The 72089-nt window shown below is 46.1% G+C and overlaps 1 protein-coding gene across 1 annotated transcript; it reads right to left on the bottom strand.

Annotated features, from left to right (window-relative positions):
* Positions 1-48739: 48739 nt before the first annotated feature.
* On the bottom strand, positions 48740-58480 carry LOC126990743 (protocadherin beta-18-like). The gene is made up of 7 exons (XM_050849406.1): positions 58457-58480; positions 56586-56773; positions 55373-55462; positions 54858-54981; positions 54207-54374; positions 50519-50669; positions 48740-49006 (listed from the first exon to the last, which is right to left on the bottom strand). The coding sequence occupies exons 1-7, from the start codon at positions 58478-58480 to the stop codon at positions 48822-48824; spliced, it is 930 nt and encodes a 309-aa protein (XP_050705363.1). The 3' UTR covers positions 48740-48821.
* Between the last annotated feature and the right edge of the window lie 13609 nt (positions 58481-72089).

Raw genomic sequence — 72089 nt, forward strand, 5'->3', positions numbered from 1 at the left:
AATCAATTGCCAGAGTATGTCGGGCGCCACATATCAATGACGTCAAACTCGATCGTGTCCACTGTTACAAATGCTTGGGTGTATATCTTAGCTTTAAACAGACCACAGAATGTATCACTTATATCAGGAATCAATTTTTACTACGGTTGGCACTGTTGCGTGTTCTCGCACACAGGGGCCTAGGTGTTGGCGTCCCCGTACTTAGAATGTTTTACATTTCTGTTATTCGACCATTGATTGATTACGCTGCCCCAGTCTTAGTACAGTTCAGCGAGTCCTATCTGAAGCCCTGGAAATTATTCAAATGAAGCAATGAGGATAATCCTTGCTGCCCCAAACAGCTAAGATTGAAGTTCTTCGCGTTGAGTTAGTTCTCCTTTGTGTTGTGTGCCGGATCTGCATTACATGTAGAACTCTCTGCCGCATGGAGGTATTAAGAACACAACAACATGCAAATATTCCCCTTGGCTACTTTGCTAAATAACAAAAAATACTTATAAAAACTAATCTGTAAAATAAAAGTCGACTGCAGAGTGTAAGTAACTGCATATAACTGAATGTACCTCTAAACTAAGCACTTGCTGAAGACGGCAAGCTAAACTATGTGACAAAGGCGGCATCAACATTATCATCAAACAGGACACACTGGCTGGACTTGGATGAGAGGGCTGTCCCTGTGGCTGGCGTCCCTGGCTACCACCCCTCGGGCCTGGTTTTGAATTCCGGCTTGGGTAGGCAGTGTACAGCCCAGCCAGTTGTTCATCCTTCTTTGCAGAATGATCGATAAAATTGGTACCTGGGGAAAAGGTAAACTGTGGCGGTCCCGGACTTCACACCGCCCATTCAAAAGGTCAATGGTACGGAGCTGAACACCATGGCCAGGCACACCTTTACCAGTACCTTTTGCTGTCCCACGGTAGACCAGACTCCCACCCTGATGGACTGCGGTGGATCAGACCTTGATTCATGAGTATTGATATGCTTCCCTTCCTTCCCAGACCTGTCAACGAGAGACCCTTGACTAACACGTTCAATACTGTATACAATAATGGCACATTAGTGCTCATACAATATAATACAAAACATACCAACATTTAATTAGAGAAAGTGTGTATCATTTCAACACCTTTAGAGATACACACCAAGTTCAAAGTGACAGGCAGAGATGGTGGTGGTGGCTGCATGACTGGACAATGCTGAGGTGCAGCATGAGGGATGGGGAGGTAGGTGAGGTGATGAGGAGGTGATGTGTTCAGTGTGGTAAGGAGGCAAAGCTTGAGGGTTGGGTACATCTGAGGAGAAAGGACAGCCACATTAGTTAGCAAAGCAGAGGATAACATTAAATTATTCTAGTCCACATGTCAGGACCGTAGCCATAAGGAAGCCGGCCAGAGCGATATGAAGTAGCCAAAATGAGGGTGTTGTGAGGGATGTGAGACGTCACTGGGAGGACAGAATCAGTAATGCAAGAACCAGACCAACAGTGAAGGAGGTGTGAGGGATGTGTGGTGTCACTGGAAGGATAGAATCAGTAATGCAAGAACCAGACCAACAGTGCAGGAGGTGTCACTGGGAAGGACAGAATCAGTAATGCAAGAACCAGACCAACAGTGAAGGAGGTGTTGTGAGGGATGTGTGACGTCACTGGGAGGGACAGAATCAGTAATGCAAGAACCAGACCAACAGTGAAGGAGGTGTTGCGAGGGATGTGTGTCACTGGAAGGACAGAATCAGTAATGCAAGAACCAGACCAACAGTGCAGGAGGTGGCCTCATATTTACCAGTTTCTGAGCCATAGCTATTGCCAATAAACACCAATAAGTAACCATTTTAATGATAACTCTATATAAAGGCAATTACTGGGGTCGAGGAGGCAGTTTTGGGGTTGGAAATCGGTAAACAGGAGGCTGGGTACAACAATCTGGAACCGTTGGAGGTGGTACAATGTTAATGAGACAATACAGAGATACTGATGCGAGAGTACTAGAAATGGAAGCAGGAGGGGGAATGAGAGGTGACCCAAGACAAGACAGCAGACATAAGAGAGAAGGGCCTCAACACCAACACGACAGGCGATAAGAGGAACGTGGAGGCGGCCTGTCAAAACAGCGACCTGGTATAAAGACAGGCTAATGAGCTGGCTAAGAAGAGGGACTCCATAGACCAAATGTCTGTACCAAATTGAACAGATCCCTTCATGTTTTATTGGCTAGAATGGTATCTGAAGTGTCCAAAAGCAGTTGATGGACTTTCGAGTCACTTTGCTAATCTTTAAAATAGCTGCTGTTATGTTGCCCAATCAGTGAACTCCTCAGAAAACACCATTTTACAACTTCTTCCCCAAAGCGACCCACAAAGCTGAAATGAGCTAAACTGTTCCTCTTTAAATTCTTCATCTTCTGGTGTGCAACATACAGGTTTTGCTTCATTTTTACTATTTTATAATAACTGGCTGATCAGAAAAACATCAATTTTTTTACATTTTTGAAGATTTTTTTTTAAGTTTTCTATTTCTTCCTGCTGATGCTTTATTTGGCCAAGGTGTGTATTCAGTACTTGAAAACTGTCCACAGATCATATCAACAAGGTTTATTTTGATTATTTGAGCCTCTGTTTAGTTATAAAATCACATGTTTTTTTCTATTTTCACTTGAGTTTGTTAGAGAGCGTCCACATTTCTCAGCTGAATGACTTTGTTTTGATAATGGATACACCTGTTCTATGGGTCTCCTCCTTACATATGGGTTTAGTACATCCACATCACAGACCAGCCACTGTGAATGCCATGCAGCCATCACTGCCACCAAACCCAGCCCCACAAATCTTGCCTACTGTAAACCTTTCCAGGTCCATCCAAATGCCTACAAGCTTACACCTGTATTTAAGAAGGCTAAATTAAGGGGGACGAAGAGTGGTCTGAAATCATAATATGGCGCGTGCACAAAACTGACTCCTGAAGCATGGATGGTCCAGTCACATTCTATGCTTAATGATGAATGTACTTCAGCATCATTTTCCAATTTGGGTGAATTCTGAGTTCTTGTGCATGTCAGATTTGTGATTTTTGCCCATCATCCTTCCCCTTGAGTATGTTCTGCAGTGTTCCTTGTTCAGACATATGCACACCAGAATCTGTCGTGAAATGGCAGAACATATGAACCAACAAATGTCACATGACTATAATGACCCACCACTAGCACACAGGCCTGGGGCACTAATTTTCTACTCTGAGCAGGTTGAATGATGTCAACCACCCGTCAACCTTATTCTTCTTAGTGGAGTGACGTGAGGTTGGTGAGGAGTGCCGAGGGTCCTCATGGCAGTCTCAAGGTTCTGTTGGACAAAAAAAAAAAAAATTATAGGGTGCCTAAACTTGACCTCCAGCAGTCTGAGGGAGGGAAGGGAGGAGGAGAGGAAGGGAAGCAGTGGTGCTGCCTCACCATCCAGCCACCTGTCACCACCTCCAGCTGACCAGGTTAGGTTAGGTTGGGTCTGTTAGTAGTGGTCAGTATGGGAGGCTGGTTATGGAGGTTAGTGTGGAAGGAGTGACTGGTGAGAGAAGAATGTAAGACAGACAGACAGGAAAGAAGTGCAGATACAGACAGAGAGAACGATGGGATAAAACAAACAGACACTGGCTGGTGACAGACAGACAGAAAAAAGACAGGTAGGCTAATTACACAAAGACAGAGACAGACAGAAAAAACAGAAATGTTAACACAGACACAGACAGACAAGCTTATACAGACAGAAAGAAATAGAAAGGCAAAATAGAGACAGACAGACAGACAAGTTTTATACAGATAGAGACAGAGAGAAATAGAGGCTAACACAGACAGACAGACAAGCTTATACAGACAGAGACAGAGGAAACAGAGTCCTCACTACAAACGTTACACCAGAGGAGGACGAAGAGAAAACTATGGGCTAAGCAAAATAGTTCCGGATATCAAAACAATGGAGTGAGTATACAGATAATTTAATGCACCAGTTTCTTATACCTTTCAGTGAATCTGATCTTCGAAGGAAACGACACACTTAAGTATTTAAATAGGAGGCTCAAAGCAGCTGGAGAGTCTTTTAACACACTTCTACAAAAAAGAAAGCTGAAGCTAAACACTGTGGATTCCCTGCTTACAGCTTCAGATTCAGTTGTCCACACGGCGAAAGCAGACTAAATTACGCGTCTTTCCACGAGTCTCTAAAAAATCCGTCGAGTCATTTTAGCTGAAGCCTGGTCAGCATTCGTCCAGTCTCTTCTTCTTCTCTCTCTCTTCTTCTTCTCTTCTAGATACAGATGTACAGATAGATAGATAGATAGATAGTTGTCAGACCCCACTTCTGGATTATAAGTGGTACAGTTTTGGTTTTGGTCTCCCCACCATGCAGTAAAGACATTACTTACAATTAGGTGTTCAACGTCGGGCAAACAAAAAAATGATCCCTTCTGCACAACAAACCCTTGCATGACGAGAGGCTTCAACCCCTTAACATGTTCTCTGAGAAACGTCGCCTTCTAAGGAAAAACTGATCGAATGTTTTAGTAAATACTTAATGGCTTTTACGAATGTGGATAAATCAAAATTATTTATGATCGATGACACTGCGAACGAGAATAATGGCAATAAAACTTAAATGAGATTAAGTAAATTCAGACTGCACCAAATATTTCTTTCCCCAGCGTTGTAGTTCGAGATTGAATAAGCTCCGCCTTCGGTGGGCCCAGTAACACAATTGACTCATTTAAAACAAGCTCGACCGATACTTCCTTCAACTTAATGTTACTTAGAGTAGAAATACAAAATTTTGGAGCCATCTGATTAATGTAGAATCACTTACTAATAGGTTTAAGGACAGATCATCTAGTCTGACCATGGGGTCTGTATGGTTTGATTTTCTATAACCATATGTAATCTATGTGTGTGTGTGTGTGTGTGTGTGTGTGTGTGTGTGTGTGTGTGTGTGTGTGTGTGTGTGTGTGTGTGTGTGTGTGTGTGTGTGTGTGTGTGTGTGTGTGTGTGTGTGTAGTTCGTCATGGTCTGACCGCGCGATAGACTCACGATCGCCAGCCAGTATTCTTCTCGACAGAGCATGGAGCTCCCAAGTGATGGATCTCTGGGTACGGCTGAAACCTCACATCGGAGGTGGCCGAGTGGTCTGCGGATATGGTGAGCCCGGGAACCTAGGTTCGAGTCCCACCGATGACACACTGACTGTTTTAAACCATCGCCGAGTGGCGAAATATTACCCACTTGCTGCCCATATCTTCAATCAACCCTGACTTCAGGGACTTCGGTCAAGAGGAGCACCGGGGGCCAGCATGAGTTAAGCAAGTGGCATACATCACGGCAGCCACTATAAATAAAATTCGCCTGCGCCAATAACGAGGTGGGGTCGTCCAAGAAACTCAAGCAAGCCTACCGGCGTTATAGACAGCACCTTAAAAAAAAATAACGGGAGGCAGGACACAACCCCCGACTAATACCCATTCACTGCTGGCTGGACTACTGGACCGCTAGTTGGACAGGGAAAGACTGCCCATCCATCTCCCTTCCGCCCGGGAATCGAACCCGACACCTCTTGGTTGTACGGCGAGCGCCCTGCCATTGCACTACGTGAGTGTGTGTGTGTGTGTGTGTGTGTGTGTGTGTGTGTGTGTGTGTGTGTTTTATGGTATGGGAAGGTAGACTAAAGCTGGCGTCACATTTAAACCTATTTTTCGCTTGTTGCTTGCCGAGCGCTGAGTATTTATTCTTTTGCGGGCAAGTGAGCAGGATCATCACCATTAAATAAAAAAATCAATATGTCAACCATCGAACATCATCACTTGCGGCGGCATATACATAAATAAGCAAACAAACAGACAAACATCCAGAGTAATGGTCGTCACCGTTATCCGCCTTTCCATCAACAATTGCAGATTATAGGAATTCTACATATACCGTTGAGATGATCACTTTTGGAAGGAGAGAGAGAGAGAGAGAGAGAGAGAGAGAGAGAGAGAGAGAGAGAGAGAGAGAGAGAGAGAGAGAGAGAGAGAGAGAGAGTGTGTGTGTGTGTGTGTGTGTGTGTGTGTGTGTGTGTGTGTGTAATTCACCACGGCCTGATCACGAGTTGGACTCGCAATCGCCAGTAAGTACCTTCCTGACAAGAGCAAGACTCAATATAGTCAATCTCCGGGTACTGCCAGGACCTCCAAACACCACACCGCAAGGCCTCTTTTCCTTTCATTAGCGCGAGGCGAGGGGGCAGGCCAGCAGACCCCCGCGCCCCGCCTCTTGTCTACGTGGTCAGGGTAACAGATTGGTCTCGAGGGCAAAATCTATCTAAGAACTTGATCATATTGAGCGAGGTGGGAATAAGAGAGTGGAAGAACATGCTGGCCGTGCTGACTCGAATCTTCACGCCCTGGTGTATGAGTGGACGACCACGTGAAGATAACAACTGCTTTGCCTGTGTGTGTGTGTGTGTGTGTGTGTGTGTAATAGACCGTGCATTCCTTCCTCCAGCTGTCTTGAAGGAGCGCCTGGCTGAGCATCTGGTGCATTATTTTTTATATATTCATTTTGCGAGGTGAGTGAGTGTACGTCTGAAGGCGTCTTAGGCGGAGAGCGAGAAACTTGAACGTAACTCTCGTGTTTATGGCAGAGGAACACATATTTACTGTGTAGCTAATGATCACGTGCAGGAAGGGATCTCTCTCTCTCTCTCTCTCTGTTTTGTTCTCGGAGTATATCACTCTAATCCTTTTATTTTCTTCCTAAATTTGTATCTTTCAAGTCTTATTTTCATGTTCTTTTCACCTCCAGCATTACCGCGATCACTACCACCACCACCACCACCACGGCTATCACCACCACCATCGACACCACGAGACCCTCCCCCACCGCCTCACCTCCAACCAAACCAACATCTGTTTTTCTTATTACTTTTTCAACGTGGGTTTCTATTTTTTTGCTCTCTTCTCGTTTCGGCAATACCCTCCTCTTTACCTGTTGTATATTTCCTCTATACTTCCATTCTAAGCTTCTTGGCAATACCTGCTTAACCCTAGTGTCCCTTTCAAGGATGTTTTTGCTGCAAAATTCCAAAGCTATTACTTATTTTGGTTTCTTCCTCTCATTCATAATGAATATTAAACATCTTCAAAAACAATATAATAGCTACATCTTCCACTTCTCAACCCTTCCCTCTCATCAGTACATGACAGAGTGCTCAGACTGTCCCTCATGTTTACCTTCTCTTCCCACCCGACTACTCCCTTCTCTTGCGTCCTCTTGATTCTCTTTTCTCTCACACTTGTCGTCCTAAAGTTAAAGCGTTGATGACTTAATATTATGGACTTATCATTTGAAGGGGATCTTGATGAGAAAGAGGAGTCAAGGGAAAGAAAACGGAAGTGTGATAAGAGTATATATATATATATATATATATATATATATATATATATATATATATATATATATATATATATATATATATATATATATATATATATATATATATATATATATATATATATATATATATATATATCTATATATATAGTGAAAAAAAGCTCAAGCTCCTTTCCTTTCTCGCTCATTGTCTGCCTCTCGGAGTAATTCTAAAACTTAAAGCCCCGAATAAATTACTTATTCACTACGCCCCAAAACTTTCCAATAATTAATACAACACTTATGTTTTAATTACATAGGCATCACTCTTCAATTTTTCTTCCTTCTCCAGGTAAAAAAGAAAAGAACCTAAATTATGGGAAGAGATGGTAATAAATTAATGTGAGGCGGGCGTGGGCGGCGTGTGGCGAGGCGGCGCGGCGCGGGGAGCGATGCGTGGCCCGGGGAGGTGCGGGTGGTGGGAGTGTGGCGGAGGGAGATTGAAGATATGAACAGATAGAGGAAAAAGAAAAATGGGAGAGATGAATAAATGGACGGGAAAACACGCATTAACATAGATAAGTAAATACATATAATATTGGATCAACAAATGAAAGACAGAGAAAAGGCAAAAGCGACCAAGTGGAATAGCATAAGCAACACCAAAACTAACAAAACACACAAATGGAGGCGAACAGTCCCCCCCCGCAAAAAAAAAAAAATAATAATCACAATCTAGAAAAAAAAATTATTCCGAAATAATGTATAAAGCAACAACCACAACCACGACGCACAGTTCCACGCCACACAACGCCACACCATACCACACCACACCACACTACATAACGCCCCGCTCCGCCATACCACACCACACCACACCACGCCACGCCACGCCACGCCACGCCCTACCCCAACAAAGTAATGTATACGCCAGCAGGCACCATAATCTGTGTCTGCGGCAGAGACCAGCACCCAAACCTTTCTTGAGGCGAGTTTGAGTTGAAAGTTTTGAGGGAGAGGCAGATGAGGAGGAGGAGGAGGAGGAGGAGGTGAGAAAACAAAAGATGAAGATGAGGAAGGAGTGAACGAAAAAGGAGGATGAACAGGAAAAGGAGGAAGTTTTTTTTTTTTTGGGGGGGGGTGAAGGCTTTTCTTTCCTTCCCTACTTTCTACCCCGCACTCACTCACTTACTCTCTCTCTCTCTCTCTAACCAATACTCTGTCGTGCTCCGCAGAAGGCATGCCTAGCGCAGCCAAGCTCATGTACCCACTCGTATAGCTGAGAGACTAAAAGGAACTCCGCATTTTCGTTGCCTTGTGTGAATACCGCCGGATCTGTTACAAAGACACACGGCACACAGTTTTACCCAGATAACACCACGCAACACCTGAGAGACGAACACATCACCATCACGAGGAAGGTTTTACCAGGTCTAGTCGAGCGATAACAGCAAGCTAAAGCCCGGGTCACACATAGCCGAATCGCTTCCGACTCCAGCCCAAATGTCATTCGGGATATTCGGGCATGTTCAGGGCAAGTTTTAAGGTCAAATTTTGTCGAGCCTGCAATCGGTTTGCATTCGAAATATGTTTCGAATGCAAACCGAATGCAGACCAACCCCGAACAGAATGCAAACCAAATGCGTTCCGAACTTACACCGAATTCCGAAATTCAAAATTTAAGTTTTTTCTTTACCGAATGCAAACCGAATGCAAATCGAATGTAAACCGAATGCATACAGAATGCAAACCGAATACAAATCGAATCCAGTACGAATCGAAATTTGGGTATATATACCGGTATGTCAATTCTAGAAAACCCCAGAAAACGCGGATTTATTTATTTGTTGAGCATGCAATCATGGGTCCGCCACAACAACGGTCATACGGCGACCAAACACGGAAGAAAGTCACACTCCTTTATCTGGAAACACAAAGGAAATAATACATTTTTACATCTTCCAGCCCAGAAGAGCACGGAAACGTCAGTAGCCGCGTGTTCCTGGCGTGGCTCGGAGCAGACAAGAACCTGATCAAAAATGAAATATCTAGCTCAATAGCCACGCGTCATCGAGAGCTTCTATCACTGACAGCCGAGTATTGAGGTATATACAACACGTCGGCGCCATCCACTCCAACGCCCGTCCAAAAGAGCGTGGCGTGAGTTACGGTACGAGGGTAAAGCTTGAGGCCACTGATAAAGGCAGCAGCAGCAACATAAGCATTATAACGATTATATTCCAGACTCCGGCGGGTCTTGGGGACGTCGTGATCAGCTCTGCAAAAAAGGAAAAGCAGCAGTAAAGGTTATTTATTTTCACGACGAAGGCAGTGTTGAAAGTTGGTTGTGGCAGTAGTAGTAGTAGTAGTAGTAGTAGTAGTTGTTGTTGTTGGTGGTGGTGGTGTTTTTGTTTTTGTTGTTGTTGTTGTTGTTGGTGGTGGTGGTGTTGTAGTAGTAGTATTGGTAGTAGTTTCCGTTGTTTTCTCTTGTTACTGCACGTGAGATATGACTGAAAGGCGTTGCAGAGAAGGCAAGCGTATACACACGCGGTCTGTAAGCGAATATGTACTCTATGGGATGGATGAGGAAGGAAAGGGAACCGTAGGGAAGGAAGACCGGGCTAAAAGGGAGGGAAAGGGAAGGAAAGCGGTGCTGGAAAGTTACTAAAGTGAGGGAAGGGGTTGAGGGCACTGGCATGGGAGGGGGCGGGGAAGAGGCACTTAAAGGTCGCGTTGAAAGGGTGAGGGGAAAGGAGCCGTGGTGGAAACGAGGAGGGAAAGGGAGTCTTGTGGGGAGCGCACGAGGGACGCTAAGGGTTGAGGGTACAGAGTTTCTGAAAGAGGCAGGTTTTGCGTTGTGGATATTTGCATTTTGTGAAAGAGAGCTATGGTGGTGTCTCGAGAAGTGACGTGTGAGAGGAGTAGTGGGGTGGGTGGGGCGAGGGGCTGATGGGCGGAGTTGTTATTGTAATGGTGGTCGTGGTGGTGGTATTTTTTGGTTTGTTTTGGTGTTGAACTTTCCCTCCATTATAACTTCCCAACATAACTTTGCAACAACACTCTGCTCCTGCTGATTAAAACTTGCTGACGTCACAATGTCTTCTTTAAAAGCGAAAGAAATCAAACGACAAGTAATTACAGTTTAATTAGTGTGTGCCAGCACCTTGGAGGAACGATTCTCAAATAAACCAACCCACAAGACTGCTAATCCCCTTCACGAATACATTACGTTGCTGCCACGAATAATCAGCTTAATTACAGTGAGAAGGAATATTGTTTGTTCTGGCGTCCTGGGTGCAGCTGAGCACAAGCTACCCGCGTTCTACCTTAATTAAAAAAACGTTATTAGTCAACCAGAACAGAAAACGGAGCTGTAATTTTTTTTTATGGATGCTGTAGTCGGGAGTATGAAAATATAAACAAATTCGACTGATGTTGACCCTGATGTTGACCCTCGTCTCCTTAAAAACAGACAAGCAATGAAAAAAATGACGTAAAAATCTGATTGTTTGATTTTGTAAACTTGTAAACTTAAGGAGAAGCATCCTCGTCTCGCCGTGTAGTGATTTTTTAGTCAGCCCCCCCACCTGCTCTCTCTCTCTCTCTCTCTCTCTCCTCTCTCTCCTCTCTCTCTCTCTCTCTCTCTCTCTATATCTCTCTCTCTCTCTCTCTCTCTCTCTCTCTCCTCTCTCTCTCTCTCTCTCTCTCTCTCTCTCTCTCTCTCTCTCTCTCTCTCTCTCTCTCTCTCTCTCTCTCTCTCTCTCTCTCTCTCTCTCTCTCTCTCTCTCTCTCTCTCTCTCTCTCTCTCTCTCTCTCTCTCTCTCTCTCTCTTCTTCTCTCTCTCTCTCTCTCTCTCTCTCTCTCTCTCTCTTTTTTTCAACGGCCTCTCTCTTCTCTCTCTCTCTCTCTCTCTCTCTCTCTCTCTCTCGTACTGATCGTCGCCGCTCTCCTCCACCTGCGTCCCCTCGCCCTCCCTCTCTCCCTGTCACACCAAGAGATGAGAAACAAATGTGCGTGTCGTTTCCATTTCCCTTCTCTTGTTCGTGTCCAAAATGTTGTGTTGGCCTCGCATTCCTCGCACCCTCCTCGCCCTTCCTTAGTGGCAGTTGTTTCTCCCTTTTAGTAGTTCTTTCTGACGGCACAGTGGGTCTCACTTACATTGGGATACTACTGTTTTTCTTTTTCCCCGTCTGTCAATTGTCCAACTCCTTTCTCCCCAAAGCACGAATGAGGTGAGATTTTTATATTTTTTTTACGTTACTGTTGGATCCGGTTATTGCGTGCGGACCGCACTGATGGGGACCTAATTACTTTTTTTTCATCTATTTGTCATCAGGAAAAAGGCTTAAAAGCGACAGCGGATATCCAGCCTTTTGAGAGTGTGTTTACGCTGTTGTTTTTCTTGTTGTCTTCCTTCGTTTTTTTTTTTTTGTCCTTTCTGAAAGTTAAAAAAGATGCGAAAGCTATTCCAAGAACCTCCAAAGTTAGCAGGAAAGCGTACCACACAGTATCCGAATAGTTTTCCTTACTCTACTCTTTCAAGCTACAGGATGGAAAAAATATTCGGTCCGATCTGAGACGCCTTTCATGTTAGCCGAGGAACATTATACAAAAAAATATCAGAGTTTTCGCTGCTTTCCCAACCGGATGTTCTTTCTGCTCTGTTCTCTCTCTCTCTCTCTCTCTCTCTAAATAGATAAATAAATAAATAAATAAATAAATATAATTAAAAAAATAATAATACACACCAATAATCATATGAAAAGGCAAAAACATTTTCACAACAATTAAAATAATCACGAGGAGGAAAAAAAATAAAATAAATATCAATAGTTATTACACTACACAGCAACAATAAACAAAGCTGCAGGTGTGCATGGCTCAGGCGTTGCCATAAACAAGGAAAACTTAGCTTCGGCGAGGCTTCTGTATGATGCCTCGACGCATAACTCCGCGAGCCTCAAGGAATGAAAAGATAAAGCATACGTATTACGCGGGACTCGCCATGAATTCAAAGTCCAAAGAAAAAATCTTCAGGATGCAAATTTCATGCTGATGAGATCACGGAAATAAATCGACAGTTTTGCGCCTTATGTGCGGTGGTGAGGGTGATGCACGGCGCCATTGAGGGCCGTTACCGCCCTCAACTCAGCGATGCGAGAATCTAAATCACCCCCTTTGATGCATTACACTAAAAACCGCACACACTTACCTGCAGATGAATGTTCCACTCCATCAAGCAAGACTCCTCTCGCCCGCATCCCGTGCTGAAGAAACCGAGAGGGAGGGAGGGAGAACGTCTTACCACCACACGTGCGCCACACACCTGCTGATGAAAACGGTAGTTAATTGAGAAGGCCCAAGACCAAAGAGTATGTTAAAGAAAGGTTACCACTACACCTAGTCACGTAACTATATGCTAAGTCCAAGTCCAGAATATTGTTTAATTTTATGTAACATGAATAGTGACTTTGATGGCTTTTACGATATTTGTCTGTCTGTCTGTCTGTCTGTCTGTGTCTGTCTGTTTGTCTGTCTGTGTCTGTCTGTTTGTCTGTCCGGATGCTCAGCGGCTCCTGGATTTCCGCCTCGATTTCTTCCCTCGCGTCTTCCCATTTTACTCGCTGTTCACTTACTAAGGGGCTCAGGGAATACGGTTATACGTTGTTTCTTTTTTACCAGCCACGTTAGCGAATGTTAGTTTGTCTGTTTGTCTGATACTCTGTTTGTCTGCCTGTCTGCGTGTGTGCCCGGCGGCTGGCAGGATTCCGTTAAATCGGCGGCCTCTAGTTCCTTCCTTTCCTTGGTCCTTTCCCCTCTTCTCCTGCCTCTCCCATCCCTCCTGCTCATTTATAACTGTCGTCCTTGCAGCCCCGGGCACTAAGGCTGTATTTGGCTGCCGGACTTATCACAGGGACCCCATCTGCATAGAAAGGCGCCATTATTCAGCCAGTTAACCCGAGAGTCCTGCCTTGCCTCTGCCCCCTACCGCCCCTCTTCGTCTCCCTTCACCAGCCCGCTTGCCCCCTCAGTGCCGGCCTCATTTCTCCCCACAACCCCTCTCTGCATGCTCTTTTTTCCTCCTTTTCTCTAAGATTCGTATTATTTAGCAAAGGAAATAATAGAGAAAAAAGCCTATCAAGCGTGGATGACTGATGATCATTGCAGCGAGTACGCGTATATTTCACGTGTGTTTCAGGCGAGAGGATCAACGTGTTTGTTTCATGTATGATTAGTGGAGCTTCAACGCTTCAATCGTGTCGCGCGCCTTGGCTCATGAATTCGTCAAGCCGCGTTGATGAAATATCGATGCTGGCGTGAATCCCATTTTGTTACGTGGGATAACATTCAGGAGTGTTCGTTGGTTCCTTTTTATCGAAGATGATCTGTTTCTCTTCTCGTGAATCTGACAAGCCGCAAAGATGAAATATCAAAGGCGACGTAAATTCTATTATTTAGGAATGAAATATTGAGGCTCTTTTAAGTTTATTTTGCTCCTTTCTGCATGGCATCAGGTCTCTATACAGGTCATTTGCATATTTCTACATGTATTGGACAGTGCGCCTGATTCATGGTTGTGGTAAAAAGTGGTTGTGCTAACTCCTGAGCCGAAGTAAGCTGAAACGCGTTTGATATGGAATGAAGTCAACTGAGAGGAGTTCCCTTCACCCACCAGGAAGTGTTCAACAATGCCAAAGAACTTCCAGTGATAAATGTCAACTGCGTGATGAACAAAATCCATCCACATGAAACAGTTATTTTTTTTTAATTTTATGGTAGAACTAATGTTATGCTCTTTCTCAGTGTGTGTGTGTGTGTGTGTGTGTGTGTGTGTGTGTGTGTGTGTGTGTGTGTGTGTGTGTTTTAGAGAAAACGCTTGAGTGCTACTAAAAATGTTATGCACTGACTCATTCCTAAATTAATAATGCAACTACTGCTATCACTATCGAATAAATTTTGCAGCTCTAGCGACTAAGTCTTCAACGCTCTTGACCCTTTCAAGATGTAAAGTCTCTCAAGAAACAAAGAAACGAACAAAAAGACCATATTTTGCTGCTTAGTTCCTTACCGTGTAGGATCCTGGGGCTGTGCGTTTGTTTAAGCATCAAGTTATAATGTTTATCTGGGAATGATATCAACTGAAGAAGCAAAAAAAGATCTTTGCTAACTGTAAAATCATAAAGTAAGTTACATTATCTGTCTTCCTTCTATCTGAAACTATTATGAATCTAGGGAACAAAATGAAATTCTTACTGAACTACAAAAGGGGTGTGGGAACGGAGGAATGGGTATTGAAATTAAGGGTATTGGATGATTACTTAGGAAAGGGAAAGTTGGTGGCATACGCTTGGGTGGTCGTGGCAACGGTGTTCAGCCGTTTCATTGACCCTTGAGCATGTTATGTATGGGTAAGAACCCAGAGCTACAGAGCAAGTGTAACATCCGGATTATCACAGTTTATCTTCCCCAGGTACCCATTTATCGACCAGCTCAAAAGGGAGGATGAACAGCGAGCAGACTGGGCTGCGGTCGACCATCAGGCCCCATCAAGAAAGCCTACCGGCGCCATAGGCAGCATTACTCAGGGAACATATGCCAGTTTGTACGCACCATTACAGTTCATACTCACATCAGAAAACAAATATTCGCGTATGATGATTACTCTCTAAATAGAAACCGATTGACATTATTTCGGGAACATGCCTTCGGTTGTGAGTACTAATTGGAACGGTGCGTACAAACTGGCAAACATGCTTTTGTGTTGGTGTAAGCCTTGTGGAACACCTGAATATCTAAAGCCTGAAATAAAGTGTTGGTCATAAATCTGGCGCAGCAAAGCAATAACAAGCTCGGCCTGTCTCATTTTGTTAAGCTTACCCTTGCTATGTAATTTAAAATGCCTTGAAGGAAGGTAATTTTATAGATTTAGTAGTGTTGTGAAAATTTTCCCTCCGAGATTCTCAACTTTTTCAATTACCTCGTTTGCGGATTACTGTCCATTCCCCCCCCCCCCTTCTTTTTTTAGCCTTGAATATCGTCACTTCTTGCAGTAAACTGTTTCTTACTGCCTCCCTTTTAAAACATCTGAATATCATGTTTTCTCTATTTTATAACCTTTGTTACACATCCAGTGACGCATCGATGTATACAAATACTATTTCTAAAGATAAATAATGAAACACACACACACACACACACACACACACACTACCCGTATGATGAACAACCAAGCCAACACACACTCATAATACTCACGCATCAGTTCTGGAGCTTTCGCGTGTTCCCTGCAGCGTCTTCGGCCGCCCACACCTCCACCGGCCAGCTGCTAGGGTGTGTGTGTGTCTCTGTAGCTGATGGCGACAAAAACACAAAAAATTAAACACATAAATAGTGACAATGTATTATAATTGAGAGAGAGAGAGAGAGAGAGAGAGAGAGAGAGAGAGAGAGAGAGAGAGAGAGAGAGAGAGAGAGAGAGAGAGAGAGAGAGAGAGAGAGAGAGAGAGAGAGAGAGAGAGAGAGAGAGAATATTAACTAAACAAACTTCTAGTAAAATATTCATACATAAGAAAATGAACAAAAAAGAATTATAATGGACACGTGACATGGAGAAGAAAACATTAAACAAGCAAAAAATGACATGAAAGTAAAAATATCGTAAAAGTATGAAAACAAACAAACAAAAACCTTATAAAAAATACACGACCAAAAAACAATTAATTATTTGTGGTTGGGAATGGAAACTGGAGAGGTGGGCGGCGGTGGTGGTGGGGATGGCGATGTGGTGTGGGCGGCGGTGGTGATGGCGGAGGTAGTGGCGATGCTAGTGGTGTGCTACTTGGGTTTGCAAGGCCTTGGGAACGAGACTTGAGCCTCATGATCGCAAGTTCTTCACGCGGGCAATACAATCATGACAAACCAAGTGGCGTAGTTCATGCATTGTGGACGACCTAACCAACGACCTTCTCATGTTTCCAGCGTCCAAGGCGAACTAGACCTTTTGCCTGGCAGGACTCAACATTCGTTAGCACATCCACAGTTGTTACAGAGTTCTTAGGGCAGTTTTCAGACATTCAGATATCAGGCTTCTCACTTTTCACGTGCACCTGAAAGTCTCAACTAATAACACAGTAAAGGAGTTGTACTGTATAGGTTAATTGTACAAGTTCCGGGGGGCAGCATGAGCCAACGCAAGATGGCGCCACTATGAAGACTCGCCTGCGCCAGAACGGGCTGGGCCGACCATCAGGCCCCACCTGGAAGAAGCCTTAGGCCGACCATCAGGCCCCACCGGGAAGATGCCTACCGGCGCAATACGCAACAACGTAAAAAAAAAAAAAAAAAAAAAAAAGTTCAACAAAGGGAGGAAGAGGATGCCTGCCGGTCACTCCCAAAACAGTATATAGATATGAGAATGTAAAGAAAAATAAACTGCCATATCAATATAATTATCACTTATTAACATATCACCAACAACTATTTTATACAATGGAATCAGCAGAAATGATTGAGAAATTTTAAATAAGATCATATGATCAAGAGTCTCCACATATCATCATCAGCCGGGGCCAAACTGTGTGTAGTACTTTTAACACTAAAGGATAGCAAAAGAAGAAAATCCATCACACCATGAAGCGTGTGACCCCCGGCCAGGCGTACAGTGTACAGGAGACGGCAGGGTCCCACTAACACGACAATAATACCAAAGGCCCATTGCTGCCACGTCATGGGCTGCACAGAGACTCCCTCAAGTGAAGCTGCTATTTTTGGGATGTGGACACTGATAGTGTTGGCACTCTGACAGCAATGTAGGAGTGGCTGCCCTTGGAACTCCAGGAATATGCAGGGGAACATTGGAGGTCGTAATATTTTCCTTTAATTACTAGCAGTTGAACTGTTAAAGGAAATAAGTTTCCTCAGAACCAGGGTGGACTGCGTCATTCTGGACAGCAGGCACTCTGCCCTTTCATTTAGCTGAATGCTAACATGAGATGGTAACAGCTAAAATGGACCTTGCCACAAGTTATCTCATTGGAACAAGTGTCGACAGTAAATTACATCACAGTCCGCTGGAGAGGAAGACACGAACACGAGAATTAAATAACTATATGTAATATATAGCACATACAGAAAAAAAGGTCAGAATGCGGACTTTACCTTTTCTGATGCCAAGCTATGAGAAGCTTGTCGAGAACGTGGACCCAAGTTTGGCACAACACCCCAGCTCTGAAGCGCTGAGAAGACAAAGCCTTGACCGGAAACGCCGTGATCAAAGGTTCTTGGAGGAGTATTAGCTATAAATGTATGAAAAGAGGCAACAATTAATGATATTCATTATTTATTTGGAAAATACTTACACACGAAAAGTATGACTGACAGAAAAAAGTATGACAGCAGATAATCGCAGCAGAGATCAGCGTTTTTTTCAGCGTCGGAGGTAGAGGCCGTGCCATCGTGTCCCCTGGGGGTGGACCTATACAGACATGCAAGCAGACAAACCACAGAGTGTGTGTGTGTGTGTGTGTGTGTGTGTGTGTGTGTGTGTGTGTGTGTGTGTGTGTGTGTGTGTGTGTGTGTGTGTGTGTGTGTGTGTGTGTGTGTGTGTGTGTGTGTGTGTGTGTGTGTGTGTGTGTGTGTGTGTGTGTGTGTGTGTGTGTGTCTGTCTGTGTGTGTGTGTGTGTGTGTGTGTGTGTGTGTGTGTGTGTGTGTGTGTGTGTGTGTGTGTGTGTGTGTGTGTGTGTGTGTGTGTGTGTGTGTGTGTGTGTGTGTGTGTGTGTCTCTCTCTCTCTCTCAAGAGGAAAGGGGATTCAATGAGCAACAATTACCATATAATTATGTTCGCAAACTTACTCCTAATGAATAAGTGATTCTTATTATCAACATACAATATGCACGTCAGATCAACCAAATGCTGCCCCGTTTACTGTGAATCAAACAGGCACACACTATATAGTTAAGAGGGATTTTTTTCGTCTCTCATATCTGGGTCAAGAGCGTGAGACTGGTTATACAGCGTGGCGTGTGGGCGCCGTGACGGCCGGCGAGTCGGCGATGCGTCCAGCGGCCGACGAGGCACTGAGACAGACCAGCCCCTGTGTCGCCGACACACCTCAGTGAACGTGACAGTAACGGAGAGTTATACATCTGATAAGGTTATGATATGTACACTGCTTCAGTTAGTCACTACCCACATGCTGTCCTGAAAATCACCAGCCAACCCAGACTCTAGATTCTCTCTCAAAAGAGAGGATCAAAGATGAGCTTCAGGGGCAGCATGAGCCCAGAAAGATGGCGCCACTATAAACACTTGTCTGCGTCATAACGGATCGGGGCCGACCATCAGGCCCCACCAAGAAAGGAGGGTGCGTCACATCTCCTACGACACATTTCCTACACGTCACATCTGCAAATTTAGAAGTCCTCCGAGTAGTGTCATATTTCCTACAGGGATACAATACATCTACACACAAAAATCTATTCAGTCACAATTCCTACAGGGCTCCAGTCACATTTCCTACAGGTCATATTTCCTACACCATGACAGCCAGCGTGCTCTGGAACTTCGGTGCAGCATTTTCCTATGAGCAATGGTTCTTCTGCCCTGCCGACACGATGGCACCTGTGCAGATTGCATAGATATTCTTGTGACAACAGCAGATAATAACAGCCCTGCAAGATGCCCTATTTGTAGACTACCCTTCATGACAGGCTTGAGATATTCATTTAAAGATTCCTTTTTAAAGTAATGTGTTCCAAAAATCAAATTTCAACTTTTTTTACAGTTTAGTTTTGTTTCACTTTTGGACATTCTACGTACTCGCAGAACTGTAGGAGATATGACAGCATAACTGTAGGAGCTACGCCGGATGCACTGATTTGTGCAGGAAATACGCTGGGCACTCAAGTTTTTGTGCAGGAATTGTGCCGTACTCATGTTTTTGTGTAGGAAATATGACGGACTATGTATAAGAAATGTGACAATACTCCATTTTTTGTACTTGTGTAGGAAATGTGACTACGCCCCCAAGAAAGTCTACCGGCGCTATAGGCTGAAACGGGAAAAAAATTGTACCAGAGTCCAGATCAGGCAATCGACCAACGGTTTTTGCAGGGATTCCACGGAGTTGCAAGAGATCCCAGAATGCCTCGCAATTCAGTGAATTAAATGCCTTCTTGAGATCGACATAGCCTCCAACATCCCCTCTGAAAACTCACGTCGGCGCTTCACCAGTAGTACGCGAAACACATGGATACGGTCAGTTGTCGAATTCCCAGGCGTGAACCCGGACTGCTCAGGTCTCTGCAGCTTCAGCAGCTGGTTGCAAATCCGTATACGCAATATGTGAACAAGCACTTTGCCTGGTACACTGAGCAGTGTAACACCACGGTAGTTGTTACAGTCCTTACGGTTCCCTTTCCCTTTCCAGATAGGGACGACAAATCTTCTTAGTCAGGAGGAATGGTACTAGATTTTCTACAGTATCTTGAACACACTTCCCCATGAGCAACTCCGCACTGATGTTACAAACACCAGCTGCCTTTCCACCCTTCAATCTTGCCAAACCCCTCTGACCTTGTCAAGAAATAGGGGGGAGGGGGGTTACTTTCAACAATGCATGGATCAGCGTCCTCCATTTGCGACCCAGCAGCTCGGAACTGCCCATTTGAAGGGTGCGACAAGTACAGCTGCTCAAAATACTCGGCCCTACGAACCCTCTGCCCATCTGTGCCTGACACAAGGCAACCATTTGCTGTTCAATTAGCGCTCACTTGAGAGAGAGGTTCGAAGCGGACCTTCCTCAGAGCTCGGTAGGCAGATCGGAAGTCATTTGCGTTGAAATGACCCTAGATGTCCTAAGCGAGACTTAGGCCATACCTCTTCTTGTCTCTCCTCAGGAGAGCTCTAGTCTTACGCGCCAAAGCCCTATATTGGTCCCAATTCCCAGCAAGCTCAGCAGCTCGACACTTCTCGGTATTCTCCAGCGTCTCCCCCGAGGCGAAACAACTTGATCTTGGGCGGTCTCCATTGCACTCCTTTGCAGCTTGAAGAGTTTCACCTTTGAAGGTATCCCTCATCGTTAAAGGGTCTTCAAGGGTGCTGAGCACATTGAGCCGATTTGAAAGTGTCACTGGACACTCCTGAGCACATGCCATATCTTTCAGTCTCTCGAGACGGAACAGAGCATGATTACACCTCGAGATTCTTTTGTACTCGACATACAGCCTAAGTGTTGCAACAACAGCCTATCGTCAATTGCAAAGAATTCTGCTCTCCGAAAAAAACAGCAGTTCTAAAGTATTTTCCAACTAGTGTATACAAGGATGTGGTTAATCTCCTTAACTATCCCTCCAGCATTGACATACCAAGTCCAGCGATGCAGCTCTAGTCTCCAGTACCTAGAACCTGCATTTTTTTAACATCTTGGATCTTGCCAAATTAAAAAGGAGTGTGTTTTTGGTGTTTCTGGTACCAAGACCGTGGGACCAACACAACTCACAGCCTCTGTGAGTGCATTAGTAGCATTGAATCCGACCAAGACAATGAGTGTGTCCCGAGAGGGACATTGGTCTGATACGGAGTCGAGTTTGACGTAGAATACCTCCTTCCCTTCAGTTTCATACATCTCTGTAGATATGGACATTGTAACACGAGACATGAACCCCAGGGTGTGCTCCAGCTTCGCTCGCATTATACGCTCATCAAACGAAGTAACCTTAACCACAAATGGCTGCAATTGGCTAGAGATGCCTAAGCTACCCCTTAATTACAGGGCCCATTGATCATGCCGGCCTAGTAGTAGGTGTATCCTCCCCCGACACACACTACTGATCTCGCCATTGCCAAGCCGCCTCGTCTAAGAGAGTACAATTATATCCACCTGCAGCCTTCTGGGCTCATTCTCTAGCTAAGGCAGTCGTTGATACTCAGAGGGGCTCAGGACGTTCCAGGAACCCACATGCAGAGCCCTAAGAAGGTTAATCCGGAGGCTGATTTTGCAGGCGGGCGCTGCTTCTGCACCACACCGACCATCCCAAACACAAAAAGAGGGGTTGAGGCCTTCCCCCTACGAGATCCGGGGTATTCCGTAGGTTTTGCCCTACACTCGTCATTGACGGCAGGATCGTCCGTTGCGGATGCATAAAGGAAGCCTGCCGCACTGTCGGGCCCCCAGCAGAACCGGATTAGGATCGAGGCTTTACGGGAAGGGGTTGCAGGCCCCTCCCCAACCAACCCAAATAAGGGGCTGGAGTGACTGCTAGACGTAATTTGGGACACAGGACCCCTGAGAGGATTAATCCCCGGACCACCCATAAAGGAAGCAGCTTAGGCAGGAAGGACGGGAATAGAGAGCAGCAGCTCAGGGAGGCTGAGGAAGCTGCACTCCTCATCTAGATAGACCATAAAGATAACATTTTCGTAACTTTATTGTTGTTGTTGTTGTTGTTGTTATTGGTGGTGGTGGTGGTGTTGTGCTGCTGCTGCGTCTCTCACCAGTCAAGGTGCGATAGTGAAGGACGGAGCGTAACTCAATGTAACGATTTTAAGCCTTAACTTTATTCTCTCGTTCTCAACTTTCTTTCGACTTTCTTGCACTTATTTTTCTCTTTTTCCGTCATTCTTTTAGTTTCGTTGTCCTTCTTTCTTCCTTTTTCTCTTACTTTTTATCTTTTTCCTCAAACTTTCCTTCCCTGTTTTTCTTTGTAAAACTTTGTTCCCCCTCTTTCTAGATTTCATTCCTTTATTCATTTCCCTCTTTTCATTACTCTCGGCACGCACCGACCGGAGCCGTGGCCCCCAACGCTTTCTAGTTAACCAGCGGGTGTGATGCTGTGCCGTGTGTTGAGGCAGAGAGAGCCTGAAGCTGAAAAGAACTACGCCCGACACACACACACACAGAATTGTGTGTGTGTGTGTGTGTGTGTGTGTGTGTGTTGTGTGTGTGTGTGTGTGTGTGTGTGTGTGTGTGTGTGTGTGTGTGTGTGTAATTCACCTCTTGGTCTGCTGCGGGTCTCTCTCGGGACAGCCAGCCATTCCCCTACGGAAGAGCACAGAGCTCGTAGTACCGATCTTTGGGTAGGACTGAGACCACTCACACACAACACACCGCGACGACGAGGTCACAACTTGCCTGACGTCGCGTACCTACTCACTGCTAGGTGAACAGGGGCTACACGTGAAAGAAGATAAACCCAACTTATCTTCACCCGGCCGGGGAATCGAATCCCGGTCCTTCTGGTTGTGAGCCAGACGCTCTACCCCTGAGCTACCGGGCCGTGTGTGTGTGTGTGTGTGTGTGTGTGTGTGTGTAGGGGAGAAGACCTTTTGCTTGTTTACGTAACGACGGAGGTTTTAGCGATCCCCGAGACAGTAAAAAGTAAGGCTGGGGGCATACACTATAGCTGCGCGTGGCCTTGGTGCGCCTCTTCGTCATATTGTTTTTTGAGCCTGGAAGGTAAAGTAGGGATCATTGACTATAGTTGCGCGTGGCGGCGGTGCTCATCTCCGTCCCGTCCCGTCCCGTCACCGTGGTAGTAGAAAACCCACTAACCTGAAACAGGGCCCGTACAACACCAAGGTTACCACATTTTACCTTCCCCGGGTTTCCCCAGTTATACATTTATCGACCATCCCGAAAGGAAGGATGAACAGCTGGATTGGCGTGCCCAGGTCAGGGATTCGACCACAGTCCTGCAGATTCGTAGGTAGGGACAGTAACAACTTTACCGAGGAGGCGCTGTGGTGGGTGATACCTCACTACCCCGGGTCAAAGGGCAAGTGCAATATTCGGTTTACCACATTTCATTTACTCAGGTTTCCGCAGACACCCGAAAGGACCCGAAAACACTTACCCGAAAGGAAGAATGAACAGCTGGGTGGGCTGCGAGCCGACTTCCCAGGCCGTGATTCGAACCCAGGCCCGCAGATTCATAGTTAGGCATGCTAACCACTACCCATGGAAGCGCGCATACACAACACCACTTACATTCTCTGCTGTCGGTGTTTATATTTCATTTGTTTCTTGTATGTTTGTAATAAGATAAATATTCCGAACAGCTTTCGAGGAGAAACAAATGTTAACGCACATCCCATCATGCCCTTACTTTGGTGTTGGGCTTATTATATTTTCCGTCTGTGATGGCTACGATTTGCAGCCGCTGTCAGGGAGACAAACTCCACGGCCAACATCGGTATTCAGCAGCAGCTTGAATGTCGATGCACCTTCAAGCCTCGAATTTCCAATCAATTGTCAATAGAAAAATATTCACTTCTATTCTAAAGCAAAACTTGTTTAAAAACATTATTTTTACTATTAGCTTCATGGGATCTCTTGCAGGATAAATGCAGTGCGTAGCTAAAGATACTTTCGTTCAATGGCCTGGTGTAAAATAAAACAATTTTTGTAACTGCGTCTTGCTCCAGTTCACCGTGCTTTCTAATAGTTTTTTTTTTTTTTTTTTAAAGTCGTGTGCCGATGGCTCCCTTTTGCAAGTGTACTGGAGGCAAAATCTGCTGCAATATTGACTGCAATCTTCAGAGCTGTTCGATGAGAATGGTCCATTACATTTGGTCATGCCATTGCAGGTATTGAGGTCTGAAGATTGATACGAGACAGCAAAGGTTACGTTTCCTGGCTGCGCGTTGTGTTGAATAACGACATGTTTTTTTCTTCTTCATATTTTCCAAGTTGACAATAAAATCGGATCAGAAAATGAAACAATAGAAATAACGACCTTCACATTAGTCTACCTCAAGTCTAAAGGCGGCGGCTGAGCGGTCAGCGTGCGGGCCTGATGATCCTGACACTCGCGTTCAGGTCCGCCCGCCGCTACAAGCTGACAATTTTCACCCATCGCCAAGTGGCCGAAGATAACCGACATTCCGTCATGATGTCCACCTGTCAACCTGGACTTTAACGAAGCTCTCTCAAGCGGATCAAGGGAAGCTCCGGAGGACAGCATTCTCTCTCTCTCTCTCTCTCTCTCTCTCTCTCTCTCTCTCTCTCTCTCTCTCTCTCTCTCTCTCTCTCTCTCTCTCTCTCTCTCTCTCTCTCTCTCTCTCTCACCGGCTTGATGATGTGCGGGTAGTTGTCGTTGAGGTCCAGGATGGTGACGTGCACGGTGGCGGGGTCGGCGTCGTGGCCCTTTCCGCCCTCGTCGTTGGCTCGCGGATACAGGGTCATAGTGCCTCGGATCGCCGCCTCCCTGTCTAGGCTGTAACGGGCTTGTCGGGGGGCGTTTAAAGGGTGTTGATTAAGACTTCAGCTTCCTTAAGGCGAATTATATTCGTAGCCTTTATGTACAAGAAGCGACGGAGCGAGAGCGACTGTCGTTGTGTGTCAGTCGGACTCTCGTGAAGGAGTCGGCGAGTTACAGGTTGGAAAATAATTGTTACAATTGGTCACGTATGTCAAGGTGACCTCCACGCACCATCGGAGTGCTAAGTATACAAAACTGAGACGGTAAACACTGACGGACGACATTCCTATAAGGTGGCGTGATCTATCTGTCGTGGGGTTTTTCCATTGACAATTGTATGCCTAATTCGTGGTGATATTAAATAATAATAATACATTGATATCCTACTATAACACTGCTCGGTCACCTATCAGTGATCGCGACCTCGCGATATATAAAATCGAAATAGCAGTCGAGGTACCATGAACATACATAGAGGGAGTTTGTCAAGCCGACTGCCTATGATACAATTATATCAAAACACTGGCTATGTAAGAACAGATGTGGAATTATAATATAAATAGGGAGAGGGAAACCACAACGTGTGTGACATGAAACTTAAGAAACCTCTCAAAAGAGAAATAGAAGGACACATGTATAAGAAACTATCAACTGGCATAGTAACAGACAATGAAACGTTGATCTAGCTCCTAAAAAAAAAAATACAGTAGTGAAACACAGTACAATGTAAGTATAGGAGCAGCCAGGTTTCTGTCCCCTGACTTGTCTGAGAAAAGGAAAAACTACCTTGCCAGTGGCCTCCCGGCATCCAGTCGCCGTGTCTGCACAACCAAATAATCGTGCAGGACAGAGTTTCTCCTAATAAGGTAGCACATGACGACGAGACTGACGAACATCAGAAACATTGGAACAAAAAATCCAGGGTACAGGTAGGGGAGATGCAAATAATCAGGCAGCGTTTCCTCCAGGGTTTCCGCAAACTCTGTTTTGTTCGCGAAAGACAATGAATTAAGGGAATTAGTCACATACGAGATGCTGGAGAAATGAATGTCATCGAGAGACCGTAGAGGAAACACTCGATGGGAAATATTGGCCGTGAAAACCAGACGAATCCGGGACGGGTACGTTGTTATGTTAGTGGAGCGGATCTAGCATGCTTCCGCTATGGACTAGTGACCAGTAACCCGTTGATAAGTGGTACCCTCCGGGCAGATGACCGATACATAGAATGACTGAGGGAAATAGAAATAATGCAGACCCTGAAAGTTCTTATGGAAAACAGGCGTTGGTGTTAGCTGCTTGTAAGGGCACAGGGAAAGAGCGTCAGACGCGTTCACGCGGGTGAGGGCGATCTCGCAAACCCCTCCCCGAACTGGAAGGAAGGCAAAGAGAGACGCAGAGCAATAGAATCGCCCGAAGACCGTCTCCTTGCAATACTGCAAGAGGGAGTAGCTACCCGTTGAATACAGAGCGAAATCCTTCGCGATTAGAACAAGAGACGGGGACGTGTCCAGGGCCAACACACTGTCCTTTGCTGAAAAAGGGAACGGGACAATTTCGTGTGCCTCAAACACGTCCGCCGTCTGAAATGGAACATGAATGATTATGGCATCAGGGGTGAGGCTGGACTCAAGCAAGGGGTAAAAATATTGACTCATGTCCGGGGTGAATAAAGGCGTCAGGCTATAATTTTGATACCCGATCTGGACAGTCGTTCTCAAATCGTGTAGAGGGAACAAAACAGGTGTGACTCTACCGTGCGCTGCATCAACCATGTTGCTAATAACCTGCTGATTAGCCGTTGCGACGGAGGTAATGACGTTTTCCAATACATGCAAGGCCTGATCTAGGAGGAGAAACTGATTCACCTGGTCGATCTGTTTGACAACTATGTTGATAACCTCTACCATCTTATTTGTCTGCTCTAGCAGTTCCTCAATGTTAGTATGCAATTGCGCAAGTTTTCTACAATTGGCGTTGATCACCCTGCGATTTCTAGCAGCAAAGGAAAGTACATGAGCGTAGTGGTCCCGCAAATCGCGAACGTCCTCGTCGGTAGCCGTACCGAAAAGGAACTTTGAGGCGGACCCAACGATGTTGAGCAACCCCCTCTTTACCCGAGAGTGAACTGAGTGAAAACTATAATCCATGTTTACCTCATCAACTTTTCCCCGTAAGAACAGAATCCTATCCTCCAGTAGTTGAAAAAGAGTCAGAGAGTTGGTACTAGAAGGAGCCTTTGATTCCCTAGTCTTGGTAGCCCGGATGGCGTCTGCCATGCCGAGTAGTTTTTCTGAGACTATCCTGATTGTGTCCGTGGTGTTGGTCAAGGAAGTATATGGATATTTTACGAGGAGCACATCTTCTATGAGGAAGACCTCTCCTATGTGTGCCGTGAGGGCACCAGGCTTCATATGGATGGGTGTTGTTGCAAGCAGGGAGCCGAGGGACAACAAGATGGTCAGAAAACGCAACATCATGAACTGAAAGTGGTGGGAATGAAGTATTTAAACCCGTGGTCTCAAGTTATAGCTATGGGTGTTGGGATTATCTTGTTGAACATTTGACTCTGAGGGGGAAGTACCAATATCAAGGTCCAAAGGTGAGGGAATTACTTTCAGACGATCACTGTGAACTTCTAGACTGACTCCACTATTCGACTCGAGAACCTCGAACCGATTTCCCCTGACATTCCGAACAACTCGGTAAGGACCCACGAATTTAGCCCCCAGTTTCGAACTCCTTTCCGCTTGCTTAATCATGACTGTGTCACCCTCTTTGAAATTCACCGGGACGGCCTGTTTGTGTTGTTTTGACATCATTTCAACCTTCGTAGCTTTGAACGTACACCTAACTTCTGAGTGTATCTTGGAAAACATATGCATCTGCTGTTGTGCGTACCTATCAATGTTGTAAAGAGGTTGTTGTGGGGTTGTAAGGAGGTCGTACGGAAGACGTTTCTCCACCCCATATAATATGTAGTAGGGAGACTTCCCCGTAGAGTCGTTTACCGACGTATTTATGGAAGCGGCTATATGCGATAGCCAATCCTCCCAGTTATCGTGGAGATCGTTCACGATAGGCCGGAGGACCTGTAAGATTTTACTATTAGCCCTCTCCGCCAACCCATTAGCAGCCGGGTGGTAAGCGGTGATGAAGGATTGCGTGATGTTAAACTGAGCGCATATTTCGCTCAATACTGAGTTTCTAAACTCGGTGCCATTGTCACTCAAGAGAATTCGAGGAGACGAATGTGGACACAACACGTGAGTCACGAGGGCATGGGCCACGCGGGTGGCTGTCTTGTCCTTGAGAGGCGCTAGAACTAGAACCTAGAGAACTGGTCGACGCACACCAATAAGTAGCGCGAGCCATGTTGGCTCTGGGGGAGCTGTAATAAGTCTATATTAACAACATCCCATGGCGCCTCTGGTACTGGGTATTGCAACATAGGTGCTGGCCCTTTGACGGACCCCTTGTGCTTACCACAAACGACGCAATGTGCGACATGTTTTTCTACATCAACCCGTAATGTGGGCCAGCAGAATTTTCGTCTGGTGACAGATAGCGTCTTGTCTCTTCCTGGGTGACCCGCAATGGGTGTGTTATGGACCAGCTTAAGCGTCACGGGGACGTATTTGTCTGGGATGACCAGTTGGCCTATAGGTACCGGTTTGGTTGGCCATGACCTACAAAGGAGGTTGTCCTCTGATAGGAAGAATTGTGAAAAGGGAACTGGCAATTCAGGAAGGTTTGATTCGTCTCCCGACTCGAGGGCGTAAATTAACCTCTTCCACACAGGGTGGTCACGCTGAGCAGTGTGTAGCTCAGGTGAAGTGAAGTTGTGGATGACCTCTGGGGTGGTAATCGCGCCTATCGGAATATTCCGAGATAAGGCATCTGCGACCACATTTGTTTTCCTTGTGATATATTTTATCTCCGGATTGTATGCTTGGATCGTTAAGAACCATCTTGCCAGACGACCGTGTAGGTTTTTTCCCTTGAAAAGATCAGTTATGGCCGCGTGGTCCGTATACACCACAATTTTGTACCCCATCACTATGTCACGAAAATGCTTCAGAGCCCACACAATGGCAAGAGCCTCTAGGTGGGTAACAGAATAGTTCTTTTCCGGAGCTGTAAGTACTCGACTGGCGAACGCTATCACATGCTTTTTGCCGGACATATCTGTTTGCATCAGCGCGGCTCCTACTCCACTAGCCGAAGCGTCGGTACAAAGCTGAAAGGGGTCCTTGAAATCCGGAAAGACAAGGACCGGAGCCCGTGTAAGCGCTTTCTTTAAATCCTCAAAACTCGTTTGTTGAGCTGGGAGCCACTGAAATGGTACGTCTTTCTTTAAAAGATGGGTTAGGGGACTCGCGCGAGCTGCGAAGTCCTTAATGAAAGGCCTGTAATAACCTGCGACACCCAAGAAAGACCGTACCTTGTCCGCAGACGTTGGCTGAGGGAACTCGGCAATAGCCTTTATTTTGTTGTCCACTGTGTGGATGCCGAATTCGTCCACGACATGCCCCAAGAACTTGATCCGAGGCTTTAAAAATTCACATTTGGTGATTTTGAGCTTTAATCCGACTTCTTGAAGTCTGTGTAGGACTGCTTTTAGTGTTTCCATGTGAGCATGCACGTCTTTACTTGCTATGATGATGTCGTCTAAATACACATAGACAGAGTTGCCCAGCAAGTCACCAAAAATACTGTTCATTGTCCTTTGGAAGGTCAAGGGAGCTCCTTTGAGCCCGAACGGCATCCTCGTCCACTCATAGTGGCCATGAGGCGTGCTGAAAGCCGTTATTTCACGTGACTCGGGGGCCATGGGCAGTTGCCAGTAGCCACTGACCAGATCAAGACTCGTAAAGACTTTATTTCCTCTACCGAGACACATCAGAAGATCTCTAAGAACGGGAAGCGGAAAATGATCATCCACGGTCGCGGTGTTCACACGCCGGAAATCAATCACAGGACGATAAGAGCCGTCTGTCTTTGGAACCAGGAACAAGGGCGAATTCCACGGGGAATTCGATTCTTTGATGACACCTTGTTCTAACATTTCAGAGATAAGTTGTTGCACCACCTCCCTCTGACTGGGGGGAGCTTGTACGCATTGATATATACAGGATTTGTATTGGGTTTTAACTTAATGTGGTGTTCAGCACACTGCGTAACTCCAAGCGGCTCGCCTGGTAGAGCAAGCGCCCCCCGATAATGCTCCAGAAGCTGGACTAAGGTTGGCTTAATTTCGGAATAGTGTGCAACTTTAGGAACGCCTCTAAATGAGCTGTGTCTTGTTCGGGAGAAGCCTGACACGCCGAGGATATGCCGGAAACTTGGGCTGAAGGGTATTCAGCTGGTTCCGGGGCGACATTTCTCCCATACACTAGACACTGGCATAATCGAACACCGTGTTTTAAGGATAAAGGTGATCCAGACGTGTTTATTACAAATGCCTCTGCAAAACCTCCCTCCTTGACTGTTGCAAGAGTTACCTCCACCGTCACGCGGTGTACGTGAAGAACTCCGTCGATACACACATCACTGCCCGCCGGAGGGGCGTTAGGCAAACGGATTTTAACAAGTTTTGCAGCACGATCCGGAACTATATGAGGACCTTCTACGACTGCCGTTACTGTCCGCCACAAGTCTGCAATGGTTTCGTGTGGTTTGACCGTAAGAGGGGACACTTGGGCGGTGGCAGCCCCTGAGTCTGTGGTGGGTTGGTCATTTTCCACCTCTGAGGGTGAGATTACAGTTGACAGAGGCGATGGATTGACCATCCCCTGTATGCGTCGGCCTTGATACACGATCGCGTTGCTTACAAGGTTTATGGCGATGTGCAGGTCTTTCATGGCGTTCAATCCTAAGATCCCATCTACAGGTAAAGCAAACCTGCTAGAGACATAAAAGAAATCTCGAAAGGGACATACTTTTTCATGTAAGCTGACTGTTAGTGGTACTCGCCCAAGGATTCCCAAAGTGGTGCCCGTCACGCCTACCACATTCAGGTCGTTCTCTTGGAGCGGCCAATTTTCCCCACTCGCTTGTCGTGTCAGTGACCTGTAAGCGGAGTCGGATATGACATTGACTGTGGCACCTGTGTCAACCGCTAAGGTGAGTGAAGTGTTGCCCACCTTGCAAGGGAGGGCAATTATGCTTGTCCGTCCCAAGGCTGCAATGACGGAGTCAAGTTGCTCCCAATTAGTATTTTCCTTAAGGGACACTTGGATGTACGCCTCGGGGCTGTCACGAAGTCATGTCTTTTTATTCTGAGAAGAGGAGTGTGGTTTACCGTCCGCTGAGGACTTGTACTTCTGTTCCTCCTTGGCCTTTTGTATTGCAGAACAACTGTCTGAATCATGAAAACAATTCCCGTGGATATGGCAAAAGGCAGCCTTCCGCTGATGGTTTGGCATAGGGTTCCTGTGTGATGAATGATGCCCGCCCCTGTAACCTCCTGACCTCCTATCTGAGCCCTGTCTTGAATGTGTTGATTCCCTACGTTTCGCGAAGCAAGAATGTTCAGAATGTCCTGATTGCTTGCAAAAACTACAGGTGAGAGAGACCTTACTTTGAGCCTGTAATACTGCGGCTGGTGCGAGGGGATGCTGGTGAGGGTGTCCTTGAACCTTGAGTGGGTTGTAAGTATGCAGACGAACCCGGGGGTGAACGAATTCTGCGGCCTGTAATTGATAAATAATGAGTGCCTGAACATAAGATTACCTTAGTAAATTCACCGGTTGTGGTATCGTGTTCCAGTCCCTCTTCACTTGAAGGACGAGCCAACTGTTGAAAGGTGTCGCCGAGTTTAGCGAGAGTGTCTTTGGTCATACTATGGTGTAAATCATTTACAAAATAGGAGCATATGTTGATAGCTGTAAATATGAACCAATAAACGGAACGTGTAGGAATGAATAGTTTGCATTGAAAACCCTAAAAAGGCAAGAAAGAAAGGCGAGCAAGGTGCCTGTATAGACGTAATAGAAGTTAAGGTTATAATGGAATGCCCTAATGATATGGGTATATATAGAAAGAATAACTATATAAACAAAGTGGTATGTTAAGTGAGTATACCAGTGAAGCTCACATTTTCTCTCGAGCGGTGAAAAGAAAACGGAGGCAGGGCACACTGATGAAGATTAACTTTGATAAGGGAACTCACATTATACTCAATAGACTCGCTAGCAAACAATAAGAAAGAATCAATATCGTATGCGAATGAACGTTACTCTCACAATTATGACTGAAGAACAGTGTTAGGAACACAGAAATAAAAAAAAATCGTGCCTCTGCACGGATAATAATGAAAATGAGCCGAGTCGGCAAATTTGGACAAGAATGGAATATCCACAAATACCAAGATTAATCAGCAGATGTAGTGGAGAGGGCGACGGCCTGTGATGCCCTGGGTGACGTGCAGTCGTTGTAGGCGCGTCAGGAAACCTCGGCCGCGGCCACAGCGGCGGTGAGAGGTGAGGGATGGGCTGACATCGGAGGACTCGCAATGGAGGTTGAAAAACTGCTGACCCAGCAAAATGAGCGGCCGCGGTGCGGGAGCCGGTACACTGCCGCCAGACGTATGATGGCCGCGTCGTCCTTGTGATAGTAAGAGATGGGCGGCTGTGGCAGATAAGACGACTAGGGTGGGTAACCTCTTGAGAAAACGCCTTGCAAGAAACGGTAGTGGGAACAGCTTGCAGTCACCGGGAGATGTCCGCGGGTACCCTTGCTGACTGTTTGTCGGAAGAGGTTTGGGCCGATGCTCCCGGCAGCGGCGGTGGTGCCGCCAGCTGTGGAGCGAGGGGCATGCGGGGTGTCCCAAGGTCAGCGGGGCGTGCCTCCTCGTTGCAGGTGTGAATACCTCTGCCGTATCGTGGAGTGGCTTGCAGGGTACGTAGCAGTGCTGGCTTGAAGCGGGGGAGCGGCTTGTAGATTGTGGCCCTCGCTATCGGCTGCGTAGGCCTGTGGGTGTGCTCGGGGCTTGTAGGCTTGACGCCTGTAGAGTAGCTTGAAGCTGGTGTGCTCGAGGCTTGTAGGCTGTAGAGCCTGTAGGCTTGTAGCTGGTGTGCTCGAGGCTTGTAGGCTGTAGAGCCTGTAGGCTTGTAGCTGGTGTGCTCGAGGCTTGTAGGCTGGACGCCTGTAGAGTTGCTTATAGCTGGTGTGCTCGAGGCTTGTAGATGGCGCCTTGTGAGTTGCACGTAGGTGGCGACTTGTGAGATGCTTGTAGCTGGCGACTTGTGAGATGCTTGTAGCTGGCGCCGTGTGAGTTGCACGTAGGTGGCGACTTGTGAGATGCTTGTAGCTGGCGCCGTGTGAGTTGCACGTAGGTGGCGACTTGTGAGATGCTTGTAGCTGGCGCCGTGTGAGTTGCACGTAGGTGGCGACTTGTGAGATGCTTGTAGCTGGCGCCGTGAGTTGCACGTAGGTGGCGACTTGTGAGATGCTTGTAGCTGGCGCCGTGTGAGTTGCACGTAGGTGGCGACTTGTGAGATGCTTGTAGCTGGCGCCATGTGAGTTGCACGTAGGTGACGACTTGGGAGATGCTTGTAGCTGGCGCCTTGTGAGTTGCACGTAGGTGGCGACTTGTGAGATGCTTGTAGCTGGCGCCTTGTGAGTTGCACGTAGGTGGCGACTTGGGAGATGCTTGTAGCTGGCGCCTTGTGAGTTGCACGTAGGTGGCGACTTGGGAGATGCTTGTAGCTGGCGCCTTGTGAGTTGCACGTAGGTGGCGACTTGTGAGATGCTTGTAGCTGGCGCCTTGTGAGTTGCACGTAGGTGGGCGCCTTGTGAGATGCCGCGGACGGCTGGTGCGTTGCCGCGGACGGCTGGTGCGTTGCCGCGGACGGCAGGTGCGTTGACTCCTTCTTCCCTTGTACGCCTGTCCCCGGAGTTTGTTGGTGAGTTCTCGTGGCTTGGAGGAGAACGAGGTAGCGAAGGCACAGGCGCGGGGTGACCGCTGCCAACCAAATGTAACGGGCTTGTCGGGGGGCGTTTAAAGGGTGTTGATTAAGACTTCAGCTTCCTTAAGGCGAATTATATTCGTAGCCTTTATGTACAAGAAGCGACGGAGCGAGAGCGACTGTCGTTGTGTGTCAGTCGGACTCTCGTGAAGGAGTCGGCGAGTTACAGGTTGGAAAATAATTGTTACAATTGGTCACGTATGTCAAGGTGACCTCCACGCACCATCGGAGTGCTAAGTATACAAAACTGAGACGGTAAACACTGACGGACGACATTCCTATAAGGTGGCGTGATCTATCTGTCGTGGGGTTTTTCCATTGACAATTGTATGCCTAATTCGTGGTGATATTAAATAATAATAATACATTGATATCCTACTATAACAAGGCACTGGTGGGGAAGAGGAGGCAAGCTGAAGGGTGATGAGTATTGGACATGGATGGCGAAAGTCACAGTGCCTCGGATTGCCTCCCTGTCTAGGCACTGGTGGGAATAGCGGTCAAACTGGTATTGAGTACAGAGGAGAATAATAACTGACACGTCTGCAATGTGTTGGTTTCCGGTCACTGCGACACTTACAAGTTTTGATTATGTTCAAAGACAGACCACCTGTTCTGGACACTAAGGTCTGTGTAGTCTGAACGTCCATGTAAATCAATGTAAATCTCTCTCTCTCTCTCTCTCTCTCTCTCTCTCTCTCTCTCTCTCTCTCTCTCTCTCTCTCTCTCTCTCTCTCTCTCTCTCTCTCTCTCTCTCTCTCTCTCTCTCTCTCTCTCTCTCTCTCTCACTCACTCCCCTTTTCTTCCACTCCTCTTTTCTTCCACTCCCCTTTTCTTCCATTCCCCTTCTCTTCCATTCCCCTTCTCTTCCACTTTCCCTCTCTTCCACTCCCCCTCTCCTTCTCCCCGTCATCCTCTCCCCGTTTCCCCCTTTCCCTCTCCCCGTTTCCCCCTTTCCCTCTCCCTGTCTCCCTCTTTCCCTCTCTCACCCTCCCTATCCCTCTCCCCTTTTCCTTTTCCCTCCCTCTCTCCCTCTCCGTCTCCCGGAACACTCACGCCTCGTATGGAGAGTTGGCCGGAGCGACTGTCAATGGTGAAGTTCCGCTGTTCGTCGGGGGACAAGTAGTAGAGGATGTTCTGGTGGACGGAGGGCGGCAGGTCGGGATCCAGCGCCGACACCTGCTGGGGTACAAAGGTCATGGTGGTGGTGGTGGATTTTGTAGTTAGGTGGTGGTGGTGGAGGTGGTGGTAGTGGTGGTGAGTTAGTGGTCAGGTGGTGGTGGGTTTGTGGTCAGGTGGTGGTGATGGTGCGATGATGAGGAAAAAAAATGAGAAGAGGGGAGAAGAGGACAGAACAAAGGAGTTGGAGAACTAAACAGGTGAGGAACTAAATTGATTAATATGGCAGCTCTAGACGCACACACACACACACACACACACACACACACACGAAAAATAATACCTAGCATCCTTACCCTGACGAGGATTAAAAAATCAAGGAAAACTACAGGAAATTTATCAGGTAAAATAAAAAAAGTTTGACAATCCTCTCATGGAAGGATTTGCCAGGAAAAAAAGTAGTTATAAAACAAATTAAAAGTTATCCTGTCGTATTTATTCTTCTGTTTCGTAATGTTTCCGCACCCAGACTTGAACCCATTCCGGCGCACAGGCTAATCCTACCCTGTTTATTGGTACTCCTCTAAGCCTCTGACCCGTGTTTCTGGTGGTCTTATTGCGACGCGCCTCCCCGAACGACAAGGAAACTAAAGAAAAATACGAGTGACGCTGAGCCCTCGGGTAAGACTAAGCCACAGAAAAGATGGATTTAAGGTAACTCTCCAAATTATGGCTTTGTAACCCTGGAGCAAAACAAGGGGAGAAGAGGGTGAGGATGAAGGAAGGGTAGGAGGGAGAAAGAGCGGTAGAGGACTATAGAAACCAGGATAAAAGGGAAATGGGGAAGAAAAGAAGGGAGGATGGAGGAAAGCGATGGATTGTAGATAGGGAGAGTATGTGAGGAAGAGGCAGGTCAAGGAAGGGAAGGGAAACGAGAGCAAGAGACGGATAGAAAACTGCGAGGGAAAGGGCAAGAAGGAGGGTGGGAGAGCATAAATGAAAGTGGGCAAAGAGGAGTAAAGACGTGAAGGGAATGGAATGAGGGTCAATAGAGGTGAGGAAGCGGCGGAAAGGAGGGAAGGAAGTGAAAAGGCGGTATGAATGGCAGAGGAGAGGGAAGGTAAGAAGGTGAGGGTTCGACGTCGAGCGAGATAAGCAGTGAGGGATTACGAGAAAAGTCGACCAAGAATTAGATGACAGTTTTGCTGCAGGAAGAATATGGAGTAAAGAGGAAGCACATAACGCGAAGGAAAAATATAATAAACACAAACACATACTACTTTGTTCATTTGTCTCATTCATTTCATTTCATCTTCCATTGATGTACATTTTCAGCTCTAGGGCTGCCTGGTACTTCATGCAATAAGCCGCTTATTATTATTATTATTATTTTAGAGAGAGAGAGAGAGAGAGAAAAAATGCTGGAGACGTGTGTGGAAAAGAAAAGGAGAAAAGTTCGCCGGAGGAAAGAATTAAGAGAGACAGTGGGCTGAAGAGCGTAAGTTTAATTAGCACTTGGGGTAAGAAGAAACTTTTAAAGAGTCTCTCCACCATCCACCTCGCGCCGACTAAAACAATAAGGCTTCAAAAAATGATATATAAAATCCCGCGGAAGAAAGAACAAGTCCACGCAATAATAATAAAACTTCCTCTGCTCATTAAGAGAAACCTGGCACACACCTGGCTAGCAAAAGAAGCCTAAAAATACACCAGGTCATCTAATGGAACGGAGACACATACCTGGCAACCAAAGGGATACCGAACACATGCCTGGCTATCAAAGGGAACCCGAACACATGCCTGGCTATCAAAGGGAACCTGGACATACACCTGGCAATCATTGGGAACCTGGACACATACCTGACTATCAAAGGGGCGGGACACGCATCTGGCTATCAGAGGTAACTTGAACACACACCTGGCCAAGTGGGTGCGAGCAGTCGGTGTTCTCTGTGACCACGAAGGAGTAGTTGCCTCGCTGGAACACGGGCTGAAGGTCGTTCACGTTCATCACCGCCACTACCACGTCCGTCAGGGCCGGGGCGTTGACGCCGTCATCCACCCGCACCCGCAGCGTAAACTGAGGGAACAGTCACTTGCACGTTACTACCTTCTGTATGCAATGTACACATTATAATAAAATACTAAGTGAGAAGAGATCTATCCAGGCTTGTATCGACCCAGAATAACATCACAGAGCGGCAGCAATGATATATTAATCCCTTAACACAGCAACACACACAAACCTCACCCGAGACGCGGTCGTACAATTTTATGTGACGGTACAATGCCACGGGTGCGTCTGGGACCCAGAACATGCTGACCACACAGAACACAAGCTGCTGCAGGTTTTCACTGGTGTGGTTCAGGAACTTTCATCCATTCAAGATGACCATCTTGACAGGAATTTTTTTAATTAAAAATGCTACTGTACTCTGCACACACACAAAAAATCTTCAGTATGTATGCTTCTTTATGGGATTACTACTATGCATTTCAGCGGTGGACAAACGGTGTTTTTTGCAGATATCTCCTAAACGAATCGTTGGATGAGTATGATATTTCAACACACTACCTTGAACATCCGTTCGTAATTTTTGGTTAACATACCACATTGCTATATATGTTATGTGAGGAGTTTACTCGTGAAAAATAACACAAAGCCGACGAGTCATGTTCACGCATTCGAATGAAAGTGTGCCCCCCCCCACACACCCACCCAAACCATTCCTAACCACTACTACGTCTCCCCCGGCTCGGAAGTCCCCCCCGCCTCTTTATCCCTCCTCTCCTCTTCCTTGCTTCTCGCCTCCCTCACTCCTGTGCCCCTCCCTACTTCTCCCACTACTGTATTTATACATTATAATGTTCTGTAAGTGTGTATGTATAGATATGATTATTTCCTAAGAGTATGGTACAATTTCATGAAGGCAAGAAGTGGTTCACGTTGATAATTACTGTACAACAGCACGTTTACGTGTAGTATATAGGAGAGCCATGTTTGCAGTCGTTATGGTCAACCACGTGAACATGATGTGCTGGAATTACCTGTGACTTGGACCTTCTACTGTTAGGAAAAGTTGATACTCTTATTGCGTACTGTCTGCCTATTGATCATAAAAAGTGGTCCAGTTTATATATAATATTATTTTGTTGACTTGTTTGTTGTATATTCATGTTATCAAAAAATTATAAACTGCATATATTTTTCTTAATCTATACATATGTGTATAATGCGTAAAAGTCAGAGAGAGAGAGAGAGAGAGAGAGAGAGAGAGAGAGAGAGAGAGAGAGAGAGAGAGAGAGAGAGAGAGATAAAAATATGCACAACTATGACAGAACATGATTTATTCACAATCACTATGCAAAAAAATCTCATCATCCTCATCATCACTGCCGATGTGAATAATAATGGGTTCGACTCCTTCGTGTATGTTATCAGTCTTCCAGTATGATGTTTCAAATTTTCTAGAGTGCTGCACAGCTCCCGCCCACATGTCCTTGTTCACCAACTGTCTGGCTTCTTCCAGTCTAGCCAGTAGATCCGTCCTGGTAAACCGCTGGAGTTTGGAGCGCACATAACGCTTCATGACTCCCCATACTTGCTCTGTGGCGTTGAGCTCGGGGTGGCCAGGTGGTAACCGTATGACCTCGTGGCCCCACATACGGATGGTGTTGTCGACCTTATACTGAGTCTGTGGACGGTTTTTCTGGCAGAGGAGCAACAGCTCAGGGCGAGTGGCAGCAGTTGGAATGGAAATGTTGCGGTGCTCCAGCCACTTGGTGAGGTCTGCCTTCCTGGTGGCTGTGGTAGGGCATCGACTCTCCTCCGTCAGCTGGCTGTGATATGGTGCATTGTCAAGCACCAGTACCGATGGCTCTGGCAGAGATGGAAGGAGCTGCGTTGTTAACCATCGCAGGAACAGTTCGCCGTTCATTTCTCCATGATAATCGCCCTGGTTGCTCTTGGCTGGGTAGCACAGGTACGAGCCTTCAACAAAGCCTTCGTCAGTGCCAGCTGCGACCACCACAAATCTCTCCCCTTCACCGGGTGGTACCTGACGACTGTAGGCAGTGTTGCTTGGAGCCTGTGTGGTATCTACCCACTCCCTATTGTGACCCATTCTGGTGGTAAACCACGTCTCATCCACATACACCACCTTCCTCCCCTCCTCTCGGTGGCGCTGTAGAGAGCGGAGAGCGCCAATCCGACGACACACCACGTCCAGCGATTCCCTCCTCACATACATTTTTCGCTGTGACAGCCTGTACTGGAATCCCATGGTGTGGATGATCCGCCAAACAGTTGTCTCAGAGGTATCCTCCGGGATGATACCAGCTGTTTTCAGATCCGCCGATATGACGCGGAGTGTAAAATGTTGTTTTTCAGAAAACTTCTTGTGGATATGGCGGCGTATTGCACCGACAGTAAAGTTGTCAAAAACAGCCGGTGTAGATGGTAGTGGCGGTGTGGGAGAGGATGTGGTGGTGTCGTTGACAATGCCCCTCACTCTTGACACACTCATGCCCACAGTGTAAGCAACTCGCTCGTAAGGCCTGTAAGCATAAAGATCCATGTTGTTATGGTATGCATTTCTTCTCACCCGATTCTATAATACGATATTCTTACATAATACAGTCTGTCCTACTATTATATAAAACATGTATATAAATACAATAATGTAAGTAACAAACATAGCCAAAATCATCTACTCACCTATTCAAAATTATATAAGTTCTACCAAGGGTCCTTTCCCTTTTGTACAACGTGGCAAGACGAAGAACATACGCTGTCCTGCATCCACGGGGGCAACGTGACAACATTACTGCTAATGGGTGCGCCTCGGTACTGAATGATATATAGCCTGTGGCCCTGTCATAGCCTCGGTTTGTCGAGGGTTGCACCTCAGACCTCGGATAGAGGGAGGAGATACGGGTTAGATACGTTGCTTATTATCAAGCTATACGGCCATTAACAGCGGAATTAGCTATTGCTTTAACGGTCGTTTGACCCAGTCTGGTTTTCATGTCCACATATACCAGCAATTGTATTAGATAATATTATTAATGTATGATATGTATGTACATACTGACGTATGTAACTATTATACCTATACGTATGTAATTACAATAGGGAAAAAAAAATCACAGGTGGAAGGCTGATGGTGTGAGTAGGGGGGGGGGGGAAGAGGGTCATGTGATACTGGGGTAGAGAAGGAGTGGTCTGGGGGTTCTTCAGGGTGGTGGTGGTGGTGGTGGAGGGGTTAGACGAGTACCCCACACTCGTCCGATTCTGTGTAACACCTTTGATATGATGACTGGATTAGGCGTAATATCACTCAGTAAACTCCTCACATAACACATATAGCAATATGGTATGTTAACCAAAAATTACGAACGGATGTTCAAGGTAGTGTGCTGAAATATCATACTCATCCAACGATTAGTTTAGGAGATATCTGCAAAAAACACCGTTTGTCTGCCGCTGAAATGCATAGTAGTGCCCTTTAGTAATTTGATTATGTTTGCCACCTTGATTTGATTGTCAACACTGATAATGTGGTGCTGGGTGCTCGGTGCACCAGCTGCCATCTCGCGGTGAGCGTGTGGTGTCGTGAGCAAGGATGTCGGAGATGGAAGCAAACCATGCCTGACAAGTGTTTGTGCGAGTCGGTCTTTATGCAGCACAGACATTAATAACCACCAGCACCTCAGTACTTACACCGCACCACTCTAGATCGCGGCACCTCAAACGCGTTACATATAATCACAAAACCATGTACAGTACTATGCCACCAACGCTTCAATATTATGATAAGTGTTATCCCCATGGCAGTAATGGGCACACACATAGCAGTTACGGCACAAGTGCACAGTCGACAAGGCTACGCCACACTGACTAACTGGAGCACTGGGGTCAGTGGTTCAGTGGTTCAGTTTGAGCTCGACAGAGCAAGCGAGACCACTGAAACAATTACCTAAGAGTTGTTCGCTTGTTCCTCCACTCACAAAGCTCTTGGAAGATGCGTGGTGATTTGATTATTTCATTTAGGTATCAGCTGTGTTGGTAGGCTCGATGAGTTTGGCTTGATAGGAATATTTATGCATGAAGTGTGTGCCTATATACACATACGTACTCCGCTTGATTGCTTTCACTTTTTTCTCTGTGGAAGCAGCGCTTAGCAAGCTTTTTTTGTAAGCCCTGGAGCTGATTCCTTTACTGTAAAAAAGGTCCTCCAAAGGGTTAAGATAGACCCCGGGGGTCGATGGGGACCATCCAAGGGATCGATAAATGGCTGGGGAACAAAAGGGGAGAGAGTTCATGAAAGGTCAATCTTTCGGGGTCGAAAGCTAAGATGTATAGTACTGTTACGCCACCCCCCCTACCACACACCATCCACGGGCAGGCAGGCGGCGTGATCCCCAGAACAACCACACGGGCACCAGTCACTCACAGCGGCCCACACAGAACACCGAGAGGAGGAGGGAACGAGGCAGGGCACAAAGGATACACGTTCAACACTAAGTTCTAGTTTAATGACAGGTTCCTCACACAGTACAGAGTACAGCAACTTTCAAGGGCACAGAACAGTTAGTTAATCAGGCACAGTACAGGGGCACGGCAGACACGCACACACGGATGCACACAGCTCGCGAGCGGAGCAGCTCAACCCTCTCTCAAGCCCAGACACGCGTCTTCTCCACTCCTCCTCAGCCACCCTTGCTCGCCCACTCTCCACTCTGCCGACTCAGCACTTCCTGCCCGGCGGCCGGAGGCCCCGGGCTCCCCTCTGTCTCTCTTGTCCCAACAAGTAGAGTTGCACCATGCTGAGCTAACATTGCATCATGCTACAATTTCCTCACATTACACATACAATCATTCACATACAGCACATTCGTAACACTATCTCCCCCTTCAGAAGGCAGTCGACCCGGCTGCCCCAACATTCAACAAACAAAACACATGAAATTAATCAAATTAATCAGTCCCCTGGGACATCACTAAAGTCTCTTAACCATCCCGGCCGACGCCTCTCTCTCCGAGGGCGCCGCTGGGATGCGGGCGGCGGCAGGCAGGCGGTGGCACCCAGAGCCGCGTCGTCGGCCCCAAGTACTTGCTCAGGGTCGTCACTGACATCTGCCGCTTCGCCCGCACCGCCCATGTTCTCGTTCGCCCCGTGGTCGACCTCAGACACGTCCCCTTCGCCGCTGCTGGGGCTCACGTCCTTCTTGCGCCGGTCGTATGTCTCCTTCATTTCATGGCCTGGCCTGCCCCCTTGAGCTTGCCCCGTACGCGTCGGTGCATGAGGTGCACCAGGCTTTCCTGCAGTGCCGTTGCGAAGCCAGAGGTGACGGTGGGCAAGCTCACGTCGGGAGGCCGCCCCGTGGCCAAATCCACCGGTAGCCTGAGCTCCCGGCCGAGCATTGAACACAGAAAAATACATGCAATACACATAAATCAGTCTGTCCTCCACCACGTCCTTCACAGTCTCTTCTCGCGCCCCCAAGGGGCTCCGCCTGTCAGCCACGCCGTCGACCAGCCGCCAGTCCTCAGTGGGCTCTTCCACGCCATCCGCTCCACGTGACGCTCGGGACAGTCGACACCGGCTCCTGGCCTCCACCCTCGGGGCAATGTGCCCTCGCCCGGCTGTGACTACCTCCCCACGCAGCCATGCTCGAAAACCTCCTGGGAGCAAAGGGCACCTCTCCGGTCACCCTCTCCAGCTCCCGTCCGAGGCCACCACGAGCCTTACTGGCCTGCGTTAGGTAGTCGAGGGCCAGCAAGCACGGCTCGTCTCGATCGGCGACGTCCATCGGCCGGCGCTCCACAGCGCTGCCTACGCCGATACGAGCCTCCACTGGCCCCTCCAGCAGCACACACTACCCCGGGTCAGGCCGCGCCGAGCGCTCCTCGGCCCCCGGTGTCCACTGTCACGCGTCGTGGTTACAACCGCTAAGCCTCCCACTGGCAACACGCTGGTCGAGCGGCGGCAGCTTACTCAAGGCGGGGCCCGAGGGCGGGAGACGGCTGGAAGTCGGCTCCCTTCTCCAGCCCGTCCGCGCTTCCCACCCGCGCCGCTTCCCTGGGCCTGGGACAGGCACTCAAGCGGTGGCCTGACTGGCCACAGTCCTTACGGCGCGGCTGCTGGGCATCGGGGCTCGGCCGGTCAAGGGAACGCGTCCTTCGCTCCCCCAGGCACAGACTGCACCTATGCCCCCTCTTGCCACAGCCCCCGCACGAGCCACGGAGGCCCTCCGGGCTCGCCTTCATCGACGCTGACTTCATCTTCACCTTCGCCATCCGGCCCCGGAAGTCATGGCAGGGCGGGGCGGCCGCCGCTAGGCCGCTGATCGTCGTCAATGCCCCGAACTCCAAGGCCCTCGTCAGCGCGTCGTCGGTCCACGGCAGGGGGTGAGAGTCCTCGCCAGTCTCGTCCCTCAGCGCCCGGCAGTCCTCACAGAAGCGCTGCGTGCCGTCCTTCTTCATATCCAGGACGACTGCTGAGGGCCACGGACTGTCTGTCCGCTCCATCACCCCCTGCACCGCCAGCTCGTTGACGGCGCGCTGCAATTCCTCCCGCCTGGCCGGCACGACACGTCGGGGCGGGCTCCTGGTGGGCGCACCATTTCCCGTGCTGATGTTGTGCTTCACCAACCCCGTGCAGCCCAGCAGGTCCAATCCTCCCCCGCTGAACACGTCCGCGCACCGAGCCAGGGTGTGGCGCACCTTCGTCTGCGCCTCCGTCAGGTGAGCGGCGCTCCGGTGCGCCGAATACTCCAGGAAGTTGGGCAGCGGCCTCACAGCGGTCGACTCCGCACTCCCCGACGCCTCCTCTTGTTGCTCCACCTCCTCACAGGTGCCCAGCTTGGCACCAGCGAGTACTTCCCGAGCCTCGTCGGAGGAGTTAGCCACCAGCACCGTGACTGACTCCTCCCCCGCTCCTTCGAGACTCCGTCCAGCTGCCACACCACCAGGCAGCTGCAGGCCCTCCGTGGACTCCACCGTGCCTTCCGCTGGCATCGCGTCCGACCGGCAACACAGGACCCTGGCCTCCGTCCCGGGGGCAAGGTGCAGTCGCTCCGCCGCGACTACCTCTGCACAGCCGACCTTCGGGAGCAAAGGCGCCTGTCCGCGCAGCCTCTCCAGCTCCCGTCCAAGGTCGGCACAGGCCTCGCCCTGCGGCAGGTAGTCGAGGCCCAGCACGCACGGCTCGTCTCGATCGGCGACGTCCATCGGCCGGCGCTCCACAGCGCTGCCTACGCCGATACGAGCCTCCACTGGGCCCTTGGACTGCACGCAGTGCCCCGTGACGCCACACAGCCTCTGTGGCGTATCCTGGAGTCGCGGAGCGGCCAGCATGTCAGGCCGCCCCAAGGTCCTCTCGGTGCTCCCCACCAAGCGGCCGGGCCCGTCCACTGAGCCCCGTAGCTCTGTTGTCTGCTGCAGCGCCTTCTCATCCTCGCCCCAGCCCTGGGCAGCAGCTGGCATCTTTAACTGGGCCTCCCATGCCAGCTTCCCGTCGTGCCCCGCTGGCTTAAGCCTCCCTGAGCGCCGGGAGGCCGAGGGGCCGCAGAGAGGAGCGGGCGGACCACGTGGGCTGCAAGCCGGCCGGCATGGCGGAGAGGGAGGCGGTGAGAGAGGCAACGAGGCAGGGTTAATGGCTCCGACTCCAGCACCAGCTGGACCCAAAGGAGCGGCTTCGGCGGCTCCCCAGCCTCCTGCAGCCTCCACCGGCTCCGCCACGACGCCACCAGGCTTCAGGGGCCCTTGCCAGGGGCCCCACGCGGAGCCCCGCCAGTCCGCCACCCGTGCACCCGCCGCCAGCCCACGTGACGCTTCTTGTTCCTCCCCGCACCACGTTGCCACCTCTCGCTGCTGCCATGGGAGAGAGAGTGGACTACGTGACCTACGAGCCGGCTGGCATGGAGGAGAGGGAGGGGGTGAGGGAGGCAACGAGGCAGGGGCTCCCCAACCTCCTGCGGCAGCTACTGGTGCCGCCACGACGCTACCAGGCTCCAGGAGTCCTTGCCAGGAGCCCCAGATAGGCCCCTGCAGGACCGCCGCCCCGGCGCTTCCCGCCAGAACTGAGCCTTCTTCCTCCGCGTGCGACGGTGCCATCTCTCGCAGCTGCCCCTCCGCCTCCCTCAGGCCTCGGACCTCGCCTTCCTGGGTCCGCACCTCCTCCAGCCGTTCACTCCTCGCGCTGTCGCAGCCCTGGTCGGTGTACTGCTGGGTTTCCACCTTCAGCGACGAGAAACAGCTCTGGAGGATATCGGCAAGATGGCGTGCCTGCTCGTCTGCCCTCTCTTCTGCCCTCTGAGCCTGCTCGCGAGCCCTCTCTTCTGCCCTCTGAGCCTGCTCGCGTGCCCTCTCGTCTGCCCTCTCTTCTGCCCTCCGAGCCTGCTCGCGTGCCCTCTCGTCTGCCCTCTGATCCAAATCCTGCCTCATACTGGCCAGCATGGCAGCGAACAATTCCATCTGGCCCGGCTTCACCTCACCCGGGTCAGCCTCGCCCTCGGCCTTGCCCTCCTCCTCACCCTCACGGCGGCCATTTTGGGACGCCATGACGACACGGCGAACTTCACTGCTCACTTATATCCCACTCCTTTGACACCAAGTGTTACGCCACCCCCCACCACACACCATCCACGGGCAGGCAGGCGGCGTGATCCCCAGAACAACCACACGGGCACCAGTCACTGACAGCGGCCCATACAGAACACCGAGGGGAGGTGGCACGAGGCAGGGCACAAAGGATACACGTTCAATACTAAGTTCTAGTTTAATGACAGGTTCCTCACACAGTACAGCAACTTTCAAGGGCACAGAACAATTAATCAGGCACAGTACAGGGGCACGGCAGACACGCACACACGGATGCACACAGCTCGCGAGCGGAGCAGCCCAACACTCCCTAAGCCCAGACACGCGTCCTCTCCACTACTCCTCAGCCACCCTTGCTCGCAACTCTCCACTCTGCCGACTCAGCACTTCCTGCCCGGCGGCCGGAGGCCCCGGGCTCCCCTCTGTCTCTCTTGTCCCAACAAGTAGAGTTGCACCATGCTGAGCTAACATTGCATCATGCTACAATTTCCTCACATTACACATACAATCATTCACATACAGCACTTTCGTAACAGTACTTTCATTTATCTATAACGTCCCGACCAGCTCCTGTATACCTGTAGCCCGCCGCCCCCTTTCCCTTGTCTCACCTATCTCCGCTATCCTGGGAGAGATACACCCAAGTGTACTATTACCCTTATTATAATAATAATAATGATAATAATAATAATAATAATAATAATAATAATAATAATAATAATAATAATAATAATAAAGATAATTTATAATTATTATTATAATTATCATCATCATCATCATCATCATTATTATTATTATTATTATTATTATTATTATTATTATTATTATTATTATTATTGTCATTGCTATTATCATTATTATCATTTCTAGTATCATTATTATCAGAAGCAGTAGTAGAATCATTACTATTAAAATAATTCGTTGTACTTTTAATCAAGTATATTAGTGTTTACTAAATTATTTTCACATAATAAAAGCATGAGGTTCGAAAAAAATATTTGGCCGTCATGGCTGCCTTCCTTCCCTCCCCGATTTATCTTTCATCCTTCTACAGTTGGTGGTGTTCCTGCATTATTGAGGCTACAAGAGCAGTAGAGTATCTCACACAATATTAATATATAATTATACGGATTTTCGCGCTCGGTGGCATTTGTTTTACTGCTCGGCTGGTACCCGACATGATGAATTGTTTATTCATTCCGATACCTTTTGTTTCTCTTGGCTGTATACTATGTTTCACAAGGACAGTACTAATGGGACTGACACAGATCAGCCACCATACACCCATAGTGCAAAGTCAGAGAATTAGAGAGCAAAACATACAGTCAAGTGCCGTAATCTAGGTGTGGACCCGTGTAGAATCACCGGGCATCTATAAAAAGCCTTCACACAAGGTCACACAGCAGATGTGCCCTTCTGGACACAACTTGTGGTGATATTTATACATAGTTGATTAATTGCGCGCGCGCGCTAGTGAGAGAGAGAGAGAGAGAGAGATGGGCGTCGGAGGGGCCGGGAAAAAGGACAGATGCCCCCACCCCCACCCATAGGAAATCTGATATAGTCCCATTCACACTTTCGTTAGCAAGTTTTAACAGAATTCATATTTTTCAAAACCTCAGAAGGGTACCTGGTGCTGCAGTTATTGGGAAACTGTGTGCCGCTGCCTTGCGGTTCACCAAGGAAAATATGAAATTTGACGTATGTATGTATAGGATCTAAAACATATTGGCTCTGACCCCACTCTTGAAAAAACTGCTGCGGACGCCCCTGAACATACCGAGAGAGAGAATATGTGTGTGTGTGTGTTATTCACCTCTTGGTCTGCTGCGGGTCTCTCTCGAGATAGCCAGCCGTTCCCCTACGGAAGGAACTCAGAGCTCACACACAACATACCGCGACAACGAGGTCACAACTCCTCGCCTTACGTCGTATACCTACTCACTGCTAGGTGAACAGGGGCTACACGTGAAAGAAGATAAACCCAACTTATCTTCACCCGGCCGGGGAATCGAACCCCGGTCCTTTCGGTGTGTGTGTGTGTGTGTGTGTGTTTGTGTGTTTGTGTGTGTGTGTGTGTGCGTAGAATAGCAGTGTATTGGTGGGAGGGGGACTCACCAGACGAAACTCACCCACACTTACCCATTTTTTTTTCTTTACAATGATACTCTATCACACACACACACACACACACACACACACACACTCAATCAATCAACTACTACGAGGATGGTGCTGAGGTAGTGACGGAGGGTGCAGTGGCGCGCCTTTACCTCGGTTCAGTCCACACCCAAAAAACGTACAACAACCATCTTCACTGTTAGCAGAAGTGTGTGGCATTTATTTCCTCTCTTTCTCGTGCATAAATATATACGCAGACTGCTTACAACACTCCAAAATCCTTCTGTTCGTTGTTAAGTGCTTTAGCAGCCAAATTAGCTTTAAGATGTAAACCTCTGCACGGGAACTGAGCGTAGATGACGTCCAAGCGCATTTTTATGTTTGTTTGTTTGTTTGGTGCGTGGTAACGTCACTGGAAAATTATCTGTATGTATCCAAATCAGAGTTTACCACGTCTTTTTTAAACTATATTCCCTCCTTATATACTCGGAATACTCATAAATGCCATGCTAACACCCGATTGAAAACGATTGGGAGAAGGGACTAATTGGAAATGTAGCTTTGTTTTTTTACAAACAAACCCAGCACGTAAATCGTGGCTCAGCTCCAAAAGGTCCCAAACACCCATGAATACCATAATAACATCATGAAAATAACTACCCCGTGTTTGGTATTGCTCGCGCCCTAGCTACAAAATATAAAATTCCCTATCTCTCATAAATACTTTACTGACGTCATAAAAACATCAAATCCACGCTCAGGGTTTGATATTTTCCCCATCAGGCACCATTCAGCCAGCAGTGCAAAGACTAAAGTTACTTCACTGGTGGGACTACGGTAAACAAGGAAGTCCTCACGCCCTAGCCGCCAAGGGTACTGGAGACTGCCTAATATAAGCCAGCACCCCTCAAGCTAGTTATCCCTACAAGGGGACTCACGTTTCGGTCCATCACGGGGTAGTCGTAGTCCAGCAGCTTGTTCACCAGCAGGTCGATCCGAATCTTCTCTCTTCAGTTCCCTCGACGATTTCGAACGTGAAGTGATTGACTGGAAGGAAAGAAAAGAAAGATATTAATAACGTCGAAAGGAAATCGTTAAATGTCCTGAATGAGCCTTTGATATTGTGCACAAGCAAGTACATATGTATGAATTATAGAGTAGACAGTTATTGTTGATTTTTCATACATTTTTGCGAGAAACACGGACCTCCATTTAACAACATATGCCATGAACTATTTCCTCCAACACAAATCTTCTGAACCGTCTGGCCCTTAACACGCATTAGCAGACACATAACCCACCAGGCAACAGACACGCACTACCATCTTTTCATTATTTCACCCATACTCTCCCATTTCTTTTTAGTTTGTAGATGTCTCACTCTTCGTATCACCCTGCCCTTACAACTGCCCCTGAACTTCACACTTCCTAACCGTTAGTTGGTGCCTCACCTATGTCCTGGTCATCTACGGCCAGGCGTATCCCCGTGGGCTTGCCGGCTTCCCTGTTCTCGGGCAGCTGTACCTCGTACACCCCCTGCGAGAGGTCGAACTGGGGCGCCACGTCGTTGAGGTCCTGCACCGTGATCCAGTAGGTGGTCATGCGCTCGTGATCTGGAGGGGACGGAGCCAGACGGACGTTTATTGTATATGGTGTGAGGAGACATACAACTTCGCAGTTTTATATGTATAGGATAAAGATATTTCCCGCTGCTTCCATAGATAAAGGAAACGGGGGCTGTAACTTAGTTTCAAAGGTGGTGATATAGTTCTATTGCTGCTTGTGGAGGTGGCCATGATTGTGATCCTTGTGTGTATTTGGGGGTGGGGTACTTTTTTTTTCGTGTGTGTGTGTGTGTAATTCACCACGGCCTGATCACGAGTTGGACTTACTTTCGCCAGCAGGTACCCTCCCGACACGAGCAAGTGAATGCTCATTTCGTCGATCTCCGGGTACTGCCAGGAGCTCACACACCCCATCCCCCTTGCTCAAGGGGGGACAGTAACCACTCCTAGTCAACGGAAAGAATCCGGCCTGCGTGTGTGTGTGTGTGTGTGTGTGTGTGTGTGTGTTGGTGATGGTGTTGTTGGTGACGGTGAATATTTTTATGCTACCGATGGAGAAAACTATTTCACCACCCAGACACGATTCCAGGAAATAAGAAAAAATCAAAGAATAATAACGGCTGCATGCATCCTGTATGAGCGTAGGTGTGCTGTGAAGCCTGTAGCCGCACTTACTGGTGAATGACGCACGGTGACGCGTATACTAAAGATTACTGAGTCGTACAGGTCATATCTGCCTCTCTATCAGCTTGCTCGCTGCATGATGCTGATCCACTATGGAATATTTTGGAACAAAAGTCTACGCTGTTTTTATGTAAGATTTCCCAATGAGTTGCAATCACAATTAAGTTTTTTTTTTTTTTAAGGTGGAAGCTCATACTATTATTTTTTTTCTCAGAATTCTAAAACGTTCACAAATATGTATAAAAACCGGGATAATTTAGAGCCATGAAATTTATTATCGCTATTACCTGAAGGAGAAAAACATGTCGATCAATGCAAATCGGTAGAGAGTATCGATCCGAACGGTTACGTTATGTTACTACAGCGAGCGTCTGTCGGGCACTAGCGCGTTCAAAGGGTTTAAAAACACTTACAGATATTTATGACGCATACAGAATGCTTCGGTGCAACAGAGCAACACGCAAGGAGGCACATGTGTTTGCGGTCCAAGGAAAACAAGGACCAATTTTAAATAGCGAGAAAAAAAAAAAAAAAAGATCGGCATTATAATCAAACGTGCCGTGGATATAGACCTAGTTATAACTTACTGGGTAGATTAGGAAGTTCGATGCTACAGGACCACACACATAATAATAAGGAAAGCAAATTGAGACATTAAAAAAAAAGGCAAAATATATATGAATAAAAGTGTCCCTGAATCTTGGCGCCGAGGATGAGCACGGAAACTTATCTAATTAATTTTCGTTGGAAGAAACTTTCGCCTGATATTTATTATTAAAAAGTTTAGGAAAGACGCCTAAGAAGGGCTGATCCTTGAGTGTCTAGTGTGTATCTCCTACTTTTGGAATGGAAGCCTCTTACTGATCACTGACTCACCTGGCACGCCGTCGGTCACCTGGATGGGCACGCGGTACTGGCTCACCTCCTCCCGGTCCAGCGGTCCCGTCGTCCACAGCTCCCCGTTGGTCTTGAGGGTGAACTTGGTGATCACGTCGTGGGAGGCCGTGGCGTCGAACGAGTACGTGAGCTGCCGACAACAACAGAGAAAGAGAAAGAAAAAGAAAAGTGAAGTAATGGAATTCACATAATCACGTGCCGACTTTTTTTTATTTATTTTGTAACGAAGCAGGATTATAAGAAAAAAATACGAATATCTTAACACTCAACGCTTCTTATTTTCTTTGTTGACTTTTGTACATGAGAATTATTACAATGAAATGTGATACTGACAGTGTAAAGTCACAGGGAGGAAAAGACGGCACGAGGCAGACTTTTTTTATATTCTTTAGTAAGTGTATTACAACTTTTGCAATTTCATCATTACAAATCACCACATAAAGTTTAAACTTGTAAACCAGAGAAAAAGGAAATCACATTCAGGCGCTGACTTTTGAGAACTTTGAGATTGGGGCTTTTTATTGTCTTTTCTAAGTATTTCCATTGAAAGGCAAAGATACACTCGTCATTAGAACAGTTAGATTGAAGAGCTAGATGATGTGCGTCAGTGATAAACCACACAAAAAGTACGCAACCAGTGAAAAACGAGTAAAACTTCAAAACGGTTTAAAATCAGGGCACACACTCACGCTTCAACTGAGCAAAACACCGAGAAAAATCTAAAACAGCCACCGGTCAGGCTTTTTAGATTTCTTTTCTGCAGGCTATTTTCTTGTCTTTTTGTTTTTTGCCCTTGAGTTGTTTCCTCTACGGTAAAAGAATAACGAAAAAAAACCCTGCTACGTCAAGGCTGGAAGGATGAAACATTTCCACCACGCACTGACAAATCGTTCCCATCATCAGGAACACAAAGGAACACAAAGGAAGAACAAACAACAGCAGACCTGCTGGTCCTTACGAGGTTGTTTGTGACAAGCTACACTAACTATCTAATCAAAGGTGGAAGATGAAGGACAGCAGCGAAGGCTCCTCCCACTCCCATCCCACCAGCCAAAGCTTGCAGGAAAGTAAAAAGAACCATGCAGCATGGAAAAACTGCATGGAATTTATGTAGGAAAGAGGAAAGAACTACCATTACTGCTACCACTAACCGGGCAATAAAAGCGGACAAGGATACCAGTATTCGAAAGAACTTAACGTTATTACGACAATGAGTAATATCTTAGTTGCTGGTTGGATTCAAAACACTTGTCTAATCTATTCTTGAAGGCCGTAACTGTTGTACTATCAACGACATCACAAGGTAGAGAGTTCCAAACATTAACAACTCGATTGAAGAAGTGTTTGGCTTCGTGCAACGAATCTTTACCACTTATCTTCAAATTGTGATTTCTTCTTGTTCTATTTGATCGATCAATTGTAAAGTAATCTTCCGCATTAATATCACTGAATCCTTTGAACATTTTAAACACTTCTATTAGATCGCCTCGCATTCTTCGTTTTGATAGGCTAAATAAATTTACTTCTTTAAGCCTTTGTTCATATGACAAATTTCTCAACCTAGGAATCATCTTTGTTACTCTTCGTTGGACCCGTTCCAACTTTTCTATGTCTTTTCTGTGTAGTAGGGAGACCAAAACTGTACACAGTACTCTAGACGGGGTCGAACCAACGAATTATACAGTTTTAATATTACTTTTTTCCGATTTATTATTAAAGACTCGTCCGATGAAGCCAACCAATTTGTTTTCAGTTTTAACTACCTCTGAACAATGCTGACCGGGCTTTAAATCGCTTGATATAGTGATTCCAAGATCCTTTTCTTTACTTACTGCAGAAAGTTGTTGGCCATTCATTACGTACCGAACGCGATTGTTATTTGTTCCGATGTGCAACACTTTACATTTCTCAACGTTAAATTTCATTTGCCATTGATTGGCCCAACGTGCAAGTCGATCTATATCTGATTGTAAAGCTTCTTCGTCGAGTATCGCAGTTACTTTACTAGCAATTTTTGTGTCATCAGCAAATTTTGATACTTTGCAAATGAGCCCATCATCGATATCATTAACATAAATTAAGAAGAGCATGGGGCCAAGCACTGATCCTTGAGGTACGCCACTTTTGACATCGAGCCAGTTAGATGTAACACCGTTTAGAACTACTCTCTGTTTCCGCTCAGAGAGCCAGTCCGCAAGCCAATTGTGAATGTTACCCGAGATACCGTGCGCCAGTAGTTTGCTGAGCAATCGTTGGTGGGGGACCTTATCAAATGCCTTTGAAAATCCAGATATATGATATCTACTGATCTGCTTTCATCGAACACCTCAAAAATATAGTGAAAAAAATCAAGTAAGTTAGTCAAACACGAACGTTTACTACGGAAGCCATGTTGCGAATTATTTATTATATTATTTTCTTCGAAGAATTTCACCATATTGTATCAGGGTGGAGGAAGGTGGTCAGTGAATGGCCCATTATACAAGCCATTGACTAGTGGGAGACCGCAGCTGTGTCATTAGTTTCGCCACGACGAACCCCACCCCATGGACACGTATACCTCCCCTTACCTTACCTTTCCTACCTTTGACTTCCCTTCCCTGTCCGTCCACCCTTCCATCCGTCCTTGCATCGATTCCCTGTTGTGGCAAATGTGTTTAATCCTGCCATCCATCGCGGCGGCAGACCCAGCAATTCATCAAGACGACATGCACATACCCCCACCCTTCCCTAACTCCTGCCATGGAAATGACCCTCACTAAGAAAGATTTAAGGTGGATGGATGGAAGGGGTAGGAGATTGTAAGGTGTAAGGTGAATGTTTAGTTGCAAATAGGGTAGAAGGGCGGAGGACGGTAGAAGGTGAGGTGGAGAGGGGACGGGCATCAGCAGGTAAGGTAAGGTGAAGAAGGAAGACGTAGTAGCAGGGAAGGTGAAAAGGGAAATAGGTAAGGTGGATGTGGAAGTAGTGGTAGCAGGTATGGTGTAGGGGGAAGGAGCAGTAGTAGGTATGGCGAGGTGGAGAAGGAAGAAGTAACAGCAGGTAAGGTGAGAAGTATCGGGTAAAGTAGACACGGAAAGAGGAGTATGGTATAAGGAGGAAGGAGCAGGTGAGGTGGCAGGGGAAGGAGTAGTAGGAAGAAAGGTGAGGTGAAGGGAGAAAAGTAGTGGCAGGTAAGGCGAGGTGAAGGTAAAAGACGTAGCAGCAGAGCCATGGCTAGACGGCAGGGGGAATTGATCATCCTGTCTGAGCCAGGATGGGAGGAGGTGATGGACATATCAATATTAGAAAGATGATAGAGACACGAAGGGGAAGGACCTGGGGTTAAGCAGAACCTGGAGGGAGGAGGAGGAAGAGGACGAGGGAGGGGGTGAAGAAGGGGCGTCGAGGGAATGAGGGGTAGAAGTAGGGGTTTAAGGAGAGAAGAGGAGGAAAGCAGAGGGGATTCGGAGCCGGAAGAAGGGGAGACAGGCCATTTGGGAGTCACAAGTTAGTCTGTACTTCGGGGAGGTGTTCACGGCGATGAGGGGAAGAGGGAGGAAGGGGGTGGAGACTGGAGGAGGCAGGGGTGGAGAGACTGGACGAGGCAGGGTGGAGAGACAGGAGGAAGCAGGGGTGGAGGGGGTGGAAGGGTTGGAGGAGGCAGAGTGTGGAGGGATTCACACACCTTCCTGTACTCTGGGGAGGCGTCCTTGTCCACGGCCTGGATGGTGGTGATGAGCGTGCTGTCCGTGTTCTCCAGCACCGTGCCGTCGAAGGGCTGCAGCAGCGCGTTGTCGTTCACGTCCACAATGGTGACCAAGACCTGCTGCTCCAGGCGGGCGTTGCGCTCGTTCTGCGGCAACGCAGGGGTTAGGAGTTCTGTGATTATGGGCGAATATGATACAACGAAAAAACTCGGAAGTCACACACACAAAAAAAATATCGTTAAAGAGTGATTTAGTGATTATACGTGATTCATGGAGTTGCTTTTCTTTTAGTTTGATTGCCAATGTGTTGTGTCCCTGTAACGTACACGCATACATCCATAAATATTATACATACATGAATCTAGATAGACATACAAAGACAGGAGGAAAAGTAACCTCATCGACTAGTCTTGTCATATTGCTACCAACGACAACTGCGCCGCGTCTCCGCCGTCCACTCATCACTAGCCACAGCTTGAGCTTGGACAGCTAGAGTTACTACACTACATCGGTGCCATTCACTACCTGCAGGTAAAGTCTGTAGGTCTGGACAAACTCGCAGTGGTGGGAGTATACTTGTTACTTCATATTAAGGCAACTGCTACGCCAACTCTCGGCCGGCCACTCACCACAATCTGCAGGTTGAGTTTGTAAAGCTGGACGAACTCGTAGTCGAGGGTTCGCGTGGCCACGAAGACGGTGACGCCGGCGCTGTCCCCGCAGACAGAGCTTTGCTGGTCAGGCAGCCGTCTTCTGAGGGAGGGAGAAGAGCGGTGACGTGGAGGGACAGATAAAAACGGAGCACGGGTAGAAAAAAAAAACATAAAACGATTGAAATATAGGGAAATTTAACTTAAAAGTATTTTGATATAGAGTATGAGGGGAAAATACAAAAGAGATAAAATGGGGCACATTCATTAAATGAATAAACTTTAATATTTGAAGCACAAAAGGTAGGGTTAGTAAATTATACTCTGATAATAGGAGAGATCACATGCAACGTAGTTGGGATACCACAAAAATATTAAAATAATTATATCGTAGGGTGAATAGGTAAATAAAAATAAGCCAACTTAAAAAAAAAAAATCCATTACAGAAACTGCAATAACACAGTGAAAACCCATTACGCTGGCGAGTACTCACCTGATGGCAAATGTGCCCTCGGAGTTGGTGTCCGGCGTGTCGCCGTTCACGAGAGTGAAGTAAACACTGGGAGAGTCCGCGAGGTTCGATCTAGAACAGAAAAAAATAATAGAAAGAACAGAGGCGGGGATAAGTGCTGTGTAAGGATGAAGAGAGAGAGGTGAGGGATGTGTGTGTGTGTGTGTGTGTGTGTGTGTGTGTGTGTGTTGTTGTTGTTGTTGTGTGTGTGTGTGTGTGTGTGTGTGTGTGTGTAAGATTACACACCAATAATAATGTTTCCAGCATCCATCACAGCATCTATTCCAGTGTTCCTTTGTCAGACAAACGTCAGACGTCACCACCAGCCCGTCATTCCCCTCTGCCTTCCCGGCGCCAGCTCTTCCTCTTTTCTTTTTAAACGCCACGAGCAGCGAGGCCAGGAAATGGTTCTGGGGATGGCGGGAAAATAACCACCCTGCCAGCCTCCGCCGCCACCATCCCCACGTGACAGGAACCAATCTGCCACGACCCGCCAGCTGATGACACATTCACTCTCTTAATGGGAATCATAACGCCCCGGCCCCCAATGGTACGGGTTGACACTCGCCTCTACACTCCCACTATCCTCGCCATATCAGTTTTGGAGTTACAGCATCTGTCAAAACGCCTGAGAGTTTTGTTTCTTCACTGTGAGTCTGTGAGATTTGAACCTATTGGCGTTCCTTCACGTCTGCGATCTTAAGAGGCACTGTAGTAGTAGGTGATGTTTGTTTTGCTTTTGTAATCACAACGGAGTCCCTTTATTGTAGCTCCGGCATTGTCCCATTGAGGTTTTTTTTCTTCTCACTTTGCTCTCACTTCAGCTACCACTTTGACCCCCTATTCGTCTGCAGTGCATGTCCCTTACTACATTGAACATTCAAAGACATAATTTATTTTGATGGCTCTGTTACTGCACCCCTCACTCACAAACACACCACCACCACCTATGTGTTCCCCCCTCCCCTTTCCTCCCCTCTCCTTCCCTCCTCTCCCTTCCCTTTCTCTCCCCTCCCCTACCTCTCATCTCGCACGCAACGCCACCACCCATATTTTCAGTCCTTCCCTCCCTTTTCCTTTTCCCCTCCCTCCCATGTACCCTACGTACCTCTTCCTTCCATTCCCTCACCTCTCACACAGTACCACCACCGCATTTTCTCCCTCCTTACTCTCCCTTCCCCTCCCTGCCCCTCACCTCACACAGCACCACCACCTCCGTGTTCTCTGTGGTGTTCTCCAGGATGGCAGGCTGCCAAAGTGTTGGGCCACAGAGTAGGCAGCTCCCCGAGACACCACCTTGATCGTGACTGGCGCCGTGGACCACAGGGACGGCGTGCCTCCATCCACCGCTCGCACCCGCACGTGGAAGATCTGGGTGTTGGCCTAAGGGAGAGGGGGGGAGATGAAGGAAGAAAGGGAAACTGGAAGGATGGAATGAAGAAAAATGGGAAGGATGGAAAGAAGAAAAATGGGAAGGATAGAATGAAGGAAAATGGGAAGGATGGAGAGAAGAAAAATGGGAAGGATGGAGAGAAGAAAAATGGGAAGGATAGAATAAAGGAAAATGGGAAGGATGGAGAGAAGAAAAATGGGAAGGATGGAGAGAAGAAAAATGGGAAGGATAGAACGAAGGAAAATGGGAAGGATGGAGAGAAGAAAAATGGGAAGGATAGAATGAAGGAAAATGGGAAGGATGGAATGAAGGAAATATGAAAGGGGAAAGAAAGAAAATAAAACACAAGTTGAAGGAAAAAAGATGGAAGAATGAAAGGAAAGCAGAGAGGATGGGGCGAAGGAAGAATAGAAACAAACAAACGAGGAAGGTCTGGGAGTTTGCCTTGGGGGGGGGGGGGGTTATGAACGAAGAAAGAAAGAGAAAATGGGAAGGATGGGATGGAAAGAATAAAACATAGAAAGGATGGATTGAAGGAAATGTGAAAGAAGACACAAAGGTAATAAAGCAAAAGCTGAAGGATGAATGGAAGATGGAAGAATGAGAGGAAAGCAGAGAGGAAGGGACGAAGGAAGGAGAGGAATAAGACAGAAAAAGAAAGACGAAGAAACAAACAAATAAAGCAGAGAAGCAAGAAAAAAAGAAAAAAAGAAGAAAAAGTTAGGAAGCAAGACAGGAGATCGGGCGGAAAAAAGAAGAAATAAAGAGGCAGAGAAGAAAAGGAAGGAAAAGAAAAGAAGGAAACAAGGAAGTAGACGAAGAAACAAAAATAGAAAAGCTAGGAATCAAGGAAAGAGACGAGGAGGATGAAAACAGGAAAAGAGAAGCAAGCAATCAAGGAAGCAAACGAAGAGAAAGAAATCAAGGAGCCGAGAAGAAAGAAAACAGGAAAAGAGAAGCAAGCAATCAAGGAACCAGACGAAGAGGAAGAAATCAAGGAGCCGAGAAGAGAGAAAACAAGAATCAAGGAATCAAGGAACCAGACGAAGAGAATGAGCACAAAAATAGAGAAATATTAAAAAAAAATCAAAATATGCATCAGAAAATTTAATGTGCGTGACCTTTGAGTCGGTCCAGATGCCACTCCGTAACCTTCAAAATTCCAATATGATTATAAGCACACTAAAAGTCGCTCTTTTCACGACCATTACCTGAAATTCTCATTGATTCCGTTCATCTCTCTCTCTCTCTCTCTCTCTCTCTCTCTCTCTCTCTCTCTCTCTCTCTCTCTCTCTCTGTATCTGTCTTTCTCTTTCTTTTTCTATCTATGTATTCGTATCTGTCTATCAATTTATCAATATTTATTGCTTGCCAATCATTACAACGAAACTAAATATCTATCTATCTTTTTCCCTATCATGTTACTTTCATTCTATCAATGTGTCTGCCAACTGCCAATACATTCTCTGCATGCAACTAGTTATGCATTATTCTGTATCTCTACTCGTCACATTATCTATTAAAAACAAGTACCATACCAATGTGACTTGATATAAAACCACAAGCCCTATACACAACACTTCCTTCCATAACACTCCTCTTCTTCCCTCCTTTTCACCCTTTCCTCTGCCCTCTCCCTTCTTCCATCCATCATCCTCTCCTTCTCTCTTCACCTCCGTTCTCAGGCCGCCTCCCATGAACCGTCACCCTTATCTCCCTCCTCCCTCTTCGTCCGCCGCCCTTGCAGTACTCACCATAGTCAGTTGAAGAGGTCGCTTAGGGTGAGAACGCCTGTCAGAGGCTCTAGGTAGAAGAACTCCAGGTGGTTCGGGTGCCCCTCAAGGTGGTAATTGATTCTTGCATTCTCACCTGTGTCCCGGTCAGAGGCGGAGACCCTGAGCACCGGGGTGGCCGGGTTGTGGTCTGTGGCCAGCGTCTGCTCGTACCGCTGTTGTGGGAAGGAACATGTTGTGAAGGGGGTGACCCAGGCAAGCCGAGCGCTTAAATCACTGCACCACGCGAGAGTTGTGTGTAATTCACCATTATCTGATCACGCGATAAACCCGCGATCGCCAGCCTATACCCTCCACGAATGAGCATGGAGGTCACAAGATCTCTGGGTAGGCTACTGCCGAAATCACACAAACACAAACACACACACACACACACACACACATATCGCGCGCCGGTATGTGTGTGTGTGTGTGTGTGTGTGTGTGTGTGTGTGTGTGTGTTTTAGCCCTTTTCGAAATACTTACAAATTCTGAGTCAGTGCATCCATCAAGTCTTAATTAAATCTCACCTCTGTGTTAATCTCCAGAGACAATCAAGATATAACTAAACTATAAGGCACTTCAAACGACGCCCATTCCCCCATTATAAGTTATGCAGCTCGGACAAAAGCAGCACGTGTTCCCGGGGCCAAAAACTTCATCTTAACGACCCCGCAAGAAGGCCCGTCTAACCAACTTTCGCGAAGTCGCACTAAGATATGTGGGCCATCCATTTCCCTCGATCAAATGCGACGTGTCTGGGCGATGCCTTCACGACGGCCCACCTTTCCTCTTGCTCGTAATTTTCCTGGTGGCCAACTTTTCATCCTCTGCTATAAATGAATTGTCTCGTATTTACTAAACCATAAATTAATCCTTCCATGTTTTATGTCTCATCTGTGTTCAAAGACTCATGCAAGTTCCCAATTATTATTACTGTATTTTTGTCCTCTTTGTTTGGTCGTTGCAGTTTTCAAAGATTTATTCTCGCCTTTCTATCTTTTACTCTCAACAAACATAAACTAATCGGCGTCGGCAGTGTCATTCAAGATCCTCCCCTTACTATATTTTTGTCTTCTACGCAGGATCGTTGTAGTTTTCAGTTTTATCCTTTTGTCTTAATTGATAACTTTTACTCTCAACAAACAGAAGCCTACCTATGCACGTGTACTTTAATGTCCTCCCGTTCCTTTATTTTGGTCCTTTTCGTCGGGTTGTTGCAGTTTTCAGTTTTAGTTTTTCGTCTTTGTACCTTTTACTCTTCAACAAAAAGTCGTCTATCCCTGCGAGTGTGCTTTTTAAGGTCCTCCCGTTGCTATATATTTATCCTTTTTGTAAGGTTGTTGTAGATTATAGTTTTACCCTTTCGTCTTCATACCCTTTACTCTCAGCAAACAGAAGCCTACCCCTACAGGCACCGTCCTTCAAGCTCCTCCCGCAGCCGCCCCAGGAAGCCGTCAACTCACCGGCAGGTCAAACACGGGCGGGTTGTCGTTAACGTCCTCCACCACGACCCTGAAGGAACACGACGTCTGGCGGGGCTGCAAGCCACTGTCCTTCGTGATGACCGTCAGGAAGAACTCTTTGTCCTCGCCATCACGGTCCAGGCGCTGGCGGGCACGAGGTAAAGGAAGATGAAGGTGAGGAGAAGGGAAAATATGAAACTCCAAGAATGATGACATATTGCAAAGGATATTCACCTTCTCTCTCTCTCTCTCTCTCTCTCTCTCTCTCTCTCTCTCTCTCTCTCTCTCTCTCTCTCTCTCTCTATATATATATATATATATATATATATATATATATATATATTTATCTATCTATCTATTTTACCAGGAGGACGGGGCTGCCAGCCGTCACGTTCTCCGTCACGTGGATGTCGTCGTAGGACTGGCAGCCGGGGAACACGGGGCGGTGGGCGTTGTCGTCTGGGTGGTGGAGAGGGGGGGGGAGGGGGGTATATTATTACCATTTTTTTACCATTATTGTTATCGTTGTTATTTGTAATGCTGCCAGCGGTGTCGAACATGACTCAGAAATGTAGTTGTTAATATTGAAACATTCCAACATCATCCCTCTAAAATGATTTGTTTAAGCTCAAGCCATTTCATGCATAAACTTAGTATCTCGTTAAGCAACTCCAAATTTCTCAACTTTCAGCACTTACTGCGGCTCATAATGTGATCTATAAAGTTTAGTGGCCATCAGTGTCTCGAAAACTAATTTGTCCATTAACTACGCAGACCCGGGCCTCTAAAACTTTATTTCCTCACCTTAAGCAAAAGACAACATTAAAAATTTCTTCAAGTAACATTCTTCAACCTCGGCTTTTAAAAATAATTCCGTCAGGAAACTTCAATTAATAACCTTTCTCGCCCGTGGCCTGAACTGTATCAGACAAACCCTTTCCAATTTTAGTGTAAGTTCTTTCAAATATTCTCCTTTACACACACACACACACACACACACACACACACACACACACAACAACAACAACAAAAAAAAAAAAAAATGCACCGCGTTGCATTTATTAATCCAGCAACGCACTGCATGACTTAATTATTCATACCTGAGACGAGGCGAGCTGCGGCAGCGTGGGAAGGAAGAGCTGAGATTAGTGATGCATGGAAACAGCAGAACGGAAGGGCAAGGCTTCCTGTGTATATTCAGCCAAGAAAGTCAATCATATCCCCCAACCTGAAGTAACATGAGAACTGTCTAAACTGTAGGAAACCGACCTCAAATATTTTATGACATTTACAGTTAGCATCGTATAACAACTCCTCTTTTCTTTCGCTCATTCTCTTGTGTACAGTAGGTGGCCGACAATTTTTTGGGGGTAACTGCACGTCTTTCACTTACAAACACAAAACACAGGTACACATCTTTCACTTCAATGTATGTCCATAATATTAAGTAACAAAAAATAAGGTATAAAGGGATGAAATCTAGAATGTTATAATAAGGAATCCATGTTTGTATTAAAAAAGAGAAGATTATGTAAGTTTTTTTTTTTTTAATAACAATAAGAGATAAAGCCTGTATGGGTTCGCAAAAAGAAGTGTCTCTTTTCAGAATAATAGTTAAATGATGCTCTCGGCATCTACTCCTTTCCTAACATAAAATGGGATTGATCTCTGTCCCAGTCCACAACATCAGATCCTTTGTCAGAATGCTAATGGTGTACACAGTAGCAACTTTTTTCGGGTCACGTAACAAAAGATTGATAGAACAGTGTGCGTGTCTCCCATTGCAATACACGCACGATGGTTGGTCATATATATATATATATATATATATATATATATATATATATATATATATATATATATATATATATATATATATATATATATATATATATATATATATATATATATATATATATATATATATATATATATATATATATATATATATATATATATATATATATATATATATATATATATATATATATATATATATATATATATATATATATATATATATATATATATATATATATATATATATATATATATATATATATATATATATGGTTCCTTAATCCGCTAACCGCTAATTAGCGACGCTAACTTTTTCGTTAACTGACTAACGGATTCGCTAACTTTGGAAACAGTCAGCGGACCAATTAGCTTCCGGTGAATGTAGTTCCTCCTCTGATAATTTTAAATCCACTAGAAAATTCAGACAGGTTTTGTTTATTTGTGTACACCTTTATCATCATCTGAATTTGGCATGCTATACACTTCTGGAAAGCTCTATGTCTACGCTACAACATATTGAAAATTTAGATCACAAGGTCTGTTTTTAATGGTTTTAGAGCCAAAATACTAAACCGAAGCTAAATGCATATAAAAAAGTTAGCGGTTAGCGATTAGCATTAGCTTGCACTAATTTCTTTGTCAGTTAAGTGCTTTAGCGTAAGAGAAGCTAACTTTTTAGTTAGTGGATTACCAGTTAGCGAAGCTAACTTTCAGTTAGCAGTGCCCACCAATATATATATATATATATATATATATATATATATATATATATATATATATATATATATATATATATATATATATATATATATATATATATATATATATATATATATATATATATATATATATATATATATATATATATATATATATATATATATATATATATATATATATATCTATATGTATATATATATATATATATATATATATATATATATATATATATATATATATATATTTTTTTATAGCAAAGGAGACAGCTCAAGCACAAAAAGCAAACATTAATAAAAAAAGCCCGCCACTGCTGCTCCTAAAAAGAATCCAAAGAGGTGGCTGAAAGATAATTCAGTTTCGGGAGGAGAGGTGTCCTGAGACCCTCCTCTTGCAAGAGTTCAAGTCGTAGGCAGGAGGAAATCCAGATGAAGGAAGATTGTTCCAGAGTTTACCAGCGTGAGGGATGAAAGAGTGAAGATGCTGGTTAACTCTTGCATAAGGGGTTTGGACAGTATAGGGATGAGCATGAGTAGAAAGTCGAGTGCAGCGGGGCCGCGGGAGGGGGGGAGGCATGCAGTTAGCACGTTCAGAAGAGCAGTCAGCGTGGAAATATCGATAGAAGATAGAAAGAGAGGCAACATTGCGGCGGAATTTAAGAGGTAGAAGACTATCAGTATGAGGAGGAGAGCTGATGAGACGAAGAGCCTTTGCCTCCACTCTGTCCAGAAGAGCTGTGTGAGGAGCCCCACATGAGATGCATACCCATACGAGGGCGGACAAGGCCCTGTATATGGACAGCAACTGTGCAGGGAGAAGAACTGGCGGAGACGGTACAGAACGCCCAGCCTCGAGGAAGCTGATTTAGTAAGAGATGAGATATGAAGTTTCCAGTTGAGATTTTGAGTTAAGGATAGACCGAGGATGTTTAGTGTTGAGGAAGGTGATAGCTGGGTGTTGTCAAAGAATAGGGGATAGTTGTTTGGAAGATTGTGTCGAGTGGATAGTGGATAAACTGTGTTTTTGAGGCGTTGAAGGACACCAGGTTCTTCTTGCCCCAATCGAAATAATAGTAAGGTCTGAGGCTAAGCGTTCTGCAGCCTCAGCCTTGAGTCGTTAAGTTCCTGAAGGGTGGGTCTTCTATTAAAAGAAGTTGAATAATGCAGAGGAATCATCGGCGTAGGAATGGATAGGACAGTTCGTTTTGGAAAGAAGATCATCAATGAACAACAGAAAAGAGTGAGATAGGACAGAACCCTATGGGACACCACTGTTAATAGATTTAGAAGAACAGTGACCGTCTACCACGGCAGAAATAGAACGGTCAGAAAGGAAACTGAGATAAAGGTACAGAGAGAAGGATAGAATTCGTAGGAGGGTAGTTTAGAAAGCAAAGATTTGTGCCAGACCCTATCAAAAGCTTTTGATATGTCCAGCGCAATAGCAAAAGTTTCACCGAAACGGCTAAGAGAGGATGACCAAGAGTCAGTTAAGAAGTTAGGAGATCACCAGTAGAACGCCCTTGCGGAACCCATACTGGCGATCAGATAGAAGGTCAGAAGTGGAAGGTGCTGAATCTTCCGTTAAGGATTGATTCAAAAGCTTTAGATAGACAAGAAAGTAAAGCAATAGGACGGTAGTTTGAGGGATTGGAGCGGTCACCCTTCTTAGGTACAGGCTGTGTGAAGGCATACTTCCAGCAAGAAGGAAAGGTAGATGTTGACAGGCAGAGGCGAAAGAGTTTGACCAGGCAGGGTGACAGCACGGAGGCACAGTTTTTAAGGACAATAGGAGGCACTCCATCAGGTCCATAAGCCTTCTGAGGATTGAGGCCAGAGGGCATAGAAAACATCATTTTGAAGAATCTTTATAACAGGCATAAAGGAGTCAGAGGGGATGAGTAGGAGGAATATGCCCAGAATCGTCCAGAGTGGAGTTTTAGAAAAAGTTTGAGAGAAGAGTTCAGCCTTAGAGATAGATGAGACGGCAGTGTTGCTGTCAGGACTGAGGAGTGGAGGGAAAGATGAAGAAGTGAAGTTGGAGGAGATGTTTTGGCTAGATGCCAGAAGTCACGGGAAGAGTTAGAAAGCAAGGTTTTGACATTTTCTATTAATGAAATAATTTTTGGTTAGTCGGAGAATAGATTTGGCACGATTTCGCAGAAATGTAAAGTTCATAATTAGCATTAGTTTGAAGGCTCTGGTATCTTTTGTGAGCTACCTCTATCATTGACAGCAATGAGAACAAGCGTGATTAAACCAAGGCTTTTTAGCGTGAGGAGTAGAGAAAGAACGAGGAATGTATGCCTCCATTCCAGAGACAATCACCTCTGTGATGCGCTGAGCACACACAGAGGGTCTCTATCCTGGAAGCAATAATCATTCCACGGGAATCGGAAAAGTACATCCTCAGGTCGTCCCACCGAGCTGAAGCAAATGCCAGAAGCATCGCCTCTTCGGTGGGTCCAGAGGATGTACAGGAGCGATAGGACAGGATGCAGAAATAAGATTGTGATCGGAGGAGCCCAACGGAGAGAACAGTTTGACAGAATAAGCAGAAGGGTTTGAGGTAAGGAAGAGGTCTAGAATGTTGGGCCGATCTCCAAGACGGTCAGGAATACGTGTAGGGTGCTGGACCAACTGCTCTAGGTCGTTGAGGATAGCAAAGTTGTAGGCTTGTTCACCAGGATGGTCAGTGAAAGAGGATGAAAGCCAAAGCTGGTGGTGAACATTGAAATCTCCTAGGATGGAGATTTCAGCGAAGGGAGAGTGGGTCAAGATGTGCTCCATTTTAGAATTCAAATAGTCAAAGAATTTTACATAGTTGGTAGAGTTAGGTGAGAGATAAACAGCACAGATGTATTTAGTAATAGAATGACAGTGAAGTCTTAACCAGATGGTGGAAAATTCAGAAGAGTCAAGGTCGTGGGCACGAGAGCAAGTGATGTCGTTGCGCACGTAGGCGCAACATCCAGCTTTGGATTGAAATTTAGGATAGAGATAGTAGGAGGGAACAGAGCAGAGATTGCTGTCAGTAGCCTCAGAAACCTGTGTTTCGGTAAGGAAGAGAAGGTGAGGTTTAGAGGAGGAGAGATGATGTTCCACAGAATGAAAATTAGAGCGAAGACCGCGAATGTTGCAGAAATTGAGAAGAAAGAGGTTCGAGGAGTTATCAAGACACCTCTCAGGTCGGCAGCCAGAAGGGGAGTCCTCCTGGGAATTTGTGGTCCCCAGGCGGGGACCTGAGGCATTGCTTAATTGAGCCATTTTGAATTTTGAATTTTGGAAAAGGTATATGTTATGTGAATGTAGTGTGGTGTGGATAAAGAGAGGATCTGTCTTAGAGAGCATGCTGAACTACCTCCGGTGTTGGTGAGACAATAGGGAAACAGTTAGTGAGGACATGGGAAGGGTCTTTGGAGGCTTCAGCCCTTCTCACCTCCCATATATACCTCACTGGGAGTGGCTTGCGCCCGTTCAGTAGGTGTCTTCCTACTACATATAATATATATATATATATATATATATATATATATATATATATATATATATATATATATATATATATATATATATATATATATATATATATATATATATATATATACATATATGCAGAATATATGTTGGCCCCCCTCCAATACAGTATATCATGGATGGGTGCACACTCCACGTACCTTTTATTTTGAACAAAGACATTCGGTTCAACAGCCGAGTGTCATTACCACAAAACCTGATCCCTCTGAATGTACAGTAAATTGATATTTTTATTTTTTTTTATGATTTGCACGGATTTTCATGCTAGGTGGCATTCGTGTTGTTGCACACCTAGTGCTCGCCCTGTTTAAGTTCTGTCACTTTTCTCTTTAATTTTACAGTATTCTGTTTTTTAAATGGACAGTTGTAAAGAAAGTGTATGGAAATATCCGCATACATAAGAACATAAGAACATAAGAACGTAAGGAGTCTGCAAGAGACCGGTTGGCCTAAACAAGGCAGCTCCTGTAATCCTAACCCCACCTTAACTCACTATCCATAACTTTATCTAACCTCTTCTTGATTGTATCTATGGTATTCGCACCCACAACATGGCTGTCAAGCCTGTTCCATTCATCTACCACTCTACTGGTGAACCAATTCTTGCCTATGTCTTTGCTGAATCTGAATTTGTCTAATTTAAAACCATTGCTACGTGTCCTATCTGGCTCATTTACTGTCAAAATCTTATTGACATCTTCTTTATTGAAGCCCTTCATCCATTTATAAACTTCTATCAAGTCTCCTCACAACCTTCCCCTTTCTAGCGAGTGTAGATTTAAATGCTTGTCTATCTTCATAAGGCAAGTTTCTCACCCCTTGTATCATCTTTGTCATCCTCCTCTGTACAGATTCTAACATTTTGATATCCATTCTATAGTAGGGGGACCAGAACTGAACTGCATAATCGAGATGAGGTCTAACTAGTGCTAAGTAAAGTTTTAGGATGACTTCAGCTCTCCTATTGCTTACGATCCTTGAGATGAAACCCAGTACTCTGTTCGCCCGATTTTTAGCCTTAATGCATTGGGCCCTAGGACGGAGGTCATCGCTCACTAGGACCCCTAAGTCTCTCTCACACCCAGACCTGCTTAGAGGAGTGTCATTTAAGAATTAATTGTGTGAGGGGTTACTCCAACCTACACTCAGAATGCTACACTTCCCGACATTGAATTCCATCTGCCACATCCCTGCCCAATCATATAGTCTGTCAAGCTCATCCTGGAGAACGGTAGCGTCCCTGTCTGATTGGATTACTCTACCGATCTTGGTATCATCTGCGAACTTACTGACATCACTACTAATTCCTGTGTCCAAGTCATTGATGTAAATAATAAAAAGCAGCGGACTCAGCACTGACCCCTGTGGGACGCCACTCGTGACACTGCCCCATTCAGATTTTTTACTATTGATTTGCACTCTCAGCTTCCTACCACTAAGCCACGCCCTGATCCAGCTCAAAACTTTCCCATCTACGCCGTGAGCCTGAAATTTTAGTAATAGCCGGTGATGAGGGACTTTGTCGAACGCTTTACTGAAATCTAGATATAATATGTCATAGTTTTCATCTCGGTCAACCGCCTCGATTTCTTTTGTGTAGAAGGACAACAGGTTAGTAAGGCAAGACCTACCCTTTGTGAATCCATGTTGTGAATCATGAATTAAATTATGCTTTGCTAGATGGTCCCGAATGCTCCCGGCTATAACTGACTCCAACATCTTTCCTACAACTGATGTTAAGCTAATTGGGCGATAATTTGAGGTGGCTGACTTGTCTCCCTTTTTGAAAATCGGCGTCACATTAGCTACTTTCCATTGATTGGACACATACCCACAATTTACCGACATCTTAAAGATATCGGTAAGCTGGCCACTGAGGACCTCCTACACTCTTTCAGCACCCTTGGGAATATTTCGTCTGGGCCCGGCGATTTGTTTATCTTCAACCTACTAATCTCATCCTGGACTACTTGCCTAGTGATGATCACATCCCTCAACTTCTCGTTCTCTCCGCCCTCATATACCTGAACTCTCTCCGGGATGGTTGTTAGTTTTTCCTGCGTGAAAACTGAGAGGAAATAGTCATTCATCATTTGGCTCATATCTTCTCCATTCTCAACGAGCTCGCCCGTGTTTGTTTTCAACGGTCCAATTCTGTCCCTTGTTTTCGTTCTGTACAATTTGAAGAAGCCCTTGGGATCGCTCTTGGCCTTGTTGGTGATCCTAATCTCATAATTTCTTTTTGCTAGGCAGGTGTTCTTCTTCACCGACTTGGTTAGCTCAACATACCTACCCCTGAGATGGGTTTCTCCGTTCTTTATTTTCCTATAAATTCCTCTCTTCAAGCCTATCTCATGCTTGAATCTGCGGATCATCCATTTGGGGTTGTTATTTTCCTTCCTACGTGCTTGGTAAGGGATATGCTGTCTCTGACCCTCTGCAATTACTCTAACTAAATTATTGTAGGTCATTTCTACATTTCCCTTGTCTTTCCGGTTCTAACCCTGAGATCTGGCCCTCACCCAGCCCTAAGGTTCCCCAATTTACCTCCTCAAGGTGCAAACCCAAACTTTTGGTACCGCGCCCACCACTGGTGTGTAAGCCCCGAAATGTTTGAGAATACAGATCTGCCAGGTGTACATAGTCTTAAACGAATCGGACTCCCATCACGACTATTTCCCAAGGCCACATGGAAGATTAACCTGGTTTTCATGGGTGAATTTTCCCGTTCAAGGTGCAGAAGACGTGTAAAACTATCACTGGGATCCCAAAACAGTCCATGAAAACCAAGAAACTTCTATACGAGGGTTTTTTCAAACAGGCGAACTGAGGCAGCGAGACGCTTAAAACGGCCTGAGTGTATTGGCATGTGTGTGTGAGGGCTTGTGAGGTGCGAGTCCTTATGAGAAGTTCCTTGCGTGGCGCTCTGAAGGAAGAAGCAACGAACCCCGTCACTCAAGATGTATTTGCGTCTAGTAAGTGTTTGTCTCCTCGTCTGGGCCCGGGAGGTGAATTCAATAATCTCAATAACAACATGAGAGAGAGAGAGAGAGAGAGAGAGAGAGAGAGAGAGAGAGAGAGAGAGAGAGAGAGAGAGAGAGAGAGAGAGAGAGAGAGAGAGAGAGAGAGAGAGAGAGAGAGAGAGAGAGAGCCCGAGTAATGATGGCCGAGGATATAAGGAGCCGAAAAGAGGGAGGAAGGATTGTCGTTGGAAAAACTAAAGATGAAAACGCCGAAAATCTGGTCGAGGGGAAACTGAAGGAAAACAGACGAAGGAAAGGAAGAATGAAGTAAGGAGGGATTTCAAAAGGACCTTGAGTATGGATGTATCTATATAGAGGAGACAAAAATATGTACTCAGGAATATCAATAGAAAAACTTGAGATGAAAGCGGCGAGGTGATGCAAAGAAATCGATATAAAACACCGAAGAAGAAGAAAGTCTATGGAGGGAAACCAAAAGGCTCTTGAATATCTCTGTATCTATAGAGGAGATAAAGAAAAAGTACAAAGGAATATCAGAAAAAAAGTCGAGATGCACCAAAAGAGGAACAGAAAGCCTAAGCGAACGAAGAAGAATAAATTAAGGAGGGAAAACAAACGGACCTTGAGTGTGTATGTATCTACAGAGGACCCAAAAAGAGACACACTAAAAATCATTGTCAGAAAAACTAGATATTGAAGCGGCGAAAATCTGATCGAAGTAAAGCCGAAAAGAGACAGAGGAAAACAACGAAGAAGAATGAAGTATGGGGGAAAAACAAAAGGCCCTTGAGTATGTATGTATGTATGTATGTATGTATATATGCATGTATGTATGTATGTATAGAGACACTTGAAGGAAGGAAGGAGTACACTGAAGGGGCGATGGAAGCTTAGGTTAAGTTAAATTAGGTTAGGAAAGAGTAAATTAAATAGTTAGGGCGTCTTAAGTATGTCCTAGAGGCAAGGGAAGGAAGGGAAAGCCGAGACGAGGCAAAATGGAAGTAGAAGAAGAGGAGGAGGAGGAGGAGGAGGAGGAATAGGAGGAAAGATAACTGGAGGCGTGTAAAGCATAAAAGAAACACTGAGGGGTAGAGAGGAGCATGTATGTATAGGGGCCGGTGACTTGAGAACCTTGACAAACAGAGGATGAAAAGACATGTAGAGAGAAAGGGAGGAGATCGTAGAGAAGGAAAACGGGAAGATGAATGTTCAGCCATCAGGAAGAACAGAGGAACAAGGTGGTATGGAGGGAAAACTGAATGGAGATTGAAGGCTTGGTAGACGGGGAAGTAAGATAAAGAAGTAGAAGTAAGATAAAGATTCGAGGGGCGGAAAAGCATGGTAAAAAGGACAGAATAAAAGGAAAACAACACGAAGATGAAGATTCGGGAATCAGAAAGAACGGAAACAAAAGAGTATGAAAGGAAAAGAGAAAGAATGATGGAGGGTTAAAGAGATAAAAAGAACATAAAGAACAAGACAATATAGAAAGGAAACAAGAAATAGATGAACGTTAGCAAGAGGAAAAGAACAGGCGAAAAGAGATTATGGAAGAAAGCAGGAAGGAGGAGAAAGAAAGAAAAGGAAAAAGGAAAGGAGGAAAGAAGAGAAAGATTTAGGACGAACAGCATAAGGAAAGATGAAGGTTTTAAATGCAGACAGGGGATAAAAAGAGAATGCAGACAGGACAAGACAGTATGAAAGGAAAACAGGAAGTAGGATAAAGATTTGGGAAACGGAAAGAACACAACAAACAGGACAGACGGAAAACAAGTAAGAAAAAGGAAGGCGCGGGATGAAAAGAACAGAGAAAGAAGAAAACGGTATGGAACAAAAACAGGAATGAAGACGAAAAGACGAAAAAAGGAGAAGGAACAGAAAAAAACAAAGATAAAGGTTTAAGAGACGAGAACAAGAGACGAAGCAAGACACTACTGAAGGAGAACCAGAGAGATGGACGAAGAATATTTGGAAGGTGAAAAGAAGAGAGAAACAGCAAAACAGCACGGAAGGAAAACAAAAAGAAAGAACACAAGAAACAGGACGGACGGAAAACAGGAAGAAAAAAGGAGGGTGTGGGATGAAAAGAACAGTGAAGGAAGAAAACGGCATCGAAGAAAAACAGGAATGAAGACGAAAAGACGAAAAAAAAAAGAGAAGAACCATAAAGGATCAGAAAAACAAAACAGAAATAAAGATGAAGGTTTGAGAGACGAGAACAAGAGACAAAGCAAGACACTACTGAAGGAGAAACAAGAGAGATAGACGAAGAAGATTTGGAAGGTGAAAAGAAGAGAGAAAGAGCAAAACAGCATGGAAGGAAAACAAAACAAAAAGATTAAGATTTGGGAGGTAAAAAATAAAACACGAAGAACGAAACAGTAGAAAGAATGAAGATTAAGAAGACGAAAAAGAACAACAAAAACAAAGAATAAAACCAAAACAAAAGACAACACAGAAAAGGCGATAAAGAAAATAAACGAGAAATCAAGAGAGAGAGAGAGAGAGAGAGAGAGAGAGAGAGAGAGAGAGAGAGAGAGAGAGAGAGAGAGAGAGAGAGAGAGAGAGAGAGAGAGAGAGAGAGAGAGAGAGAGAGAGAGAGTAACTTCAGAGGATAATTAATTGAGGAAACGAAGGAGACGAAATGAAATAATAAAGAAAAACTTGGAGGAAAGGAAAAATGGAAGTGGCTTGAAGGAAAAGGAGGAGGAGGAGGAGGAGGAGGAGGAGGAACAGGAGGAGGAGGAGGAGGGGGGCTCGATAAAAGGGTTAGGGGCGAGGAATAGGCTGCAAAATACTAAGATGAGTTGCCGGAGGACAGAGGAGGTTGAGGATAAGCTGCAGGGCGATGAACCGTACCCCCCAACCACCACCACCACCACCTCAAACCTGCGCAGACTAAGGACCTCTAATCTACTCTCTACTCTACTCTACCTCTGCACTTCTTTTTATGTAGTAATATAAGTTTCTCTTCCCTTCCTCCGATATTTGGCGTCACTAATCTCCACGCGGGCTTGAAGTGCTAATTTAT

Source organism: Eriocheir sinensis, unplaced genomic scaffold (assembly GCF_024679095.1).
Source record: "Eriocheir sinensis breed Jianghai 21 unplaced genomic scaffold, ASM2467909v1 Scaffold195, whole genome shotgun sequence".
NCBI classification, from domain to species: domain Eukaryota; kingdom Metazoa; phylum Arthropoda; class Malacostraca; order Decapoda; family Varunidae; genus Eriocheir; species Eriocheir sinensis.

What these genes read in the sequence shown, in the direction of transcription:
- LOC126990743 (XM_050849406.1), bottom strand. Translation starts at nt 58,480, where the DNA reads ATGGGAGGCGGCCTGAGAACGGAG. An exon ending in GAGGGCACATTTGCCATCAG is followed by an intron (nt 54,982 to 55,372) that starts GTGAGTACTCGC and finishes TCCCTCCCTCAG; the next exon opens with AAGACGGCTGCCTGACCAGC. An exon ending in GGTGACCGACGGCGTGCCAG is followed by an intron (nt 49,007 to 50,518) that starts GTGAGTCAGTGA and finishes CGTCCCCTCCAG; the next exon opens with ATCACGAGCGCATGACCACC.